The 72,089-nt window shown below is 41.4% G+C and overlaps 1 protein-coding gene across 1 annotated transcript; it reads left to right on the top strand.

Annotated features, from left to right (window-relative positions):
- The first annotated feature begins 8,303 nt into the window (after nt 1-8,303).
- Nucleotides 8,304-11,840, top strand: MAFA (MAF bZIP transcription factor A). Its single transcript, XM_073629422.1, has one exon. The coding sequence runs from the start codon at nt 9,000-9,002 to the stop codon at nt 9,870-9,872; it is 873 nt and encodes a 290-aa protein (XP_073485523.1). The 5' UTR covers nt 8,304-8,999; the 3' UTR covers nt 9,873-11,840.
- Nucleotides 11,841-72,089: the final 60,249 nt, after the last annotated feature.

A 72,089-nucleotide genomic window follows, 5' to 3' on the forward strand; every position in this document is an offset into this window, starting at 1 on the left:
AAATGCAGCGCCACGTCTGCAATCTCGTAATTGCATAGACGTGGTGCTTCCCATAAGTGCACTGTGTCCGGCGTCCGAACACAGTGCACTTAAGAACCTTTTTTTTCATTTTTTTTAAAGGGCCAGTATTAAAATTTTTTTTTTTTTTTTTTACATTTTTTTTTGTGGATGCCTGGGCGCCGCCCCCCTATGGATGGGCCGCCACTGATAGATATATATATACACCTGTACATTAAATGTGCGTTGTAGCAATGGAAGGTAAAACACACACATGACACCTTCTTGTTACCACAACGCACAGGGGTGAAGCCAGGCTTTGCTACAACAAAATATAGAATGAGCAGCTTCCGTCGAGGCCTTTCACAGGTAAAGTTTTTCATTTCTTTTGGATAACATTGCTGAACTGTTCTGATCTAATAAAAAAAAAAAAAAAATACAAAAAAGTTTAAAAATACTTTCTATCTGGTTTTTATGATAATACAGTGGAACCTTGGATTACGAGCATAATCTGTTCCAGAAAAATGCTAGTAAATCCAGAGCACTCGTATATCAAAGCGAGTTTCCCCCATAGGAATCCTATGGGAGCCGGTGGCGCTCGGACACACTCAGAAACTTTCAGAAAACACCCCTCTGCCTAGTGTCTCTGAGTGGCACAGAGCGCCTCCAAGTGTCTTTGAGCGTCTCTAGTGGTTTCCGAGCTTCTCCCATAGGAATCAATGGAAATTCAGCCAATTCGTTCCACAGCATGCGGCCAGAGAAGGGGGGGGGGGCACCGGAGACACTCTGAAACACTTGAAGAAGCTCAGAAACACTCGGAGACACTCGGAAACCACTCAGAGACGCTCAAAGACACTCGGGGACGCTCGGCGGGGTGTTTCCGAAAGTTTCTGAGTATCTCTGAGTGTCACCGGCTCCCTTGCACCTCTGGCCAAATGCGGTACTGCACACCCCAGAGGTTTGAACCCTGCTCGTTTTGCAAGACAATGCTCTCAAACTGAGTCAAGATTTAAAAAAAAAAAAGAAAAAAAGCTCGTGTTGCGGAACGCTCGTAAACCGCGTTACTCGCAATCCGAGGTTTTGCTGTATATATAATTATATAATATGAATAACTACAGAATATACAGACCGGATTTCCTGTTTTTTTTTTCCCCCAATAATATTTGTTAAAAGAGAACAGAATTTGAAGTGGTTGTAAGGTCTTCATTCTATGCATTAAGGTGAAAAATCTTCTGTGCTGCAGCCTCCCCCCCCCCCCCCCGGCCTCAGAAACCCCCCTTTTTTTCTTACCTGAGCCCGATCCGATCCAGCGTTGTGCATGAGCCCAGCAGCTCCAGCCGCTGTCGCGGGTCCTCATTGGACAGATCGATAGCAGCAGCCATTGGCTCCCGGTGCTGTCAATCAAAAGCTGTGACACGGGAACAGGGGGGGCGGGGCCGAGTCCCGGTGCCTGTGTCAATGGACGCGGCAGCGAGGGGTTCGGGTGCCTTCCATGGGAAGCGGCTTTCCGTGGGGGGCACAGTGATGAAGAGGAGGAGCCTGGAGTACCGGTGTGGGGGGAACCCCAGAAGAAGAGGATCGGGGCCGCTCTGTGCAAAAGCATTACACAGAGGAGGTAAGTATAACATGTTTATTTTTATTTTAAAAAAAATTGAGGCTTTACAACCCCTTTAATCCTCTACACACAGATAAAAGAGAATTTAAAAACAAATGATACTGTACATGCGCAACAAAGGATACAAAGTTATAAGTGAAAAATACATAATAATATGACAAACAACATACAGCAAGAGATAAAAGGGAAACACATACAGATCTGAGGAGGGGGAGGGGGAGGCTCTGTAAATATTCTGCGCAGGAAGATAAAAGGAAATATTATCAGTCTTACATATTATTCTGCAGCATCCAAATAATCAAAAAGAAAAAGTTTTATACATTGTGACTGTTTTGTGCATCCTGCACACTTTCAGATTAATATTTGTAACATAGTCAAAGTGTATCTTTATAGTTATATTTTCTTCTAGTTATATTGTAATCGTTGTAGTTTTATCTTTATAGTTATGGTTCTCCTATAGTTATATTTTCTCTACAGTTCGTCAGGAAGGGCATGCCAGCCGAGAAGATGGCTCCGTCGGGCAGATTCCTGTTCATGGCTCTTCACGTGCACACGGGAAATGTGCACGTAGTCATGCTCACGCGCGTGCACGCGTTCGCGCACCAACATGCATAGAAATGAGAGAGGGGGTAGAGAAGGAAGCGCCACCTGAGTGTAGTATTAACAAATGATGTTTAATGACACCAGGTAAAAACGCACTTACAGGATAAAAACATATAAAAGGCTCATCTGTATAGGTATGTGGTCCTCGGTGTTCCCTCTGATCCTGTGGTGGTGATGCTGCAGGGATGCTGGGCTGCAGAAGGTGGATTACCAGCCGGGAGCTCCTTCTGTGGCCATGAGGAAGAGACTAGGGGCCGGCGTGGAGCACACGTGGAGCGTGCGTGACGTCACAGGTCGTCCGTCCGCTTCCGGGTTCGGTATCCAGGGGAGGGATCGTCCAGGGAGGAGGGCTTGCAGGGAGGTTGAGAGAAGGCTACGCGCTCGGAGCCACTGCTCCTTCAATAGGCCTATTGGAGCGGACGGACGACCTGTGACGTCACGTACGCTCCACGTGCGCTCCACGCCGGCCCCTAGTTTCTTCCTCATGGCCACAGAAGGAGCTCCCGGCTGGTAATCCACCTTCTGCAGCCCAGCATCCCTGCAGCGTCACCACCACAGGATCAGAGGGAACACCGAGGACCACATACCTATACAGATGAGCCTTTTATATGTTTTTATCCTGTAAGTGCGTTTTTACCTGGTGTCATTAAACATCATTTGTTAATACTACACTCAGGTGGCGCTTCCTTCTCTACCCCTCTCTCATCCATCACAGAGCCAGCTCTCTGAGGACAGCAGCCGCCTAGCCTACCAGCCTACTTTAACCATTACATTACTGGTTACCACTTAACCATTGAACTTCCAGCCTGTCCCCTATGGACTAAGTTGCTCAGCCCTTTATATCTCCTGTTATATATGGACTTGTGTGTTTGCGCTCACAGTTACCAATACTCTGTTTAACATGCATAGAAATACTCATAGATATGTGGAAGCGTGCATTGGTGTGCGCCCCCCCGCCCCCGCTGCAACCTGTTACTCTTCATCTGTCTCCAGTTAGTTATAGCGTCTACAAAATAGGGGATAGATTTATGGCATTTTTATTATTAATGGCAGCAATCTGCGATTTTTATCATGACTGCAACATTGCGGCAGACACTTTTTGACACCATTTTGGGACCATTGTCATTTATACAGCGATCAGTGCTATAAAAATGCACTGATTACTGTGTAAATGACACTGGCAGGGAAGGGGTTACACACTAGGGGGGGCGATCAAGGGGTTAAGTGTGTCCTAGGTAGTGATTCTAACTGTGAGGGGGATGGGCTACCACCGACATGACAGCGATCACCGCTCCCGATCACAGGGAGCAGTAGATCCCTCTCATGTCACTAGGCAGAACGGGGAAATGCCTTGTTTACAAAGGCAGCTCCCCGTTCTTCCGCTCCTTGACACGATCGCGGGGGGCCCGGCGGACATTGAGTCCGCGGGACCCTCGGGCATGGTCACGGGGTACGCGGTGTGCGCCCACAATGCCGCGATTTAAAGGGGATGTACCTGTGGGCCCATTTTCCCAGCCGTGCCATTGTGCCGACGTACATCGTCGTGCGCTGTTTTTTTACTATTTTGGGCCAATTTTCCTCTGATAACAAATAAAAAATAAGGAGATATCCATTACAAATTACCACCAAATGAAAGCTAACTTTGTCCTGAAAAAAACGCGGTATAATCCACCGGAATGTACAAAGTAGTTGTGACAATATTTATTTATTTCAGGTACTTATAAAGCGCCGTCAATATATGTACAGTTTTACTAACACATGTCAAAGTTGCAAAATTGTGCTTAGGCATTTAGATTTGTTGTACCCCTCGGTGTGAAGGGGTTAATGTCTTTGGGGCCCCTCTGGCGTGCCGGGATGGGTTTTGTCATCCTTGTAGCATTTGGAAAAGAATATTTCTTCTCACAATATTTGTAAATTTTGCAGATTTGCTCTCAGCAGAAATCGAGGAAATGTTTCCAAACTCTAGTTGTTGGTCTCGCCATTTTACTAGGAGGAGGAAAAGAAAAAACAATTTACTGAGTGGACTATCGGGAACCATTGTGCTGTCATGGCGGAGAACACGCAAAAATCCCGTGCGTCATTTTGTTGATGGGGTTGTTCCGGAGTGATATGCAGCTGCGGGCATCACCCCGGTACCGTTTTGTAGAGATGGCGGTCGGCCTTGTCATGATAACAACCGATGCGGCTAATGAGCATCAGGAGGGGACGCCTTCCGCCACTCAATCCGGCTCACGTCCGCCGGCTCCGAGCGTGTCTCCGGTGTAGTAAACTGGAAGCAACGTCATGACATCACTTCTGGTTTACTCGACTGCAAACGGTGCTGATTTAAAAAAAAAAAATCCAAGGTATTCAGCTGATCTCAGTTTGATCAGATGCTTTGGAGGGTGGAGGAGAGATCTGGGGTCTATTGGAACCCAGATCTCTCCATAAGGAGGGCCTGTCATGGCTCATGCTATCACAAGGGATCAGTGGCGGCTGGTGGGTTGTTTTTTTTTTGGGGGGGGGGGCAGCCTGGCTCGCAGTCTCCACTCTAATTCATCCCAAAGGTGTTCTATCGGATTGAGGTCAGGACTCTGTGCAGGCCAGTCAAGTTCCTCCACCCCAAACTCACTCATCCATGTCTTTATGGACCTTGCTTTGTGCACTGGTGCGCGGTCATGTTGGAACAGGAAGGGGCCGTCCTCAAATGTTCCCACAAAGTTGGGAGCATGAAATTGTCCAAAATGTCTTGGTTTGCTGACGCCGTAAGAGTTCCCTTCCGTAAGAGTTCACTGGAACTAAGGGGCCAAACCCAACCCATGAAAAACAACCCCCCACACCATAATCCCCCCTCCCCCCACACCATAATCCCCCCTCCCCCCACACACCATAATCCCCCCTCCACCAAATGATTTGGACCAGTGCACAAAGCAAGGTCCACAAAGACATGGATGAGCGAGTTTGGGGTGGAGGAACTTGACTGGCCTGCATAGAGTCATGTCCTCAAACCGGTAGAACACCTTTGGGATGAATTAGAGTGGAGACTGTGAGCCAGGCCTTCTCGTCCAACATCAGTGCCTGACCTCACAAACGCGCTTCTGGAAGAATGGTCAAACATTCCCATAGACACACTCCTAAACCTTGTGGACGGCCTTCCCAGAAGAGTTGAAGCTGTTATAGCTGTAAAGGGCGGAGCCAACTCAATATTGAACCCTACGGACTAAGACTGGGATGATGTTAAAGTTCATGTGCGTGTAAAGGCAGGCGTCCCAATACTTTTGGTAATACAGTGTAAATTACAAAGCGCAAAAATTTGATAATAAAAAAGTGAGATCATATACTGTATATACAATGTATTAATATTTTTATAATAGAGTGTAATCCAAAAGCCAAAAACAAATGTAAAAAAAAAAACAACCAATACTAAGCTTGCACAAAGAAGAAAAGTGTGGTACTCTGAATTACTATGTATACCATGGGAACCGATGGCAAAATCGAATGTTCCCGGCTGTGTTCTCTGTAGATTGAGCGTTACTCATAAAAAAAAAATCAAAAACAAAACAGTGTGAATGGGGAAAATACCGCATTATGGCCACTAGATGGCAGTGAGTATCATAAGAAATAAGTGTGCTCCTCAGCGCCATCTGGTGGCCATAATGCCGTGTTTTTCTATCCTTTTAAGGAAATGTCCTATGTGCAGCCATGAAGGCGTTAAACACAGTGTATTGTAGACAATTGTTTTGTGTTTTTTCCCTGAAAAAAATATCAGCATTCCTGATCTCCTACAGCTAATTTGCAGCTACTTCCTGTCTACATGCACACTGGTGATGGACGCACCACGTCTCTCAAGGCGGGTCTCCTGATGGTGACAATAGTGGAGCAAATCTTTGTAACGTTTGTTGGAAATGGCAACATGGTAATCTCAATCAGAAGCCAATGTGATTGGATGACAACACAGGAGCACAAATGGGAGACAAGAACAGAGCGTTGTCACCCCATAACAGGAAGTACCTGGACCAGGACCTCCATGGCAGGATCATCAATTTCATGAAAGCTGCAGGTTTAGAAGGATTAAAAATGACTTTAGAAACGGCTGTTCGTGCAGCGGGAGAAAAGCTTTATTTGTTCATTTCATCTTCTGGTTCTGCATTCGTAGTGATTGCACTTCACTGTTCCCTTTTCACAGAGCACCGTTATCCATCTAAAAACAATGACACCCCTAGGCAGAGGTATAGTTTTATGTCTTTAGTCTTTCAGCACAGTTTTTTTATCACAGTGTGTGATATACATACTGCTACCTAATCCCTGCATGAAGCTGCCTAATGGAAATATGGAACAGCAAAAAGGTAAAAGTGTACAAAACTGGATAAAAACTACTTGTTCGATAAACTCTATAAAACTATAAAAACTATACTTAAATGTATAACTTAATACAATATATTATAGTTATTATTCATTACTATTAGTAGTAATAATATTGATAATAATACCATGTTATTATTAGCCTTACAATTATTATTATCTAATAATTAAAATGTATATATATATATATATATATATATATATATATATATATATATATATATATATGCAGACACATAATAATTTTATAATATATTATTATTAATAATAATATTAATAATAATAATAATAATACTATATTATTATTATCCTTACAATCATTATTATTATGATCTGAAGGAATAATATATATATAATGCAGCAAAATAATACTTTTATAATATATTTATAATAATATAATAATAAAAATATTTTATTCATTATATAATATTTATAAAATATTATTATTATCCTATACAATTCTTTTTCTTATTATTATCTATGAAGGAATGATATATATATATATAAAATGCAGCAAAATAAAACTTTTATAATATTATTATTATTAATAGTAATAATAATGTCAATACTATATTATTATTATTATTATTATTATTATTATTAATACTTTATTATTATCCTTACAATTCATATTATTATTATCTATGAAGGAATAATATATATATATATATATATCTATATATATATATAGATCTATATCTATATATATAGATATAGATCTATATAGATATAGATCTATATCTATATAGATATAGATCTATATCTATATAGATATATATATATGTAAAAATGCAGCAAAATAATAATTTTATAACATATTAATAATAATACCAGATTATTATTATCCTTACAACTATTATTATTATTACTACTATTTTTATTATTAATAATACTATATTATTATTATCCTTACAATTCTTATTATTATCTTTGAAGGAATAATATATATATATATATATATATATATATATATATATATATATATATATATATATATATATATATATATAAAATGCAGCAAAATTATACTTTTATAATATATTTATAATAATAATATGATATTATTATCCTTACAATTATTACAATTATATGATATTATTATCCTTATTATTATGAAGGAATTATATATAATACTTTTATAATATATTTATTTTTTTATTATACTATTATATATTATTATATTCTATTTATAATATAATATTACTTACATAGGTAATACAAATAAAATAGCCATACAATTCTTTTTTATTATCTATGGATGGATAATATAAGTAAATGTCAAAAAAATTATAATATTTAGAATTATAATAACACTAAAAACACTGCCATGTTGCAATAAAAAGAATACTATAAAATAAGTAATACAAATTTAAAATAAAATTAATTAGAATGATGCAAAACTCCCATTGGAAATCTGTGTCAGAATCCTGCAAAGAATATCTTATAGAGAACAACTGAATATTATTATTATACAATATGCACCGCACACGCAGGCCGTTGTCATGTAGCCTAAAAGATGTCATTTAAAGTCACATTTCACGTTTTACCTTTTTGTACCTGTGCAGGGCGTAGTACCCTCCTGCCACCGCTAGAGGGCCCAAGTTGCTCTTTTTTTTTTTTTTTTACCTTCCAGCTGTCCCCCCTCGGGAGATTGACAGCCCCTCACTTGCGTTGCTACAGCGATATGTAAATGAAAAGGGCAATGGGGGTCTGTGATTGGCCCTGGAAGGGATCCCCACACCTAACCAGGCGTGGCCAGGCACGTTGCCTTGTTAAAGGGCAGAGTTGCAGCTTTGATCCCTTCAGTATAGAGAGGCTTTGGCTGTGCAGCTGACAAGCCTGCAAGACTAGCAGAAGGGGAGGGAGGGAAATACTGAGCACAAGACAGAGCAGAGCCTGTCCTGAGAGAGCGCAGAGCATGCAAGCACCCTGTGATCAATGCGCTGCACACATTGCCAGAGGACCCAGCTGCTGCAGAACCTCGCCGCAAACTCCCTGACACCCCATCTGCTGGAGGAGGACTCTACTCAACCTCTCTGAAAACTAAACAAAAAAAAAAAAAAAGAAGGACTGCCTCATAACCTCAACACAAAACTGCCTCAGAACCCCCCAACCAAATCCAGGAGGACTCAATCTCCCGTTTGCAACTCAACTGCAAACTCCAGGCGGCTGCGAGGGGGGGACTCAGTTCCTGCAAAGTCCCCCTGAGGACTGGACACTTGCAGCCTGAAGACCCCCTTTACATGGACTCCTTGAAAGACTGACAGAGAGGGTCTGCGAAGCAGTGACAGCCCAGGACCCCCCTGCTGCTTGCTGGTGACATCTCACAAGGAACAAGCTCGTCCTCCTGCAGGCTGCTGTGTGCAGACCCACCAGCAAGGGGGCGTGGAGCTCCTAAATTGTAGCCCCTGTAGTGACAGTGACATCTCTTATATGGACTGAGATGGCCTCTGATCTGGCTATGAGTGCAGACTTGCCTACCAGCCCTCTCGCCATCGAGTATGTCAACGACTTTGATCTGATGAAATTTGAGGTGAAGAAGGAACCCCCAGAAGCTGACCGATTCTGCCACCGCCTGCCACCCGGATCCCTGTCTTCCACTCCGATCAGCACCCCTTGTTCCTCTGTGCCGTCTTCCCCCAGCTTCTGCGCCCCCAGCCCCGGGGCACAGCCCAACGTGAACCCCAACAACCCCAACACAGCCAACAAGCCACAGCTGGAGGACCTTTACTGGATGTCCAACTACCAGCACCACATCAACCCCGAAGCCCTCAACCTCACCCCAGAGGATGCCGTGGAGGCTCTGATAGGCAACCCCCATCACCACCACCACCACCACCAGAACTACGATGGCTTCAGGGGCCAGCAGTACCCAGGGGAAGAAATGCCAGCCTCCGGGCACCACCACCAGGTCCACCACCACCATCACCACCACAACCACCACCTCAGGCTGGAGGAGCGGTTCTCGGATGAGCAGCTGGTCAGCATGTCCGTGCGGGAACTCAACAGGCAGCTAAGGGGCTTCAGCAAGGAGGAGGTCATCCGCCTAAAGCAGAAGAGAAGGACCCTGAAGAACCGAGGCTATGCCCAGTCCTGCAGGTACAAGAGGGTGCAGCAGAGGCACATCCTAGAGACAGAGAAATGCCAGCTGCAGAGCCAGGTAGAGCAACTCAAGCAAGAGGTCTCCAGGTTGGCCAAGGAGAGGGATCTATACAAGGACAAGTATGAGAAACTGGCCAGCAGGAGCTTCAGCACCAGGGAGTCCCCACAACAACAGTCCAACCCAGGGAAAGCAGCACCTGACTTCTTTATCTGACCCCCTCACGCCCTCTGACTACCCCACCTGTATATACAAAGACCCTCCAGGTAAAAAAAAAAAAAAAGATTTGTAGTAACAATGTAACAACTGCATTCTCTCCAGAACCTTGAGACATTGCATCCACCCCACCATGCAGTGGTGCACCACCACTAAAGGAAGACAATTCAAGTATTATTATTATTTTTTTCCTTTTCTTAAGAGCTTTTCGGGCTCCCAATCACCAATTTAATTCATGTCTTACAGTGACTTATATATATAAAATATATATATATATATTAAAAAAAAAATACAGATCGTGAACAAATCATGGACTTATAATAAAGGGGGACATGTTCCTCTCTGTTAGGACTGCTTATTGAGCCAGAACTTCAAAGTCTTAATGAATTAGCAGTTCCTGGATGGCATTAAGAACAGAGCAATACAAGAGACAGCCAATGAAAAATAAATACACAAAAGGAAGACCACAAATGATTTTCTCTGGGACTGATCAGAAGCCACCTCCGGGACTGAAGGGACATAAGAAATATCTTACAGGAGCTGAACAAAACTGTGCAATTAATTTGGGTATTAAAATAGACTTTTTAGCAATCCTGCATGCAGGTCATGTATGGTAAACCCAAGGTACCCTTTTCTACTAGAACTACAATGAAGCATGTTGTAGATTGTTTTATCTTGTATTATTTTTTTTTTTTCCCTTTCATTTATGGCTTGTTTACTCTATTTTATGAACCTCTTTTTTTTTTTTTTTTTTTTTTTTTTGCTGAGAGAACAAAAATATGTGTGCATCTTGTAAGCGACCCAAACACTGAAGAGTCTTAACAAACTTCCCCTGGACTTCTCTTGTGTTAAAAACCACTTGAAAAATATCATTTTTTTTTTCCTGACAACTTAAAAAAAAAAAAAGGGACGAGTGTATGAATTTTTACTCCCATTTTTTTCCCCCCTTTTCCCCTTGTCTATATTTTATTATTTAAATTGAACCTGAGCCAGATAAAATATATTTAAGGTGTCCATCTGTACATAATTGTAGGATTTAGTTCCTTTTATTGCTTTTATTTATGAGCCTATATTTTGCTTGGTGACTTAAATAACTATAAAAAAATAAAAAAAAATAAAAAACATAAAATGTAGAAAAAAAAAAAGAAACAAAAAAGTCTTAACATTTGTATGGAATAGCATGCAAATACTATTTAAATAAGTAAATTAATGTCAATGAGTTGAAATCCTAATGCACTATATAAAGGAATCAATGGGATACTTACATTGTTGTTTTATAGAGATTTAAATAAATTATCTATGCTCTTACAATGTTCAGTAATAAACATACATTCTAAGATGCCCTCATGGGGTAATATAGTAATATATAAATGAAATATTGGGCTGCTTTTTATCCTATGCACCGGTCTTATTTATTAATTTACCCTTGGGAAACAAATGTTATTTAAATTCTTATGCTATTGCAAAATATTTCTGCAAAAAAAAAAAAAAAAAAATGAGAATAAAAGTCAATTTGCAAAAAAATAAATAATAAAAAATGTTTTATGTGAAGTACACCACAACAACGTTAATTATAAAATCAATTCACTGAAGTAGTGGATTTTAGTCCAATGTTTCCTCCGTCAATTTTTAGGATTTTCTGCTGGATAATTGAGCCATGAATCGTGCATTTAGAGACCTAAGTTGTGATGACTTTTTATTTTTTTTTTTATTTTTAATGTCGCATCCTACAAAAATATCCATTTAGCCTAATCCAGATTTTTTTTTTTTTTATATAAACTGCTCTACAACCAGGTAATACTGTAGAAATGTACGACAAAAAAATAAACAGATAAGAAAGTCCTAAAAATGTATTCTGATTTTCCTATGATTTTTATGAATGTCTTAATTGTGTTGGATGGCAGTGCAAAACTTTCTTGCATCTCATCTACTTCCAGACATAAATAAACCTATTTTGATTCTCTGAAATTTAATGGCATTTAGATTTATTTTATTTTGTAGCAAAACAGAGTTTTGTGGATAATGTGTGGGAGTGAGTGCTTGAGAGCTGGTGAGGGTGCTTATGGTTTTTAAGGATATATCTTAGTTTTTTGGCGGAATACAACATTTTCTGACACAATTAAGTCTATCTAAATAGTATGTGTAATAAATAAATATATGTGTAAAGAAAGGTTTTTTTTGGGACTTTGAATGAGGGGAGTACACATGGAAAGTTCATAATAAATAAATATATACCTAACCAAACGACATACGCATGGATGAAATATTAAGACAATAAAATCATTCATTTTCATTACTAAGATATGAGTTTATAAAGGAAAATGCATGCATTTTCCTTTATAAACTCATATATGCACGTATTTTCCTTATAACCTACATTTCTAATTGAAAAAAATATGTCTCAATAGTGATTATAAAGCTCTTACACTACGTCACTTAGATCTCACCTGGTAAATGTAACAAATAATATTTAATTCAACATTAAGGAGCATCAAAAAGTGTAACTTTCGGTCTTGTTGCTGCGTGAACGGCCATCAATAACGAATGCCGATTGCAAATACACAAACGATGACAATAATAATTAAAAAAAAAAAATTGTAAATTGATTTAAGTATTTAAGTGTAGCTTCAGTTGGTTTCTAAAAAAAAAATAAAATTTAAATAACTAACAAGAACAAAAATGTCAAACAAGAATCACGATTCGGAAACACAAAATTATATAATATAAAAAATAATTAGCCTTTGAAATTTTTTTTTTTTAAATGGCCTTTTATAATTTTGTAATGTCACGGCCATGTTATTTATTTATTAAAGGGTGATTTTAATAATGACTTTATTATATGAGCATAGGGGTGGGTGGGGTTGGGGGATAGATAGGGATGGGCACACTTTGCCAAACTTTTATTGGATTGAATAGTATGGCTATCTAAGAGATAATCTATATCAGGGAATAGTATTCATAATAAGTCTCCATTTTTTTTTTTTATGATAGTCTCTTACAGAGGCTTTGCTTCATTTCGCTAATTGTGCTCAATGTCTGCAGTACAAAGGAGTTGAACCTGATTTTTATTGGCTCTCTAGGCAGGGAGAGCAAGCGTATGGCGCCTTCATTATTGAAGTCTAAATTTTCCTTGTCGTCATCCTCAACACTGATCTTCTAACATGTTGCGTTTTCGAACATGATCTTCTAATATGTTGCATCTTCCAAAATGATCATCTAATATGTTGCATCTTCCAAAATGTTGCATCTTCTCTAATAAGATCTTCTAGTATGTTGCGTTTTCTGATATGGTCTTCTAATATGTTCCATCTTCCAATAAGATCTTCTAATATGTTGCGTTTTCTGATATGGTCTTCTAAAATGTTCCATCTTCCAATAAGATCTTCTAATATGTTGCGTTTTCTGATATGGTCTTCTAAAATGTTGCGTCTTCCAAAATGATCATCTAATATGTTGCATCTTCCAAAATGATCATCTAATATGTTGCATCTTCTCTAATAAGATCTTCTAATAATGTTGCGTTTTCTGATATGGTCTTCTAATATGTTGCATCTTCTAATAAGATCTTCTAATATGTTGCGTTCTCTGATATGGTCTTCTAAAATGTTGCATCTTCCAAAATGATCATCTAATATGTTGCATCTTCTAATAAGATCTTCTAAAATGTTGCATTTTCTAAGATGATCGTCTAATATGTTACATTTTCGAATATGATCATCTGATTTGTTGCATTTTCTAACATGGTCATCTATACTCTACAGATGACCATAGCTAAATGTAAAGCTCTCCATCCTTATAAGTTTAGGATTTAGCCTTCATCCTTAGAAACTCAATTGCAATACTCCACCCCGGTATACTACCAGTTAGGTATCAGAGTGTATATAACATCTTTCGCATGCTAGTGATTAATCGTATTGTCATCTTATGCTGGGATTTCTTTTCTTTTTTGAGTTTGCTCTTCAGCCTTTTAAATTTGACTTTCACAATTGCTGATTTTAGGTGCTTTATTCACCCTAAGTGTCTGTTTGCAGCAATGTCTGACTTGCTCATGTACTAAACTCAATGGCTAATCCTCTAGAAGTGTCTTTTTTTTTTTTTTTTTTTGAGGGTTTGTTGAATGTTCTACCTTAATCTTATGGCTGGTGAAGAAAAGAGGCAATTGTGAGCTTTTGAAGTGCAGTTAATGAAATGAAGGGCGGCTATTCATCATGCTGGGGATGCTGGGAAAGTTGTTACGGTGGAGGACTGTAAGCAGGGCGGATGGGATTTCTTATGTGGCGTGGTGCTTTCAGGAGATGTCCCGGTGATTGTCCGATATTTAAAAAAAAAAACTCTTTATTTTTTTTTTTTTTTTTTAGGGAGGAAAGAAAATATGCAGAGGTTGGTAAAAAAAAATTCTAGCGTGTGGAGAAACTGCCTTTGGCGAATCTCTGCGGTTTAATATCGAGAGCCGTAATGCCACCTCAGAGAAAGGTTTAGCTTGACAGATTTAAGGGGAAATTACATAAGTGAATTCACTGAACGCAGAACAGCAGCGTAAGAGGTAATAACTCCTCGTCGTGTTGGGAATTGTAAGTGCTGACATCTGTAAGTGACACAGAGTACTAAGGAGGGGACGCGGCGCCTGTATATTACCTATCCTGGGCGCCGATAATCTCACTTCTAGATAAATATCGCTTCGTCTCGTTCCACTATTGTGCTGGGGGAAGAGCTTTGCAAGGAGAAAGTAGGTTTGGATTGCAAGCAAAGGAAAAATGTTTGCTTAGTGTGATATAGCATGAGCTACTTTTTTTTTTTTTTTGTCTATAAATTGTTTTAAAGCAGCCAAGGGGTTAATGGGGGTTGCAAACGGCCAACTTTTTATGCACCGTTTTACAGAGTCACAAGAGGCGAAGGCGTTCTGTCTCTGCACATCACACAACTGACCCAATCAACACAGTTTTACCACTAGTGTTTATGAAATTGTGGAGCATATGTATCATTTGCATGATGGGACCATAATGCTGGTTTACTCCCACCCCTGGGAACGAGGGAGTTAAGTCCAGTAACTGTATGTTTCCCTTTTGAATATATATATGTATGTGTATGTGTCTATATATATATATATATATATATATATGATATTGTGAAGCATATGTGTCATTTTAATGACAGGACTGTAATGCTGGTTCACTTCCACCCCTGGGAATGAGGGAGTTAAGTCCAGTAACTGTATGTTTTCCCTTTTGAATAGAAAAAAAAAATGTTTTAGCCACTACTATTTATGAAATTGTGGGAGCATATGTGTCATTTTCATGATTGGACCATAATGTAGGTTTACTCCCACCCCTGGCAATGAGGGAGTTAAGGCCAGTAACTCTATGCATATCATTTTAAATATAATACTATATATATATATATATATATATACACACACACACACACTACTATTTATGATATTGTGAAGCATATGTGTCATTTATAATGACAGGACTGTAATGCAGGTTTACTTCCACCCCTGGGAATGAGGGAGTTAAGTCCAGTAACTGTATGTTTTCCCTTTTGAATAGAAAAACAAAAATGTTTTAGCCACTACTATTTATGAAATTGTGGAGCATATGTGTAATTTTCATGATGGGACCATAATGTAGGTTTACTCCCACCCCAGGCAATGAGGGGGTTAAGTCTAGTAACTGTATGTTTATCATTTAGAATATTATATATATATATATATATATATATATAGTATTATATTTAAAATGATGTACACACATGCACAATTTTAACGAGTCACTAAAAAAAATAAATAATATATATATATATATATATATATATATATATATATATATATATATAAATAATTAAAAATGGAAAATATACAGTTACTGGACTTAACTCCCTCATTCCCAGGGGTGGAAAGTAAACCTGCATTACAGTCCCATCATAAATTGACACATATGTTTCACAGTTTCATAAATAGTAATATATATATATATATATATATATATATATATATATATATATATATATATATATATATATATATATATATATTTTTACTATATAGTATGTGTCATTTTATGATGGGACTGTAATGCATGTTTACTTCCACCCCTGGGAATGAGGGAGTTAAGTCCAGTAACTGTATGTTTATCATTTAGAATAGTATATATATATGTATATATATATATATATATATATATATATATATATATATATATATATATATATATATATATATATATATTTACTATTTATGAAACTGTGAAACATATGTGTCAATTTATGATGGGACTGTAATGCAGGTTTACTTTCCACCCCTGGGAATGAGGGAGTTAAGTCCAGTAACTGTATGTTTTCCATTTTTAATTTTATATATATATATATATATATATATATATATATATATATATATTTATTTTTTTTAGTGACTCGTTAAAATTGTGCATGTGTGTACATAGTGACACTGGAAGCCAAATTCCTTTCCTCCGTAGACTCACAGAAGTCATGTTATGCAATTCACTGAACATTTACTATGCCTAGATTATCCAGTGTCAACAAGGATTCCATATATTTCATTCCACTTTTTGTAGAACTTACCCACCCCCCTGTCCCATCGCTGCGTCTACTTACCTGACCCGCTCGCTCATCGTAGAGAAGTATAATGAAATACCGTCTATATGGCTGAAAATTCAGGACACTGTGTGTGTCTGTTATAGAACGGCCTACTGTCACATAATGTAGCTTGTCGCAAAAGAGACTGAGAAGCCAATATATATATAGATAGATAGATATATATATATATATATATAGATATATATATATATCTATATATATACATCAAATATGTTTTCTGCTACTAGTTTTTTTAGTAGTGACCCAGAGAAGCAGATTATACACCTAGTAATCTTTTGAAACAAAAAAAATAAAAAATGTTTGAACACTGTAACAATGTAATCTTTTTTTCCCCAAGTATGGCCAGATCCCATCCAGTGTTTATTTATACGTTACTATGAATTTAATTGATTTCTATATAAATTTTGTCTTTATCCATCCACAAAAGCAAGCACATTGTGACACTTTCCCTGCCTGCTGCTTGCTGCCGTCACCAGTTCTTTCTATCTGTTGTCGCCTTTGCCGTGCCCCTCCATCTTGAAGTGGGCCACAAGTCTATTGATTATCACTTATTCCCTTTCATTCACCAACGTCCCCTTGAACCAAAACTGAAATTTTATTTACTTATTTTATGCTTACTTTTCTCTTTTTTTTTTTTTTTTTTGCTTTTTGCTTTCTTGATGATTAAATACAATCATGCCTTTATAAAAAAAAAAAGGTGTGGCAGTGAACTTGATTGATCTTCTCAAAGACAGGCCCATGTGATGTCCATCCTTGGGCCCTCTTTAACCCTCTTGTATTGTATTGTATTGTACCTTTACTTTCTCATTTGATATATCGTAAAGTGCTGCACAAACTGTTGGCACAATATAAATCCTGTATAATAATAATAATCCTGTACATAGATTAAGAATACGGTTCTAGGGAGAATTGACTGGTTTGCCCCTGTCGGTTCATGGGTGTTGCATGCATGTAGATGGTGATTAGATTGCGCCCTTCAGTAAAGCCTCCGTGAAGGCCGTTCCCTGTGTCTAACCCTAAAGTTTCAAATATCTTTCTGAAGATCTAAACATTTCTTTCAGTTGTATGAACAAGAGAAGGGCAATACTCAAGAACTACAAGACCTAGGAAGGTCCACTGGTCATCAGCTAGCATGATGTGGTGGTGGGTCTTCATGGAGGCTTCCTTGGTCCTGTAAGATTGAAGCCTCTAACCAAACCTAATATATATAATAAAGAAGGACTAAATATGCTGCGGGCGTGGTAGACCATTCCATACTTGTCCTTTGGCTTAATGGCCACAAACAAGGTCAAGTGTCTAAATTTTGAATCCCAAAAACAAGCTAAAGGATCAAGACAACCTACCAACATCCCTTCCATATAAATAGATGAACTATTTAGGGTAGATTGCTTTGAAATGCTATTTTATTTCTTTTTGCATTTGGAACTTTGTTGGAATTGCAAGAAAATTGTCAGTGACTATGGCCAGTAAAAAAAGAGTTAAAAAATAAATTGTGGAAGGAGATTATATGATTTAGGTTTGTGAACTTTCTTATCTGTTTCTAGTAGTATGAGGAATATTTCTGATGCTTGTTCACTTTATGATATAAATTTCACACACTTTGTACAATGATTTCATTTATTTCAGAAAAGACAAAAGGAGATGCATTGCCAGGCCTCGGACTGCTGCAGTGTCCAATCAGAAATCACTTGTTTAAATTTTTTTTTTTTTTTGCGGTGTCTGTGTTAGTTGTGTGTCTTTTATATGTCTTTTATATGTCTTTTATATAATATTCTGAATATTCAGAGACGTAAATGGGTCATGTCGTGAAAAGGGGGCAATTTATTCAAAATCAGTCAGAAGCTCAATTCAACCATTTTGTAAAATTGGCAGCTAAATTTTTAAAGTAATAAATTAATAAAAAATTTAAATTAAAATAAGATAATAAGATAATATACTTTACTGTCATTGTATACATACAACAAAATGTATCAGGATACTCTTTACAACAGCAATAAAACATTTCCCACATACATACTCCTAGCACATGCCCACATATCAGTTTAAATATAACAAGATATAAATATAAAATGTTTTTTTAATTAAAATTACACATAAAATTCTTAAAACCAACGTCTTGGTTTTTTGATGTTATCTAAACAAAGGACATTGCATGGCTACCGGAAGCTGAGAGAAAGGGAAAAGGGGTGATGGGGAAGGGTAAATGCAGCTTTATCCTGTGCGGAGTGTAAGGTGAGCTCACAGCTGGAAATGAAGCCAGAGAAGCAGTCACCGAGTTCATGGACCTGAGGTGGTTGTCCTCTCTTCACCTCCTGTAGCTAAGCTCTACCACCAACTGCTGCTTTGGAAGGGAGGTTGTTGTTGGGGTGTTTTCACTGCAGTGTCTGACAGGGATGGTGGGCACCCCTTACAATGGGCACAGCAGAGGTGCAGACCTGGGGACCCAGCACAGGGATGGTGGGAACCCCTCATAATGGGAACAGCAGGTGTACAGACCCGGGAACTCAGCACAAGGATGGTGGGAACCCCTCATAATGGGCACAGCAGGTATACAGACCCGGGAACTCAGCACAAGGATGGTGGGAACCCCTCATAATGGGCACAGCAGGTGTACAGACCCGGGAACTCAGCACAGGGATGGTGGGAACCTCTCATAATGGGCACAGCAGGTGTACAGACCCGGGAAATCAGCACAAGGATGGTGGGAACTCCTCATAATGGGCACAGCAGGTGTACAGACCCGGGAACTCAGCCCAGGGATGGTGGGAATCCCTCATAATGGGCACAGCAGGTGTGCTAACCCAGGAACCCAGCACAAGATCTCACCAATAGAATCACCAACATTTGTAAGACACCATTAGAAGATTTAACTCTCCAGCATCTACCATAAGCTGAAATATGAGTTATTGACGGAATTTGCTTAAACTTCTCCATTAAAATAATCTGGAGTGACTTTGTGCAGAAGAGGTTATCCAAGGAATCTGTTCTGGCTATGTACCCCAGCAGAGGAGTGATATTAGTAAATGTGGATATAGGGAAGCACATGGACCTGATACAATGTATCTATATTGACCTGTCTGTGCATTTGCAGCAATGCAAACTGATACCACTTCTAGGGCAATGGGGAATAGGGATGAGTTTTGGGCATGCAGGGCCTTTGAACTACGGCCAGCAGGCTTAGAAGGGCTAATAAGGGGGCTTTTTGGATAAGCCAGCAACCTTCACTACAAAGGGGGGCACAGAGTGGCCATAGTGTCAGTGTATTGAAAGCTGCTGGAGGGAAAGCCTAGGAAGCTGACAAACTGCAAAGGGAGAGATTAGGGTCAGTTAGGAAGCTGAAATTTAATTCCGATTGCTAGCTCGATAACGATCAATTCCTTTGCCGCCTTTATTTTATTATTGGTTTTTATTTTTTCTTTCATTTTATTTTGTGGTCGATTTGAGGTCGGTCACTTTTAACTTCTCTCCCATTAATAGCTTGGTGCTTATTTTATGTTGATAGAGCTTTTTATTTGACGTTAAACTTTTTTAAAGTGCAAGAACAGTGAGCACGTAAATCACCTCAGATTATATCACTCACATTCAATGCACACCCCCCATAGATGAAATAAAAGTTAGGCATATACTGGTTAGACCTCCTATCCCTATTATTCCTGTCCTGCTGCTGGACAATTTTACTGTATCCTCAGGATCTTAAATCTTGTAGTAAAGTCCCAGGTGTGTTCTTTGTCTTTGGGCAGTTGTACACTGCTGTATCATCTGTGGTCTCTTTTATTCTTGTAGTGAAATGTCTACCTGTACTCTTGTATATTTTGGCCCGTTATCCTTGGTTAACCACTTCACTTCTGGGGAAGAATTACCACCCTTCCTGACTAGGCCATTTTTTTGCTATACGGCACTGCGTTACTTTAACCGCTTCCCAAACCGCTGCACGGCAATATACGTCGGCAGAATGGCATGGGTGGGCAAAAGGGCATACAGGTATGTCCTCTTTAAGAAGCGGTGCTGTGGGCGCGATCTCCGCCGGGTGCCCGCGATCGTGTCACGGAGCCGCAGAACGGGGAGATGCCTTTGTAAACCAGGTATTTCTCCGTTCTGCCTAGTGACCCTGTCATCGGGAGCAGTGATCGCTGTCATGTGAGTTGAAGCCCATCCCCCCCACAGTTAGAATCTCTCCCTAGGACACACTTAACCCCTTCATCGCCCCCTAGTGGTTAACCCCTTCACTGCCAGTGTCATTTACACACTAATCAGTGCATTTTTATAGCACTGATCGCTGTATAAATGACAATGGTCCCAAAATAATGTCAAAACTGTCCGATGCGTCCGCCATAATTTTGCAGTCATGATAAAAATCGCAGATCGCCGCCATTACTAATAAAAAAAAAATTAATAATAAAAATGCCATAAAACGATCCCCTATTTTGTAGAAGCTATAAATTTTGCACAAACCAATCAATATACGCTTATTGCAATTTTTTTCCCAAAAAATATGTAGAAGAATACGTATCGGCCTAAACTGAGGAAAAAAATTGTTTTTATATATATTTTTGTGAGATATTTATTATAGCAAAAAGTAAAAAATATTGCTTTTTTTTTTCAAAATTGTCGCTCTTTTTTTGTTTATAGCGCAAAAAATAAAAACTGCAGAGGTGATCAAATGCCACCAAAAGAAAGCTCTATTTGTGGGAAAAAAAGGACGTCAGTTTTGTTTGTGTGCAGCGTCGCACGACCGCGCAATTTTCAGTTAAAGCGACGCAGTGCCGAATCGCAAAAAACGCTCTGGTCAGGAAGGGGGTAAAATCTTCCGGGGCTGAAGCGGTTAATATCTTCCTTTATTATTCCTTGGCTTATCTACTTTTAGGATAAGAAAAGATACTTTCTTCCAGACCTAAACATTAGGGGTCGGGTGACCAAATCTATTAAAAAGAAAACTGATAAACGAATGAAAACAAAACCAAACCAAACAAAACAAACAAAGGAAAAAAAAAGGGGGCGAGCTAACTAGCTCAGACTCAAAACTTCATGGCTTCCGACCCCCTTCCCCCCCCCCCCCCCACACCCTGCTTTGACATGCTCAGTTGCTCTCTATTTTTAGGCACTGTGTCGAAAACGTAGAGGCTGATTTGCTGACAGCCTAAAGATTTACTGCTGCTCGGGGGGGGGGGGGGGGCTCTGGGCTTGGGCAAAATGGCAGCCTCTAGCGAAAGAAGAAACGGAAGCAAAGCTGGAGGCAATTTACAGCACACAATCATTTTAGTGACATAATTATTAATGTGCCGTGTACACTCCTTGCTACAGAACATTCTTTTTTATCAAGTTGCTATGGGTAAAGTTCCACTTTATAGGATTTATTTATTTATTTATTTTTACTGTTGCCCTTGAAGCTGCATCAAAAGACCCTTTCCCTGCTGCACTGTGTGTATATACAGTATCTCACAAAAGTGAGTACACCCCTCACATTTTTGTAAATATGTTATTTTATTTATTTATTTATTTATATTTATTTTTATTTTATCTTTTCATGTGACAACACTGAAGAAATGACACTTTGCTACAATGTAAAGTAGTGAGTGTACAGCTTGTATAACAGTGTAAATTTGCTGTCCCCTCAAAATAACTCAACACACAAAAGTCAGTACACCCCTAAGTGAAAATGTCCAAATTGGGCCCAAAGTGTCAATATTAAGTGAAAATAGAGAAAAAAGGGGAGGGTGGGGAAGTGGGGCAGTTGCTGAAGCTGATAACTGTTAAATGTTATCATTTTATATTTAATCTAATAACTAATTAATTAATAATAATTATTATTATTTATTTAATTCAATTTATTAATAATAATAATAATAATACAGTCATTTAAGTTATGTTAACAATTTTTTATAATAATAATAATAATAAATAATAATAAAAAAAAAATTGTTAAATGGTTGTGGTGGACTATCTCGGTACAGATAAACAACAACATGATTGATATATAAAAAGGATTATTTATTACATATAAAAACAACATACAGCATTCATTTTAAAAGCAAAAATTGAAAAAGTCAATAAACAAACACTCAGGGCCCCCCCCCCAAGAGATATCTGATGATGAAGTGTATCTCAAAGATTGGCTTTTCCTCTACTAGTTTCGCCGGTACATACACGGCTTCTTCAGGACGATTTATCTATAAAGCACAGCTCAAATAAATAGCACTTAAGAATTTTATACAATTATAATTCAGCAAAAAAGTATATATAGAGAAAAACAAATTGCTCACCTGACGGGTCAGTGGCCAGGCGTGAAACCACGCGGCTCGATAAAGGCTCCCCCCCGCGCGGCGGACAAGGGGGATTGTGCGAGAGCGGTTCTGAATAAAAGAGAATAGTGATGATAAAAGAGCATCTCATACATTATCACTTCACAATGAGTGGAGATAGAAGGGGAAGGGAAAGAAAGGAGGAAATAAGGGAGGGGGGGGGAGAAAAGTGAGGAAAAAAAGAGAAGGGGGAGAGGGGAAGGAAAGAAGGAAGGGGGAAAAAGGGAGGAAGAGGGGGGGAAGGGGGGGTAAAAGGTTGGGGGATAGAGGGAATAGAAGAGGGGGTATTGGGAGGGAGAGGGGAGAGAAGAGAAGGGAAGGGTTACGGTAAGGCAAGGAGGGAAAGGAAGAAGGGAAAGGAAAGGCCAGGGGGGAAAGGAAAAGTGAAAAAATAGATAGGAAATGAATAGAAAAGAAGCAACCAGTGAGAGGGACATTGCAAAAGAAGGAGGGAAAGGCAGGGGAAGGAGGGGGGGGGAGGGGGGAGGGGGACAACGGGGGAAAGGAGGTGGGAAAAAGGGGGGGGGGGGGAAGGGGGGAAGAGGGGGAGGGAAAGGGGGTAATAGAAGGAACCAGGGGGCAGAGATGCAAAAATGGCTATGGGGTAAACCACGGAGCAGAATAACTCAGCTGAAAACCAGCAGTACCGATAGTACCCTAAGTGAAAATGTCCAAATTGGGCCCAAAGTGTCAATATTTTGGGTGGCCACCATTATTTTCCAGCACTGCCTTAACCCTCTTGGGGCAATGGAGGTCACCAGAGCTTCACAGGTTGTCACTGGAGTCCTCTTCCCCTCCTCCATGACGACATCACAGAGCTGGTGGATGTTAGAGACCTTGCGCTCCTCCACCTTCCATTTGAGGATGTCCCACAGATGATCAATAGGGTTTAGGTCTGGAGACATGCTTGGCCAGTCCATCACCTTTACCCTCAGCTTCTTTAGCAAGGCAGTGGTCGTCTTGGTGGTGTGTTTGGGGTCGTTATCATGTTGGAATACTGCCCTGCGGCCCAGTCTCTGAAGGGAGGGGATCATGCTCTGCTTCAGTATGTCACAGTACATGTTGGCATTCATGGTTGACTTTTGTGAGATACTGTGTATATATATATATATATATATAATTTATTTATTTTTTGACTTGGCAAATGCTCCCTAATAGGCAGTGCCGAGCTTCTCATGCCTTTTTTTTACATTCGTTTTGCCGATTCCCCCCCAAGATTTCCCTCTTCCCCACAGACTTCATTAGGATTCACTTCTACGTTAGGACCACCATTGGTGACCCAAACCTGAACATCACTAAAATGGTGGGAATTTTTTTTTTTTTTCATACCCCTCATTTTTCAAGCTCCAAATAGGAGGTACAATTATTAATGAGACTATTAATGTCATGCGATTTTTTTGTCGGAAAATGTTTGATTTCTTGCTATTACGGTGATTGGTGATCATCTGACTTTCAGTCAATGACCCAGGACCAGCGTGTAGATTGGAAACGCTTGAGAAATGTCGGAAAAGCTCTGTGATTTGCTACGTGTTATTTTTCATGAGTGTTACTAAAGGGATTACTGCATGCAAATGCCCTAAAAAAAAAAAAAAAAAAAAAAATACATTGCCAGTTGTTTATGACACGCAGTCATTCAGTTGAGGTCTACTAACATCTATTACACTTCAGCCCCGGAAGGTTTTACCCCCTTCATGACCAGGCCATTTTTTTTGCGATACAGCACTGCGCTACTGTAACTGGTTATTGCGCGGTCGTGCAACACTGTACACAAATTAAACTTATATCAATTTTTTCCACACAAATGGAGCTTTCATTTGGTGGTAGAAAAATTATAAGTGAAAATACCACTAAACTGCGCAAATGGAAAAATTGCAATAGTAAAAAAAAACTGTGAAAATGAGAGCAGCTCGTTGTAAACAAATAAAAAAAATGAAGGAAAATTAATTAAAATTAATATCAATTAAAATTAATATTAACTAAAATTAATTAAAATTATTTAAAATTAATTAATTAATTCCAATTAATTCATTTTAATTCATTTTCCTTCGTTTCTTTTGGTGGTATTTGGTGGCTTTTGGTGGTATTTGATTGTCACTGGATTTTTTATTTTTTTTGCAATATAAACAAAAAAAGACCAAAAAAAAAAAAACAAAAAAAAACCAAAACAAAACAATATTTTTTACTTTCTGCTATAAAACAAATTCAAATAAAAAAAAAAAAAAAAAAGAAATCACATTTTCTTCATAAATTTTGGCCAAAATGTATTCTGTATTCTTTGGTAAAAAAAAAAAAAAAATCCCAATAAGTGCTTATTAATTTGTTTGCGTAAAAGTTATATCGCCTACAAACGATGGTTTACATACTGGAATATTTACAGTATTTCTTAATTTTTTTTTTATACTGAAAAGAAATGTATGATAAAATCATAATTCACCCCCCCCCCCCCCGGGGTCCCTCGTCTTCTCAAGTAAATTAGAAACCGAAAACAAATATTTGATGCGGACAGAATCAATATTCTTTACAGCATTAAAATAAGGAACACAATAAATCTAAGCCATAGATTGCAGCATTATACCTCCTCCTGACTTTCCGGGATAAGAAAGTGTTTCTCCAGAGCTAAACCTTTCATCTGATTTCTAAATTGCTGCATTTGTAAATTCCAAAAATCCAATATAAAGGAATAGTAGTGGGAAAAAAAGCCCTTGTGGGTTTAACCAATCTTGTATTTTTTGTACAATTCTCCTTTAAGGGGGCGTGGCAAGGGGTGTGTCCTATGCCTGCATACTTTTGTTGATAGGTGTCCCTCATTCCGATCTCAGAAAGTTGGGAGGTATGCCAAAGTTAAAGCACCCCCCCCCCCCCACAATTAGCAAGCACTCCCTAGGAACACATTTAACCCCTTGATCGCCCCTCTGATGTTGGAACTACATTTCCCATAATGCTCAACTAAACTGCAGAGCATCATGGGAAATGTAGTTCCAAAAACATCTGGGGGTGCCAAGGTTCGCCATCACTGCCCTAGATGTTTAACCCCTTCCCTGCCAAGTGTCATTATACAGTGACAGTGCATATGTTTAGCACTGATCACTGTATTGGTGTCACAACACCTCCCTACATTTTGAGACGGAAATGAGGGACACCCACTAGCAAACGTATGTAGGCACAGGACACACCTCCTGCCCCACCCCCTTAAAGGAGAATTGACCTAAAAAAAAAAGGTTAATTAAATCCACAAGGGCTTTTTTTTTTTTTACCACTACTATTCCTTTATATTGGCTTATAAAATGTACAAATGTAGCAATTTAGAATTTGGATGAAAGGTTTAGCGCTGGGAAAAACTTTTTGAAGGATAAAAAGTGAATTTTATATACAACTATATTGATCAGACCAAAATGAAGGGACAAATGAGAAGGAAAGACGGACAGAGGGACATTGCTCCAAATCAGGGACAGTCCCTGGAAATCAGAGACAGTTGGGAGCTGTGGTGTCACTGGTCCCCAAAAAAGTGTCAAAAGTGTCACTTAGTCGGCTGCAATGTTGCAGTCCCGATACAAGTTGCTGATCGCCACCATTACTAGTAAAAAAATTTAAAAAAATACTATAAAAAATATCCTGTAGTTTGTAGACACGATAACATTTGCGCAAACCAATCAATAAACACTTATTGGGATTTTTTTTTTAACCAAAAAAACATGTAGCAGAATACATATTGGCCTAAATTTATTTCAATTATTTTTATTAAATTGTTATAAACATACAAAATCTTCCATATCATTCCAAACACATAAATACAAAACATTCAGAAAAAAAAAATAAAAATACATACACATATACAAGAACAAAGAAAAGTGGATCTATCCTTTAACATATTTCTAAAAATTCAGAATCAATTTTTTTGGCCTAAATTTATAAATAAATTCAATATTTTTACATTTTTTTAATGGATATGTTTTAAAGTAGAAAATAAAAAAATGTCGGCCTAGTCTCTAGTGCAAAAAATAAAAACCGCAGAGGTGATCAAATGCCACCAAAAGAAAAGATCAGCGATCGCTGTAGTAGCAGTGACTACTACGGTGGCCCTCCACTTTCATAGTGGTCCCAGAGATATGGAACATACATATTTACATCGGTCCGAGCTGAACCAATGTAACTCTGCAACTAAAGGCACACTGGAAGTTCAGCGTTAACTCCTTCTTCCCCTTTTCCTCGTAACTATTGTTTTCCTGCTAATTTTGTTTATACTTTTATTTTGCTAATCATTAATATTTGAACGTATTTGTTTTTTTTTCCTGTTTGCTAAACATTAAAAAAGGGCAAAAGTGAAAAAAAAAAATATATATATTTGTACATAACTTTGCAATGCTTTATACCACAATCATAATTGTGGTGTCATTTTTACAGGTTAACTGCTTCCCGCCCAGCCTTATGGAATATGATGGCTGGGTGGGAGCGCTCCCATCCTGGGTGGACGTCTTATGATATTCGCCCTGGATTCTGCCCCGCGTGTGCCACACAGGCCGTGTTGCGATGTGATTCATCACCTGCTGTCACCGGACTGTGATTGGTCACAGTTATCACATGGTACTGTTACCTGTGTCACCGGACTGTGATTGGTCAAAGATATCACATGGTACTGTTACCGGACTGTGATTGGTCACAGTTATCACATAGTACTGTCACTTGCTGTCACCGGACTGTGATTGGTCACAGTTATCACATAGTACTGTCACCTGTTGTCACCGGACTGTGATTGGTCACAGTTATCACATAGTACTGTCACCTGCTGTCACCAGACTGTGATTGGTTACAGTTATCACATAGTACTGTCACTTGCTGTCACCGGACTGTGATTGGTCAAAGTTATCACATGGTACTGTCACCGGACTGTGATTGGTCACAGATATCAAATTGTACTGTCACTTGCTGTCACGGGACTGTGATTGGTCACAGTTATCACATAGCACTGTCACCGGACTGTGATTGGTCACAGTTATCACATGGTACTGCCACCTGCTGTCACCGGACTGTAATTAAACACAGTTATCACATAGTACTGTCACCTGCTGTCACCGAACTGTGATTGGTCACAGTTATCACATAGTACTGTCACTTGCTGTCACCGGACTGTGATTGGTCAAAGTTATCACATGGTACTGTCACCAGACTGTGATTGGTCACAGATATCACATAGTACTGTCACTTGCTGTCACCGGACTGTAATTGGTCACAGTTATCACATAGTACTGTCACCGGACTGTGATTGGTCACAGTTATCACATGGTACTGCCACCTGCTGTCACCGGACTGTAATTAAGCACAGTTATCACATAGTACTGTCACTTGCTGTCACCGGACTGTGATTGGTCACAGTTATCACATGGTACTGTTACCTGCTGTCACGGGACTGTGATTGGTCACAGTTATCACATAGTACTGTCACCTGCTGTAACCGGACTGTGATTGGTCACAGTTATCACATAGTAATGTCACCAGACTGTGATTGGTCACAGTTATCACATGGTACTGTCACCTGCTGTCACCAGACTGTGATTGGTCACAGTTATCACATGGTACTGTCACCTGCTGTCACCAGACTGTGATTGGTCACAGTTATCACATAGTACTGTCATCTGCTGTCACCGGACAGTGATTGGTCACAGTTATCACATAGTACTGTCACCGGACTGTGATTGGTCACAGTTATCACATGGTACTGTCACCGGACTGTGATTGGTCACAGTTATCACATGGTACTGTCACCGGACTGTGATTGGTCACAGTTATCACATGGTACTGTCACCGGACTGTGATTGGTCACAGTTATCACATGATACTGTCACCGGACTGTGATTGGTCACAGTTATCACATAGTACAGACATGACCAATCACAGTCCATCTGTACCATGAGATTAGCTGTGGCCAATCACAGCTAATCAAAATAGTACACACTAAGGCCCGGTTTACACCGGTGCGACGTGCGTTCCGACTTTTGAGAGCACATGTCGCATGACAAGTCACGCCCCATTAAGTGCAATGGAACCGTTCTAACAGGAGAAACTTGAGTCGCTACGACTTAGAAAAAGGTTCCTGCACAACTCTTGGTGCGACTTCGGCACGGCTTGCATTGACTTCTGTCAAAGAAGTAGTATGCAAGTCACGCCGCAGTCACGCTGTAATGTCAGCTTTAAAGTCGCGGGAACGCCGCAAGACTTTGAAGTCGCAGCGGTGTGAACAGCGCTTGAATGAATGGATTTCATTCTGAAAAAATGGTTGCTTATAACTGTGAAAATCCCTCCCCCCACCAAAAAAAAAAAAAAAAACAGATCAGCTCCTCAGAGTAGTACAATGGTAACATTGTATTGCTCTGGTCACTGTAAAAATAAATAAATAAATAAATCATACAATTAAAAAAGAAAATGTAATAAAAAGAAAAGAATATTTAAAACATTTGGAAAAAATTATATATTTTTTTTTCTTTTAAATACGGTCAGCAGTCAGTGTCCCTGATCACCGCCATGCCAGCTATATGGTAACGCTGTACTGCACTCTTAACAATATGTATAAAATAAAAAAAATTGAGAAAACAATTTTTTAAAATTTCTTCATTTTCCAAAAAATTGGGACAAAAAAATACAACTTCAAAAAAACTTCCCATGCCTCTTACTAAATACCCTGGACTGTCTACTTTCCAAAAATGGATCATTTGGGGGGTATTTGTACTGTTCTGGCGGGCCTCAAGAAAGAGAATCTTCTGTCAGTACATCAGGATTGATTGGTTTTCAGATAGTTTGTGGAATCTATGACTTTCCTACAGACTAAATAATATATACTGATTTGTGTTATTATTTTTTTACCAAATAAATGTAGCAGAATACAGTTTGGCCTAAATTTATGAAGAAAGGTTATTTATTTGCAAAATTTTAGAACAGAAATGAAGAAAATGCTTTTATTTTTTCACAACTTTCTGGATTTTTTAAAAATTTATATAGCAAAAAAAACCCAAACGAACAAAAAAAAAAAAAAAACCTAGTGATGATTAAATACGACCAAAAGAAAGCTCTATCTGTGTCAAAAAAAATAAATAAAAAAGATAAAAAATTCATATGGGTAGAGTGTTGCATGGGCTAGAGTAATTGGTATTTTTTTTATTTATATAGTAAAAAAAAAAAAAAACCTAGTGGTGATTAAATACGACCAAAAGAAAGCTCTATTTGTGTAAAAAAAAAAAAAAAGATAAAAATTTCATATGGGTAGAGTAATTGTCATTCAAAGTGTGACAGCGCCAGAAGCTGAAAATTAACCTCCGCAGGAAGGTGGTGAAAGTGCCCGGGATTGAAGGGGGTTAAACATTATATAAATGCAGTGATTTTTTTTTTATATAAAATAACATAATATAATAATAATAATATAAACTAAATATAACTTTATTTGTAGATAACTTTGCAATGCTTTATACCACAATCATAATTTTACGGGTTAAATTATGTTGTACTTTTTATTAACAGTAACAATATTTTTTTTAACCTGTTATGGACCGGCCCACGCAGATATACTGCTGCAAGGTGGCCCCTCCTCCGCAAAAACACGGACCTGTACCTGAGTACACGCACTGGGTCTGAGGAGCATGTGCGCCGCCGGCGACCCACTCCCGCTGAGACTGGACACAGCGGGAGCCAAAAAGCGGGTCCGGCCAAACGCGATGTCCGCCGGGACACGCCGATCGTTATCAGGAGAGGCGGAACGGCAGTCTGCCTATGTAAACAAGGCAGACCGCCATTCTGTGAAAAGGGAAGATGAAGATCTTGTGTTTCTGCTGGTCAGGAACTCGGATCTCTGTCTTCCCCCAATCAAAGCACCTCCCCCCACAGTTAGTAATCACTCTCTAGGAGCACATTTAACCCCAGATGTTAACCCCTTCCCAGCCAGTGTCATTACCGGTTGCCGACCAGCGCACAACGATATACATCGGCACAACGGCACGGCTGCGCAAATGGGCATACAGGCACGTCCCCTTTAAGAAGTGGCATTGTGGGCGCGCGCGTGCCTCCCGCCGCATGCTCCGTGACCGTGCCCGCGGGACGGTTTTCCGTGATCGTGTCTCGGAGCCACAGAACGGGGAAGTGCCTGTGTAAACAAGGCATTTCCCTGTTCTGCCTAGCAACATGACAGAGATCACTGCTCTCTGTGATCAGGAGCGGTGATCGCTGTCATGTCCTAGGTAGCCCCTCCCCCCCCCACAGTTAGAATCACTCCCTAGGACACACTTAACCTCTTGATCGCCCCCTAGTGTTTAACCTCTTCCCTGCCAGTGTCATTTACACAGTAATCAGTGCATTTTTATAGCACTGATCGCTGTATAAATGACAATGGTCCCAAAATAGTGTCAAAAGTGTCCGATGTGTCCGCCGCAATCACGATAAAAAAAAAAAAACGCTGATTGCCACCATTACAAATAATAAAAAAAAAAATAATAATAAAAATGCCATAAATCTATCCTCTATTTTGTAGACGCAATCAATAAACGCTTATTGCAATTTTTTTTTGCCAAAAATATGTAGGAGAATACGTATCGGCCTAAACTGAGGAAAACAATTATTTTTTTTTTATATTTTTTGGGGGATATTTATTATAGCAAAAAGTAAAAAATATTGCTTTTAAATTCAAAATTGTCTCTCTTTTTTTATTTATAGCTCAAAAAATAAAAACCGCAAAGATGATCAAATACCACCAAAAGAAATCTCTATTTGTGGGGAAAAAAAGGACATCAATTTTGTTTGGGTGCAGCATCGCACAACCGTGCAAGGGGGTAAATTCTTCCGGGGCTGAAGTGGTTAATACAGTGACAGTGCATTTTGCTTTTTGGTGTCACTGGTCCCCAAAAAAGTGTCACTTAGTGTCAGATTTGTCCGCCGCAATGTCGCAGTCCCGCTAAAAATCGATCATCGCCGCCATTACTAGTAAACATAAATAAATAATTCAATAAAAATTCAATAAATATATCCCCTATTTTGTAAACGCTATAACTTTTGCGCAAACCAATCAATATACGCTTATTGGGTTTTTTTTTTATACCAGAAATATGTAGCAGAATACATATTGGCCTAAATTTATGAAGAAATAAAAAAAAAATAAAAAAAAAAGTATTTTAATTTAAAATTGTATTTATTTATTTTAAATTTTATTGTAAATATATAGATTTTATATTAGAAAGTAAAAAATATTGTTTATTTTTCAAAATTGTCGGGCTTTTTTTTGTTTTTGGCGCAAAAAATAAAAACTGCAGAGGTGACCACCAAAAGAAAGCTCTATTTATATATTTCTATGGGGGGAGGGGGAGACACATTAATTTTATTCGGGTACAGCGTCGCACGACCACGTAATTGTCAGGTAAAGTAACGCAGTGCCGTATCGCAAAAAAATGGCCTGGTCATGAAGGTGGGGGTGTAAATCTTACGGGGCTGAGGAGATTAAATGAACACTGATACAAAGTATTATTTTATTTTATTTTTTTTTTTCATTTTGTTATGGTTTTTTTTTTTTGTCTATGGATTGCAAGACAATATCAGCAAATGAAAGCCTTCTCTGTATTACTTTGTTATATAGAATATATATATTAAATATTATATGAATGTGAAATGTGTTTGATGTATTGATGTAAGAAACATTTTTGTAATAAAGATTACTGGATTTAAAAAAATATATATATATATAATATATATTTATTAATAATTATTAATATATAAAATAATTGCAGATTATAGAAGTCCATCTGAGAAATGTGAAGATTTCTTGGCTCCATGGTGGGGTGTAGAAGGGGGAGAACTCGGTGTAAATGGTCTCCTGCCCGCCCTGACCCTCCTCATAGGACAGATGGGGGATCCCCGGCCGCCCCCCTTTAATTCTGCCACGTAATTCTCCCGTTACGATGATCTTTTCATCTACAATAATGAGAATTTTTTTTTTTCTTGCACGAGAATGATTGGCTTTCATAAGAAGGTCCCGGGAACCTGTCTGGCCCACCACAGAGACCAGTGACGGCTCCTCCGCAGTCCGGGTTAATAGGTTGCTCGCAGAATAAAAGCTTCTAGTCATCGTCTCTGGCAAACGATGTCTGCCTGGCACAAGTACCTGAGTTCACCTCGAGCACCCTCACACTGGTGCAGTACGGCAAGATAAGAGCCGCCGTAGGCCGGGGGGTGGGGGGCTGCCATGTGCATCAACCTGGCATGGCAAGGGTTAGAGTAGAAGGTATTAACCCAATCACTAAAATCTCATACAGGTGTTGGCATGTTCATGATATTTTTAAAAGTGGTTTTAATATTTTTTTTCAATCTTCGGTGATCCTGCCATGAAGGTCCGTGTTCAGGGACTTCCTGTTACATCTCGGGGCTGCTGTTCTCCTGCATCCTCTTTGCAGCCACTTCATGTCTACATAAACTCTGAGGAAGGAAGGAGAGAATGGAGAGAGCGAGGAAGGAAGGAAGGAAGGAAGGAAGGAAGGAAGGAAGGAAGGAAGGAAGGAAGGAAGGAAGGAAGGAAGGAAGGAGGGAAGAAGGAAGGAAGAAGAGAAGGAAAGAAGGGAGGAAGGAAGGAAGACAATGAAGGAGGGAAGGAAAAAGAAGAGAATGGAGGGCGGAAGAAAGGAAGAAAAGAAGAGAGGAAGGAAGATAATGTAGGGAGGAAGGAAGGAAGAAGAGAATGGAGGGAAGAAGGAAGGAGGAAGAGAATGGAGGGAAGAAGGAAGGAAGACGGGAATGGAGGGAAGAGGGAAGGAAGAAGAGAATGGAGGGAAGAAGGAGAGAAGGGAGGAAGGAAGGCAATGAAGAAGGGAAGGAAAAAGAAGAGAATGGAGGGCGGAAGGAAGGAAGAAGAGAAGAGAAGAAGGAGGATAATGTAGGGAGGAGGAAAGGAAGAAGAGAATGGAGGGAAGAAGGAAGGAAGAAGAGAATGGAGGGAAGAAGGAAGATGAGAATGGAGGGAAGAGGGAAGGAAGAAGAGAATGGAGGGAAGAAGGAGAGAAGGGAGGAAGGAAGAAAGACAATGAAGGAGGGAAGGAAAAAGAAGAGAATGGAGGGAGGAAGGAAGGAAGGAAGATCATGTAGGGGGGGAAGGAAGGAAAGAAGAAGAGATTATAGGGAAGAAGGAAGAAGAGAATGGAGGGAAGAAGACAGGAAGATGAGAATGGAGGGAAGAAGGAAGGAAAAGGAGGATGGGGAGAGGAAGGAAGGAAGAAGAGAATGGAGGGAAGAAGGAAGGAGAAAGAAGATGGGGAGAGGAAGGAAGGAAGAAGAGAATGGAGGGAAGAAGGAATGAAGAAGAGAATGGAGGGAGGAAGAAAGAAGAGAATGGAGGGAAGAAGGAAGGAAGGAAGAAGAGAATGGAGGGAGGAAAGAAGGAAGAAGAGAATAGAGGGAAGAAGGAAGGAAGAAGAGAATGGAGGGAAGAAGGAAGGAAGAAGAGAATGGAGGGAAGAGGGAAGGAAGAAGAAAATGGAGGGAAGAAGGAGAGAAGGGAGGAAGGAAGGAAGGCAATGAAGGAGGGAAGGAAAAAGAAGAGAATGGAGGGCGGAAGGAAGGAAGAAGAGAAGAGAGGAAGGAGGATAATGTAGGGAGGAGGGAAGGAAGATGAGAATTGAGGGAAGAAGAAAGGAAGATGAGAATGGAGGGAAGAAGAAAGGAAGATGAGAATGGAGGGAAGAAGGAAGGAAAAAGAGGATGGGGAGAGGAAGGAAGGAAGAAGAGAATGGAGGATAGAAGGAAGGAAAAAGAGGATGGGGAGAGAAAGGAAGGAAGAAGAGAATGGAGGGAAGAAGGAAGGAAAAAGAAGATGGGGAGAGGAAGAAGGAAGAAGAGAATGGAGGGAAGAAGAAAGGAAGAAGAGAATGGAGGGAAGAAGACAGGAAGATGAGAATGGAGGGAAGAAGGAAGGAAAAGGAGGATGGGGAGAGGAAGGAAGTAAGAAGAGAATGGAGGGAAGAAGGAAGGAGAAAGAAGATGGGGAGAGGAAGGAAGGAAGAAGAGAATGGAGGGAAGAAGGAATGAAGAAGAGAATGGAGGGAGGAAGGAAGAAGAGAATGGAGGGAAGAAGGAAGGAAGGAAGAAGAGAATGGAGGGAGGAAAGAAGGAAGAAGAGAATAGAGGGAAGAAGGAAGGAAGAAGAGAATGGAGGGAAGAAGGAAGGAAGAAGAGAATGGAGGGAAGAGGGAAGGAAGAAGAGAATGGAGGGAAGAAGGAGAGAAGGGAGGAAGGAAGGAAGGCAATGAAGGAGGGAAGGAAAAAGAAGAGAATGGAGGGCGGAAGGAAGGAAGAAGAGAAGAGAGGAAGGAGGATAATGTAGGGAGGAGGGAAGGAAGATGAGAATTGAGGGAAGAAGAAAGGAAGATGAGAATGGAGGGAAGAAGAAAGGAAGATGAGAATGGAGGGAAGAAGGAAGGAAAAAGAGGATGGGGAGAGGAAGGAAGGAAGAAGAGAATGGAGGGAAGAAGGAAAGAAAAAGAGGATGGGGAGAGGAAGGAAGGAAGAAGATAATGGAGGGAAGAAGGAAGGAAAAAGAAGATGGGGAGAGGAAAGAAGGAAGAAGAGAATGGAGGGAAGAAGAAAGGAAGAAGAGAATGGAGGGAAGAAGGAAGGAAAAAGAGGATGGGGAGAGGATGGAAGGAAGAAGAGAATGGAGGGAAGAAGGAAGGAAAAAGAGGATGGGGAGAGGAAGGAAGGAAGAAGAGAATGGAGGGAAGAAGGAAGGAAAAAGAAGATGGGGAGAGGAAGGAAGGAAAAAGAGAATGGAGGGAAGAAGAAAGGAAGAAGATAATGGAGAGAAGAAGAAAGGAAGATGAGAATGGAGGGAAGAAGGAAGGAAGAAGAGAATGGAGGGAGGAAAGAAGGAAGAAGAGAATGGAGGGAAGAAGGAAGGAAGAAGAGAATGGAGGGAAGAAGGAAGGAAGAAGAGAATGGAGAGAGGAAGGAAGGAAGAAGAGAATGGAGGGAAGAAGGAAGGAAGAAAAGAATGGAGGGAGGAAAAAAGGAAGAAGAGAATGGAGGGAAGAAGGAAGGAAGAAGAGAATGGAGGGAAGAAGTAAGGAAGAAGAGAATGGAGGGAAGAAGGAAGGAAGATGAGAATGGAGGGAGGAAGGAAGGAAGATGAGAATGGAGGAAAGAAGGAAGGAAGATGAGAATGGAATGTGGAAGGAGGGAAAGAAAAAGAGCATGGAGGAAAGAACGAAGAAGAGAAGAAGAGAATAGACAGTGGGAGAGAAAGAAGGAAGGAAGGAAGCATAGGTGTGTGCACAGTGTGTGCCAGGTATGTCTGGGCACACCCTAATTGCTTTGTGTGCTGTGGATGCCCCCTGTTTAGACCCGTGATATTTTACCAAAGCCACCCCTACTGGGGCTCCAAAAAAAAAAAATTGGGGAAAAAAAATAATTAAAAAAATTAAATTGTTAAAAATAATAATAATAATAAAAAAAATGTTAAAAAATAATTAGAAAAATAAAATTTTAAAAAATAATAAAATAAAAATAAACACTACTGACACTTACCTCTACCCTACTGACATTGTCCACGGCTCTACTGACACCGGCAGTATATATACACACGTAAATGTGTTGGGGTGCACACCCTAACGCAATAGGCTGTGCACACCTATGGAAGGAAGGAAGAAGAGAATGGAATGTGGAAAGAAGGAAAGAAAAAGAGCAGGGAGGAAAGAAGGAAGAAGAGAAGAAGAAGAGAATGGACAGTGGGAGGGAAAGAAGGAAGGAATGAAGGAAGGAAGGAGAGAGGGAAGGAAGAAAGGGAGGGCAGTAGAGACAGAGGGAGGGATGAAGGGACAGAGGGAGGGAAGAAGTCACTTAATATGGATACCCGGAGCTCTGACTCGGCTCGGGTGTCCCCTCTAGCAGGCTGCTGGCTGAGGGTCACTTGATAGGAGATGGAGCCAGGAGTAGCAAAGAGGGACCCGAGAAGAGGAGGATCGGGGCCACTTTGTGCAAAACCAACTGCACAGAGGAGGTAAGTATAACATGTTTGTTATTTTTAAAGAAAAAAAACGAGCCTTTACAATCACTTTAAAGTAATTCTAAAGACAAAACTTTTTGGTGTTAGAAAGGGTAAGGAGGGGTTATACCTTCTGTCAGGGTTAAATCTGACCTCTGACCTCCCCTCCAGTCTTGCACAAGTGTACCATCTCCTCTCCTGGACTTAAATGGCTTCCTCTGATTTCACTGCACACTGTGAGCTTCTCACCATGTGCAATAGAAGCGGCAGCCATACAGACAAAAGCTTGACTCATTTCCTGGCCGGAGGATGGGTGTTGTGATGATTTCAGGAAGCTCTACACAGCACCTAGCTGTCCACTTCCACCAGCCTTGATCTGCCTGCATTTCATAGAGAAGAACAGAGACTCAGTGATAACGTCACTACATTAAATATAAGATTTGTCATGAAAATGGAGAGGTTTTATTTATTATTTCGAGATTAAAGGAGGAACCAGGGAAGGCAAAACATAAGCGGATCAAACGTCAGTTTTCATTGTATATATATAGATGATTTGATGGTGGAGCTTGACACTCAACACTCACTCATTTGCTACATTTATTAATTTAAAATCTATATATATATATATATATATATATATATATATATACTGTATATCAATCGTTATATAAATATCACATTTGTATAATATTGTTTCATCACATTCCATAAAATGGAGAGAGGTCACATTGATATAACGTGCGGGATTCTCACATCCCCTATAGACGGGTCCGTCCCCCCGATATCTCACTCACCCCCTCTACGCTCTCCATAGATTTGTTCCACTTTGTTACTTTCCTTTGTTTATCGTTGTTTTTATTTATTTATTTATATATTTTTTTGCAAATGCCACTTTTAAAACCCATTTTTGCTGCTTTTTTATCTTGATAAATATTCAGAGGCGGTGGTGGAGGTGTCATAGATTCCATTGTCATCATTCAAACAACGTGTTTTATATAGCCGGGCGATCTGATTGGATGATCCGACCTGTATGCAAGTTCTCTTTATCAGCCTAATGGGGTGGAGGTGGCGCATTTCCCGCCAGAATATGTCCGCCATGTGCTGACTGCGTTGTACCTTCGCCTTATCTCCAGATGCCAGTCTGTTCTGTATGAATGGGGGGTTCCCACTATCTTTGAGGTGCCTGGGGGTCCTCAACGAAAGGTGCTGGGTGGTCTTATGAGGTCTATGAGGTATAGTGAGGAGGGAATCGGACTGAAAATCAGATAAGTCATCAGATTTTTTAAAATTTACTGGACATAGAGGTGAAGAATTCCCTGGAAAATCATAACGTTCCTAAATCCTGAAAGACTGGATGCTTAGATTGCAGGATTCTCTTCCATGGGAGTATGAAATGGCCTGTCCACCCAAAACTGACACTTCAGTGTATGGTGGATATTGTAGAATGAAACCTCCTGACAGTCTTTCCTATCCATCAGGCACTTTATTGGTGGTTTCTGTGCTATTTTCTCAGGCCTGTACACCCGCTGTGCCCATTATGAGGGGTTCTCACCATCCCTGTGCTGAGTTCCCGGGTCTGTACACCTGCTGTGCCCATTATGAGGGGTTCCCACCATCCCTGTGCTGAGTTCCCGGGTCTGTACACCTTCTGTGCCCATTATAAGAGGTTCCCACCATCCCTGTGCTGAGTTCCCGGGTCTGTACACCCGCTGTGCCCATTATGAGGGGTTCTCACCATCCCTGTGCTGAGTTCCCGGGTCTGTACACCTTCTGTGCCCATTATAAGAGGTTCCCACCATCCCTGTGCTGAGTTCCCGGGTCTGTACACCTGCTGTGCCCATTATGAGGGGTTCCCACCATCCCTGTGCTGAGTTCCCGGGTCTGTATGGAAGGAAGACCTAGAACACACTGTTGGCTCTTGGACACATGGAGAATCAGTATCAGTATATTCTAAGACACATTGAACCCTTCCACACATAATCTATACATTGTAATTTATTGTTTATTTATTGTTCTGTGTATAACGGAGGAAGGTTCATGTTTTTTTTTCTTTTCTCACCAGAATAGGACAGACTGTGAAAACCTTTCCCCCGGAGTCACTCACTTCCTCTTTTTCTTCCTATTTTCTCTGACCGCAAAAATTGAATACAAAATATGAAAATAAGACAAATCCCCCAGAACTGACAGAGATCTTCCCGTATTTCGAGTGTTACAGAAATGTTAAACTGTACAATCAGATATGTGAGCGAGGAGCGAGGGAATCTGCCGCCGTTTACTTCACAGTTTCACAAATTTTGCTTGAAGTTGGCAAAATTTGCGCAAAACCCATTAAAGTCTATAGGGGTGAATTCAAATCCCTGCGCTGAGTTCCCGGGTCTGTACACCTGCTCATAGTCCTCATAGTCCTCATAGTCCATGGCAGGGAAGCAGAAGAGGTGCCCCCCTCCCCCCCCCCTGGGCACATCAGGAGACAGGGGGAGCAAGAAAGGGCCAAGACCTGCAACCTATGCTGCTGATAAAGATCACAGCTCCTGAGGGGAGGGGGGGGCACACTTTGGTCTCTTTGCCTTTGGCGCTCGCCTGGTTATGGGGATGCCTATGGGGTTCCTTTATCCCTTGCCCGTCTGCAGAACTCATTAAGTGTGCTAATTTCGAAATGTGCTAATTTTGAGGTGTGCCTAATTTTGAAGTGTGATAGTTTCAAAGTGTACTAATTTCAAAGTGTGCCAATTTTGAGGTGCGCTAATTTCAAGGTCTGCTTGCCTTGGGCGCTCTATGACTTTGTCTGGTTATGGGGATGCCTATGGGGTTCCTTTATCCCTTGCCCGTCTGCAGAACTCATTAAGTGTGCTAATTTAGAAGTGTGCTAGTTTTGGAGTGTGCTAATTTTGAGGTGTCCTAATTTTGAGGTGTCCTAATTTTGAGGTGCGCTAATTTCAAAGTGTGCCACTTTCGAGCTGTGCTAATTTCGAAGTGTGCTAATTTCAAGGTCTCTTTGCCTTGGGTGCTATATGACCGTGTCTGGTTATGGGGTTCCTTTATCCCTTGCCCGTCTGCAGAACTTATTAAGTGTGCTAATTTCGAAGTGTGCAAGTTTTGAAGTGTACCAATTTCGAGGTGTGCTAATTTCAAAGTGTGCCAATTTTGAGGTGCGCTAATTATGAAGTGTGCTAGTTTTGAAGTGTGCTAATTTTGAAGTGTGCTAGTTTCGAATTGTGCTAATTTTGAGGTGCACTAATATCAAAGTATGAAAATTTTGAGGTGCGCTAATTTCGAAGTGTGCTAATTTTGAGGTATGCTAATATCAAAGTGTGCCAATTTTGAGGTGCGCTTAATTTTGAGGTGCGCTAATTTCGAAGTGTGCTAAGTTTTAGATGCGCTAGTTTTGAAGTGTGCTAGTTTCCAAGTGTGCTAATTTTGAGGTGCCCTAATTTCAAGGTGTGCTAATTTCAAAGTGTGCTACTTTTGAGGTGTGCTAATTTCAAGGTCTAATTTTGAGGCACGCTAATTTTGAGGTACGCTAATTTCGAAGTGTGCTAATTTTGAGGTGCACTAATTTTGAAGTGTGCCAATTTCGAGGTGTGCTAATTTCAAAGTGTGCCAATTTTGAGGTGCGCTAATTTCGAAGTATGCTAATTTCAAAGTCTCTTTCCTTGGGTGCTATATGATCTTGTCTGGTTATGGGGTTCCTTTATCCCTTGCCCGTCTGCAGAACTCATTAAGCGTGCTAATTTCGAAGTGTGCAAGTTTTGAAGTGTGCCAATTTTGAGGTGCGCTAATTTCAAGGTGTGCTAATTTCAAAGTATGCCATTTTCGAGGTGTGCTAATTTCAGTGTGCCAATTTTGAGGTGCGCTAATTTTGAAGTGTGCCAGTTTTGAAGTGTGCTAAGTTTGAAGTGTGCTAGTTTCGAAGTCTGCTATATTTGAGGTGCGCTAATATCAAAGTATGAAAATTTTGAGGTGCGCTAATTTTGAAGTGTGCCAGTTTTGAAGTGTGCTAAGTTTGAAGTGTGCTAGTTTCGAAGTCTGCTATATTTGAGGTGCGCTAATATCAAAGTGTGCTAATTTTGAGGTGCGCTAATATCAAAGTTTGCAAGTTTTGAAGTGTGCTAATTTTGAGGTCCGCTAATTTTGAGGTCCGCTAATTTTCGAAGTGTGCTAAATTTTAGGTGCGCTAATTTCGAAGCACGTGGCACACAGCTGACCATAAAGAGTTAACAATGATCGTCTGCCAGCAGCTTTTGACAAGACGGCTGCGGAGGAACAATGATGCGGTTTTCACATCACACGTGGCGAAGTTTCGCATCACATTAAAAAAAAAACATAATATTACCAGGGGGGAAAAATGTCAGCGGAATCACAGCGGCGATCTCCTCGCCAATAAAGACCCTGGAAAAATAAATAAATAAAAGATGGATTCCTTTTCGCCGGTTTCAGGTACTCGGAGCGTTCGGGGGAAAATGTCATCTGATCCGGCACCCTGAAGACGATGTCACACGGATCATTTGAGGTAAAATATGTCCCGCTATCGGGGTTCATTTCACATCATCTGTGTTCTGTTACATGTGGCGGAGGCCGCGCCATTCTTCAGGGAGGACGCCGTGCAGACTCAGCACTTTTTTTATAGGAAGAAAAACCTGGACCTGTTCTTGTGCCAAAAAATGACAACTAGCACTCGGGATCCTCAAATGTCTGAAAACACAGAATAACGCAACGCGGTTCTAAATATCGTACGTAACGTATAAAAGGGAATAGCGGACAGTGTTCATTCAGTTTTCTCAGAAAGGTGTCGAGAGATTGGATAAGGCTTTTTAATAATATCTGGCCTTATGATTGTGACTACAGGTAGAACAATCGTTATCGATCTTCAGCTGGTGTATCATCACAGACAGAGGTCCACTGAGAGAAGGACTATCCAGGGGATGCAGGCGCATATCAGAGGATGCATGGTTCTCCCTTGGAGACACACGGGAGCGAACAGAAAGCATGGGGGTGCACTTGGAAAAATGAGGGGTGCACAGAGGCGCACTTGGAATCACTAGATAATATGGGTGCGCTCGGACATACTTGGAGACTTGAGGGCACTAGATGGTATAGGGCGCACTGGGTCCCTCTATGGGCCCCTTAAGCCATGGAGGCACTAGGCACACTTGAAGTCACTAGATGATGTAGGGCGCATTGAGACTGACTTGGAGACACAAAAAACACAGGGGCACACTTAGAGTCATTGGATGACATGGGGAGTATTGGGGCACACTAGGAAACATAGGGGTGCACATGGGTGCCTCTGAACTCACTGGGTGACAGGGGGTCCACTGGGCCCCTTGGGGCATATTTGGAAACACAAGAGCACACAGAGGTGCACATGTAGACATGGAAACACACAGGGGTGCACATGTAGACATGGAGGCACACAGAGGTGCACATGTAGACATGGAGGCACACAGAGGTGCACATGTAGACATGGAGGCACACAGACGTGCACATGTAGACATGGAGGCACACAGGGGTGCACATGTAGACATGGAGGCACACAGAGGTGCACATGTAGACATGGAGGAACACAGACGTGCACATGTAGACATGGAGGCACACAGGGGTGCACATGTAGACATGGAGGCACACAGGGGTGCACATTAAGGTACTAGATGACGTGGAGCACACAGGTGGCACTAGGAGCCACGGGGTGCATAGTGGCGCACTAAGAGACATGGGCTTTACTGGAGCTCACGTGGAGAAACAGGGGTGTACAGAGACACACTTGGAGTCACAAGATGACATGAGGCTCTTTGGGGTGCCCTTGAAGTCACTAAATGAGACACAGAGATGCACACACAGACACAGTGGGAGTCACTAGATGGCACAGGGGTGCACTGGAGCAGAATTAAAGACACAGGGAAGCACTGACATGGGGGGGGGACTGAGGCACATTTGGAGACATGGGGGCACACAGGTGCGCATTTTGATTCACAAGATGACATGGGGTGATTTGGGGCATGCTAGGAAACATGGAGATGCACAGGGACTGACTGGATAACAGGGGTGCACTGGGGCACACTTGAAACACAGACTCTAGATGTCACAAGATCATAGGGGCACACTTGGAGTCACCAGAGAACATGGCGCACATGTGAGGCACTAGGAGACATGGGGGTGCACATCGGCGTACTAGGAGTCACTAGATGACATGGGTTTCATTGGAGCTCACTTTGGGACAGTGGGGTGTACAGGGACACACTTGGAGTTGCAAAACGACATGGGGCTCTTTGGGGTGCACTTGGGAGTCAATAGATGACACGCAGTGAATTGGGGCACACTAGGAGACACAGGGGTGCACTTGGGCAGAACTGAAGACATGAGGGAGCCCCGGGGTGCACTTGGAATCACAAGATGACATGGGTTGCACTGAGGCACGCCTGGAGACACACACAAGTCTGCATTTGTAGTCACAAGATGACATGGATCTCATTGGGGCAGGCATGGTGACACGGAGGCACACAGAGGCCCACTTGGAGCCACAAGATGACATGGGGAGCAGTGGAGCACACTTGGAGACATTGGGGCACACAGGGGTGTGCTTGTATGTCACTAGATGACACGGGGTTCACCTGGAGTCACAAGGTGCAATGAGGAACACTTGGAAACCCAGAGTACCCAGAGGCTGGAGGCAGAGACGGAGGACATACAGTGGGAGGCACAAGGGTACAGGTAAGTACTGCAGAAGCTCAGCTGAAGCATAGCAAAGCATTGACCTGCACAGATGTCTGATCGCCATTAACGAGTGATCTGTCCTCCGCTGTCACTTTGCAGTTCTAGCAGTGGATACGTTCCATAACTAAGATTTCCCTTTGTTAGAAATCTTATTTTAAACTTGTATACAGAACATGGCCAACGTATTTCGAGGGTTTGGCCACCTTCCTCAGGGTTTGGAATTCAGATGAGTGGGTGGTTAGGTGTGGGGCCAGGGCAGGATACCTTGGGTGAAGAAGAGCTTGTATTCTGTTATCCTGGATTTATTTGTAAGCAGGCAAGCACAGAATTCCCAGGATCTACAGCTCCCAGCAAGCCCCAGTCCAGTCTGGTCAGTGAGCAGAGCCGAGGATGGATGACTTGTCCCTGTCCCTTAGCAGAATACCCATAATCCTTTCTACCAAGAGCGAGAGTGTTCTAACAAGAGGAAGTACCGGAATAGAACATTCTTCCCTTTCTGGAACTTTGTAACATTTTCCCTCAATTATTCTGAGCTGCGGGATTTCCTTTTTTTTGCAAGAAATTATTTTGAATCTGACGTCTGCTTGTGAAACTCCGGGGCTCACAGCAGCCGCAGCTCCATCCCCCCGTGTACAGGGGATTAGACAGCGGGGATACGGGAGAGGGGAGAGGGTGGAAGGGGGCAATGGCAGCTCTGTCCTCCTGCAGAATAGTCATGGCTGTGACTTCTACTAGTGAAAATTGATAGTTTGTATGGGCCGGTAATGAAAACCATAACAGACTTGGGGTCCTTGGTTTAGGAGGACACTATCTGCATGGAGTTTGCATGCTCTCCCTGTGCTTGTGTGGGGTTCCTGTGGATACTCCGGTTTCCTCCTACACTTCAAAGACATGCTGGCAGGATAATTGACTCCTGTCTAAATTGACCCTAGTATGTCTGTGTGATAGGGGCCTTAGATTGTAAGCTCCTTGGGGGCAGGGACTGATATGAATATAAAACATGGAAAGCGTTATATGAATACGCGCAATAAAATAAATACATTCCATTAAACAAACAAGCAAACAAACAAATACATAATAGACAAAATATAAATAATGAAAAATAAACAATAAATATAAATAAATAGCCAAATATAAATAATACAAATAATACATAAATATAAATAAAATGAAACCATATAAAATAAACAAATAGCAAAATATAAATATATACAAATAAATAAATATAAAATTAATTAATAAATAATTTAAAAAGAAAGCAAGAAATAAAGAGGAAGGAAGGAAGAGAATGGAAAGAAAGAAAGAAAGAAAGAAAGAAAGAAAGAAAGAAAGAAAGAAAGAAAGAAAGAAAGAAAGAAAGAAAGAAAGAAAGAAAGAAAGAAAGAAAGAAAGAAAGAAAGAGAAAAAGGAAGGAATGAAGAAAGAAAGAGAAATAAATATAGAGGGAGGTAGAGGGATAGAGATAGAGAGAGAGAGAGGTGGGGGGAGCAATAGAGAGGGAGAGAGAGGAAGTGAGAGGGAGAGGGGGAGAGAGAGAGAGAGAGAGAGAGAGAGAGAGAGAGAGAGAGAGAGAGGGAAGATAGAGAAAGTAAGGAAGAAAGAAAGAAAGAGAAAGAAAGGGAGAGGGAGGAAGGGAGAGGAGAGAGAGGGGGGGAGAGAGAATGAAAGGAAAGAAGGAATTGAAAGGAAGGAAAAAAGGAAGGAAGGAAGGAAGGAAGGAAGGAAGGAAGGAAGGAAGGAAGGAAGGAAGAAGAAGGAAGAAAGAAAGAAAGAAAGAAAGAAAGAAAGAAAGAAAGAAAGAAAGAAAGAAAGAAAGAAAGAAAGAAAGAAAGAAAGAAAGAAAGAAAGAAAGAAAGAAAGAAAGAAAGAAAGAAAGAAAGAAAGAAAGAAAATGGGAAGGGGAGATAGAGAGAAGGGGGTGGAGAGAGAGAGGGGAGGGAGAAGAGAGAGGGGGAGGGAGAGAGAGAGAGTGGGGTTAGCAGGGAGAGAAAGAAATAAAGAAAAAGAAAGAAAGAAAGAAAGAAAGAAAGAAAGAAAGAAAGAAAGAAAGAAAGAAAGAAAGAAAGAAAGAAAGAAAGAAAGAAAGAAAATGGGAGGGGGAGGGGGAGGAGAGAGGAAGGAAGGCAGGAAGAAAAAGAAAAATAATCTATGAATAATAAATAATGTATAAATAGAGAAAGATTTTAATAATAGAGAAATAATTAAGAAAGAAAGAAAGATAATCTATACAGCTTCACCAAACCAGCATAAATTCCTGTTTTCTTTGGTTGCACATAATTGCCTTTCATGTGAACCCAACTTCACCTTATTCACTAAACTAAGTGAACAATCTCTACTTCTGTGGCGCCCTCTTTACACTCCTGTGGTGCCCCCTTTACACTCCTGTGGGGCCCCTTTACACTCCTGTGGGGCCCCCTTTACACTCCTGTGGGGCCCCCTTTACACTCCTGTGGGGCCCCCTTTACACTCCTGTGGGGCCCCTTTGCACTCCTGTGGGGCCCCCTTTACACACCTGTGGGGCCCCTTTACACTCCTGTGCACACACTTTTGTGTGTGTAATTGCGCTGTGATTTAACATGGGCGCCCCACCGTGTGATGTGTACTGTATGGGCTTTGTGTTGCGTCACCAATCACGTTCCTTATTGTACCGCAATGTACTCAGTAAAAAATGGCGTTCTGGAAAAAAAAGTGGATTTTCTGCTCATTGAGGGCCCATTCAAAGTAAAGGGCAATGCCCTGCATGAAAAAAACTGTGTGCCATCCTAAGCATGAAAAGGCGAAAAAGGGATCTCAGTGAATCAGCCCCCTGGAACCTCTGTCCTTTTCTACTCTGCATACTAGTTTCAGGTCAATGACTGAGAAAATACTGAAGCCGGTGGATCAGCATAACAGGTAAGTAAATAGCATTTTCAGAGGCAGGCTGTATTCTCTTATGACCGTCTGCCGGTATGTAAAACCTTCACTTATTTTTTTTTATTATTAATTTATTTTTTTACTTTATTGAGTTATTAATGAATTACCTTCTTCGGGACTGATCTCACCCTGGAAGGGTTAATATAAGCAGAATGATCCTTAAAGGAAGTTTCAGTGTCTGTGAAGGAGGAAGTATTTTATGAACACAAATCTTGTACAAGAATCTCAGGCCAGCCTTATACCGGCTCCATCACACTGCCTGAGCCTTCGCACTGTGGCCTGTAGAGGGCGCTCCGGGGACAATTTCTCCATCACTGCCAGTATTCAGATGCTCAATAGGAACAGTGAGATGGATCTGATTTATTTAAAGGCATAGTCCCACCTTTAAACAAAAATAACACACCAACAATTAATTAATAAACATATGAACATTGAAAAATAAAACCATTGCAGTGGGGATCAGTATGTCACAGAACATTGCAGTGGGGATCAGTGCATCGCAGAACATTGCAGTGGGGATCAGTGCATCGCAGAACATTGCAGTGGGGATCAGTGCATCGCAGAACATTGCAGTGGGGATCAGTGCATCACAGAACATTGCAGTGGGGATCAGTGCATCGCAGAACATTGCAGTGGAGATCAGTGTGTCGCAGGACATTACAGTGGGGATCAGTGCATCGTAGAACATCGCAGTGGGGATCAGTGCGTTGCAGAACATTGCAGTAGGGATCAGTGCATCGCAGAACATTGCAGTGGGGATCAGTGCGTCGCAGAACATTGCAGTGGAGATCAGTGTGTCGCAGGACATTACAGTGGGGATCAGTGCATCGTAGAACATCGCAGTGGGGATCAGTGAGTTGCAGAACATCACAGTAGGGATCAGTGCATCGCAGAACATCGCAGTAGGGATCAGTGCTTCGCAGAACATTGCCGTGGGGATCAGTGCGTCGCAGTCCAATGCACAGTCCCCCCCAGCCTCAGGTCTGTATGGAGGTAAAGAACTTCTGTTATGGAGCTGGAGGAAGGAAATTATCTACTACAAATGTGATGACATCACTGCCCTGCCGCAGTGGCAGATAGGACTTGTAGTCTTCCCATTCTCATATTCCTGTAAATAAATAAATCAGTTGGGTGGGCGGAGCCACGCTGTATTTAAATAACAATTACCTGGAGCAAGACGCACCCTATGATTAGGGTAAGTAGGGGTGCAATTTGAGGGTGGGGGGTTGGGGAATGCAGCCTTGTATCTTGTTACTTCCTAAGGAAGGGTGTAACATGAAACATAGTATGAAAGGTGGACTAACCCTTTAACTACTTCCTGCCCGTATGGCGTCATATGACGTCCTGGACTTGAAGATATGGGGATGATGGTTGCAGCTACAGGCATTATCCAGATATCTTTCTTTTCAGCTGGCGATTTCCTTTAGTGTAAAAGCCATCCTAGTTGCTTAATAGCTGCTGGATGGCTTTTACAGGCAACGGAAGAGGACATCGCCCCCCCGCCTCCCATCAGCACCACTCTGGGCTCTCCCTTGCGATCAGATCCAATCCAACCGTGCCGCCGGGTCACCACAGAGCTGGTCGAAGACTGGATGGCCCCCGGCCATCTATATGATCCTGGGAGGCCAGAAGCGACGTCATGACGTCACTTCCGGCTCTGGCGGATGTAAACTGCCATATTTTTCCCTAGAAAGCAGAGATCAATTTATTTATTTATTTTTTTTAAAGGGTAGAGGAGATATCTGGGGTTTTATAGACCCCAGATTTCTACAGAAAGAGGACCTGTCATGCCTTATTTCAATCACAAGGGATGTTTACATTTCTTGTGATAGGAATAGAAGTGATAAAATAAAAACAATTAAAGGGACAGTGTAAAAAAAAAAATATAAAAAATAGATAAAAATTAAAATAAAATAATATTTATTTTTTTTAACTCAGGAAACATTAATCGATAAGAATATAAGTGATAAAAAAAACAATTAAAGAGACAAGGTAACAAAAAATCCCCCCAAAACATTAATGATATGAATAGAAGCGATAAAAAAAACAATTAAAGAGACAAGGTAACCAAAAAAAAAAAATTTAAATGAAATAAATAATAATGAATTTTCTTTTTTAAAGCACCCAGGAAACATTAATGATAGGAATAGAAGTGATAAAAAAAAACAATTAAAGAGACAAGATAACCAAAAAAAAAAAACAAAAAAACATTAATGATAGGAATAGAAGTGATAAAAAAAAAACAGTTAAAGGGACAAGGTAACCAAAAAAAAAAAACATTAATGATAGGATTAGAAGTGATAAAAAAAACAATTAAAGAGACAAGGTAACCAAAAAAATTAAAATAAATTAATATAAAATAAATAATAATGAAAAATTGTTTTTTAAAGCGCCCCCGTCCCCTTGTGCTCGCACACAGAAGTAATTGCACACATATGTAAACGGTGTTCGCACCACACATGTGAGGTATCGCCGCAAACTTTATATCAAGAGCAATAATTCTAGCACTAGACTTCCTCTGTAACTCTAAACTGGTAACCTGTAAAAAAAATTTAAAGCGTCGCCTATGGAGATTTTTAAGTACTAAAGTTTGGCGCCATTTTATGAGCATGCACAATTTTAAAGCGTGACATGTTTGGTATCTTTTTTACCTGGTGTAACATCATCTTTCATATTTTACCTAAAACGCGGATTATATATTGTGTTTCTCTGCATTAAAATTCATTAAAGTGTATTTTTTTCCCCCAAAAAATAACGTTTAAATAATTGCTGCGCAAATACCATGTGACATAAAAAAATTGCAACGACCACCTTTTTATTCTCTAGGGCCTCTGCTAAAAAAAAAAAAACGTATATAATGTTTATGGGTTCTAAGTAATTTCTAGCAACAAAATACAGATTTTTACATGTAGGAGAGAAATGTCAGAATTGGCCTGGATGGGAAGTGGTTAATATAGTGATGAGGCTGCCAGTCCAGTCTCCTTCGCCAGCAAAATACTCATATTTTTACTCTTTTGGTTACTTTTAACTAGAATTAGAAGTTAACTGCTAACTACACTTGTACGGTTAGCAGTTAAATTTTAGTCCAAAAAAATTTGAGTAAATTTGAGTTTACATTTCTTGTGATAGGAATAGAAGTGATAAAATAAAAACAATTAAAGGGACAGTGTAAAAAAAAAATAATAAAAGAAATAAATAAAAATTAAAATAAAATAATAAATAATTATTATTTTTTTAATGCACCCAGGAAACATTTATGATAGGAATATAAGTGATAAAACAATTAAAGAGACAAAGTAACAAAAAAAACAAAAAACATTAATGATAGGAATAGAAGTGATAAAAAAAAACAATTAAAGAGACAAGGTAACCAAAAAAAAAAAAAAATTAAATTAAATAAATAATAATTAATTATTTTTTTAAAGCACCCAGGAAACATTAATGACAGGAATAAAAGTGATAAAAACAATTAAAGGGACAAGGTAACCAAAAAAAAATAAAAATAAAAAATAAAATAAATAATAATGAAAAATTTTTTTTTTTTTAAAGTGCCCCCGTCCCCTTCACATATTGTTACTCTTTTGGTTACTTTTAACTAGAATTAGAAGTTAACTGCTAACTATACTTGTACGGTTAGCAGTTAAATTTTAGTCCAAAAAAATTTGAGTAAATTTGAGTTTACATTTCTTGTGATAGGAATAGAAGTGATAAAATAAAAACAATTAAAGGGACAGTGTAAAAAAAAAAAAATAAAAAAAATAAAAATTAAAATAAAATAATAAATATTTTCTTTTTTTTTTAAAGCACCCAGGGAACATTAATGATAGGAATATAAGTTATAAAAAAACAATTAAAGAGACAAGGTAACAAAAAAAAAAAAAAAACATTAATGATAGGAATAGAAGTGATAAAAAAAAAATTAAAGAGACAAGGTAACCAAAAAAAAATTAAAATTAAATAAATAATAATTAATTGTTTTTTTTAAAGCACCCAGGAAACATTAATGACAGGAATAGAAGTGATAAAAAAAAACAATTAAAGGGACAAGGTAACCAAAAAAATAAAAAACTAAAAAAAACTAAAGAATAAAATAAATAATAATGAAATTTTTTTTTTTTTTATTAAAGCGCCTCCTTCCCCTTTTCATATTGTTACTCTTTTGGTTACTTTTAACTAGAATTAGAAGTTAACTGCTAACTACACTTGTACGGTTAGCAGGTAAATTTTAGTCCAAAAAAATTTGAGTAAAAAAAAAAAGGTGACAAAGGAATAAAGTGAGAAAAAAGTTGTAAAATTATGAAATAAAAGTCAGGAATTTTATTGTCTAAATAAATGCTGAAAAATGTGATGATGATCCTGGAGGCGGGGAAGACCACCAAATAGGCACCTTCACCATAAAAGCAGATTCGCCATTGGACCGCACTCATGGCTTGGTGGTCAGGGGGGCGGAGTCCACCTTCTGGGAGGGCGGAGCTTTTAGTAGTTCATGACACATGGGGCAGATAACAAACCCTGACATAGCTGAGCGATCGCCCCGATGTATTTCGCCACGCACCTAATACCACTTTACAAATGACGTTTAAACGTTCTAAACCCACTTCTTAGATTTGGCCACCGCATTAAGGCCCGTTCATGCCACTGCAGCCCGTTAGTGCACGTGCGTTATACCCGCGTGCTAATGTGCGTTGCATCAACCCATTCTTTTGAATAGGCTGCCTAATGCACCAAACAAGTGCATGTACCGGTTTTCGGCAGAGGGTGTGCTGCCACAAGCTACAACACAGGTCTGTCGGCAAGGTGAGCAATAGTACCATTCAGAATGAATGACACCACATGGCACCATCGCATAACGGAAATCGCCACATGTTATTGCAGCCCAACAGTGTGAATGGGTCCCAAGGCTTCATATCGGTGCATTCTGGGAATTTGTTCAGGGACATGCGAAGATGTAACAAAATCCCACATCACGCTTTGACACCCCAAAGGCCGCTGGCAGAGCTGTTATGTCATGAGACAAAGCAGGCAAAAAAAACGCGCAACAATGTGCAGTACAGAAACGTGTGCGGCTCACTGCCAAAAAAAGGTGCAGGAGCTACCTTGACGTGTTTGTTGCATGTAGAGCAGCCTATTCAAGTGATTATACTGGGGGACAGACTGACCTGGGGCGATTATACTGGGGGGACAGATTGAACTGGGGAGGGAAGAATTATACTGGGGGACAGAAATACCTGGGGGATTATAATAGGGGACAGAAAGATCTGGGGTGATTGACCTGGAGGGGGATTATACTGGGGGACAGACTGACCTGGGGGGCGATTATACTGGGGGACACATTGACCTTTGGGGATTATACTGGGGGACAGACTGACCTGGGAGGGAATAATAATACGGGAGGACAGAAAGACTCGGGGGAGAATTATACCGGGGGGACAGACTGACCTGGGTGATTTTCCTGGGGGACAGACTGACCTGGGGGCGATTATACTGGGGGACACATTGACCTTTGGGGATTATACTGGACGACAGAATGACCTGGGAGGGAAGAATAATACTGGGGGGACAGAAAGACCTGGGGGGGGCAAATAATACTGGGAGTCAGGTTGACCTGGGGGGATTATACTGAGGGGGACAGACTGACCTGGGAGGAAGTTATACTGGGGGACACATTGACCTGGGGGGATTATACTGGAGGACAGACTGACCTGGGGGGATTATACTGGAGGACAGACTGACCTGGGGGGATTATACTGGGGGACAGACTGATCTGGGGGGATTATACTGGAGGACAGACTGACCTGGGGGGATTATACTGGGGGACAGACTGATCTGGGAAGGAAGAATTATACTGGGGGTACAGAAAGACCTGGGGGGGGGGGAATTATACTGGGGGACAGATTGACCTGGGAGGTAGACATGTGCATTAGTTTTCGTCCAAATGCATTTTCGTCCGAATTTCAGGTATTTTCGTTATCTTTTTAACAAACGATAACGAAAGTGCAGAATCCGAAAAATTAAAGATCCGACATAAACAAATGCTTTATTTTCATTTTCGTTGCTACAACAGTTCGATATAGATAGGAGACATGATGATGACAATAACAATCTGTGTCCATCAAACCTGTGGTCGAATGTGCCTAACCTTAGCTCTATTAGTCCAAGATTATTCCACATAGAGAGAAAAGATTTGACATAGGGAAGAAAAGATTGGACGTAGGGGAGAAAAGATTGGACGTAGGGAAGAAAAGATTGGACGTAGGGGAGAAAAGATTGGACGTAGGGGAGAAAAGATTGGACGTAGGGGAGAAAAGATTCGACGTAGGGGAGAAAAGATTCAACGTAGGGGAGAAAAGATTGGACGTAGGGGAGAAAAGATTGGACGTAGGGGAGAAAAGATTGGACGTAGGGGAGAAAAGATTCGACGTAGGGGAGAAAAGATTCGACGTAGGGGAGAAAAGATAAATAAAAATAATGATGATGATGAATGTTATTGGCTGATTGTAACCAAAGAGGAGGAGCAGTAAAATAGCTAGAACTAAATACACACGTACTTTGGCTTATGGTGTCTGTTGAAAGTTCTAAGAAGATTTAACGGAGCAGGTAAACTATACGGCATCGTACACCATAAGCCTTCAATGACAGATTCGACCTTAATTTGGATTTTCAGACGAATGCAATTTTTAACGAAAAACGAAATAAATAAAAACGAATTTCGGGAGTAACTAAATAAATTTATTTTTCGGACGAAATGAAATTCCGAAACGAAATATTTCAGTGTGCACATGTCTACTGGGAGGGAGTTATACTGGGGGACACATTGACCTTGGGGGATTTTGCTGGGGGACAGATTGACCTGGGAGGGAGTTATACTGGGGGACAGACTGACCTGGGGGATTATAATGGGGGACAGAAAGACCTGGGGTGATTATACTGGGGGAGAGACTGACCTGGGGGATTATAATGGGGGACAGAAAGACCTGGGGTGAATATACTGGGGGACGGACTGACCTGGGGGTGATTATACTGGGGACACATTGACCTGGGGGTGATTATACTGGGGACACATTGACCTGGGGTGAATATACTGGGGGACGGACTGACCTGGGGGTGATTATACTGGGGACACATTGACCTGGGGGTGATTATACTGGGGACACATTGACCTGGGGGGAATATACTGGGGGACGGACTGACCTGGGGGTGATTATACTGGGGACACATTGACCTGGGGGGAATATACTGGGGGACACATTGACCTGGGGGGAATATACTGGGGGACACATTGACCTGTGGAGGTTATACTGGGGGACAGACTGACCTGGGGGGATTATACTGGGAGACACATTGACCTGGGGGATTATACTTGGGAATACATTGACCTGGGGGGATTATACTGGGGGACAGACTGATCTAGGGGGATTATACTGGGGGACAGACTGACCTGGGAGGGAGTTATACTGGGGGACAGACTGATCTGGGGGGATTATAATGGGGGACAGAAAGACCTGGGGTGATTATACTGGGGGACACATTGACCTGGGGGCGATTATACTGGGGGATACATTGACCTGGGGGGATTATACTGGGGGACACATTGACCTAGGGGGAATATACTGGGGGACACATTGACCTAGGGGGAATATACTGGGGGACATATTGACCTGGGGGGATTATACTGGGGGACAGACTGACCTGGGGGAATATACTGGGGGACACATTGACCTGGGGGGATTATACTGGGGGACAGACTGACCTGGGGGGATTATACTGGGGGACAGACTGACCTGGGGGGATTATACTGGGGGACAGACTGACCTGGGGGGATTATACTGGGAGACAGACTGACCTGGGGGGATTATACTGGGAGACACATTGACCTGGGGGGATTATACTGGGGGATACATTGACCTGGGGGGATTATACTGGGGGGACACATTGACTTGGGGGGATTATACTGGGGGACAGACTGACCTGGGGTGATTATACTGGGGGACACATTGACCTGGGGGGAATATACTGGGGGACACATTGACCTGGGGGGAATATACTGGGGGATACATTGACCTGGGGTGATTATACTGGGGGACACATTGACCTGGGGGGAATATACTGGGGGACACATTGACCTGGGGGGAATATACTGGGGGACACATTGACCTGGGGGGAATATACTGGGGGACAGACTGACCTGGGGGGATTATACTGGGGACATATTGACCTGGGGGGATTATACTGGGGGACAGACTGACCTGGGGGGATTATACTGGGGGATACATTGACTTGGGGGGATTATACTGGGGGACAGACTGACCTGGGGGGATTATATTGGGGGACAGACTGACCTGGGAGGGAGTTACAGGTATACTGGGGGACAGATTGACCTTTGGGGATTATACTGGGGGACAGACTGACCTGGGAGGGAGTTATATATGGGGCTACAGATTGACCTGTGGGGATTATACTGGGGAACAGACTGACCTGGAAGGGCGTTACACTGGGGGACACATTGACTGGGGGGGGGGATTGAACTAGGGGACAGATTGACCTGGGGGGAGGTGGGGGCATGTGTAACTGCTTCAGAAAGTACACACGTACTGACCCTGTGAGGTTATCTGTGCATTCTGATTGCAGTTCATGTCTGTGTAAACTGAGCGGACTTGTATAATTTAGCACTGTAGCGGTGTTTGCTGGATGGTATTTAATTGTTATGGATTTATTTAACCCTGGAATTGCCCAGGAGGTCCATCCTGGAAGTTAGGAAATCATGGCCTGCAGACAGCACAAGGACGTCCGCCCATGACGCCGACCTCCATCCCTCACCACACTCTGATCTGGGACGTGGTGCTGTACACGAGGACTCCTGATCCTCCCCGTGGTCCGCTGTGTGCGCCGTTCTTTCATGCTCCTTTCTCTCGCTCGGACGCAGCGCGTAGAATGAATTTTTAGCACCCGTAGACACTTTGCACCGCCGGCTCCTGGTTAATTGTCTCTGACAGTCGGTGCAGTCAGCAGCTGAACGGTGTCACTGGGAATTAGGCGGCAGCGATAGACTTCCCACAGCAGATCACTTTGTCACTTCACAGCTACAGCACAAACGTGGTTACTCTTCCCAATCCTTATACCTCTCTCCCTTCCGAAAGACGCTCAGTCACCCGCCTGAACAACAGTCACTTTGTTCACAAATCCCAACAGGTTTCAGATCATTGGGCAAGTCAAGAACCTCTAAAGCCAACATTTTGTGGACACCTGACCTACACACAGCCAGGTCCACATGCAGACACCTTAGACCTAGACCCTGGTGTACCTTCACCTGTAGCCGCATCCCCCTTCCCCAGGTCTACCCGTATTTGGCCGTCCCCCCAGGCCTAATACACAAAGCTCCATACCGTGGCTGTAGAATGTCATGTGTAGCGCCACCCCCCCCCCCCTAAGGGCCGCTGGAAGGTAAGGTGACAATCCCCAAAGGTTGTCCCGACCTTGCAAGCTTCCCGACACCTCTGACACCTCGGGTTCTGACATAATTCACAGAAAGAATGCAATTGCACAGATACCAGACTGTAGCAAAGAGGTGAGGTGTCCTTGTAGTGTAGATGTTCAGAATCTTCAGCTAGCTCAACAAGGGCCCCGGGAGATCGCTGTGCAATGGCGACCAGCAAAAGTGCATAGCATATGGAAAGTGTCTCCTGCTAGAAGTTCTCATGTAAAGAGATGGTATAAAAGTGTCTGCGTGCAGTGTCTTTTGTAGGGTGTACACAGGGTGGGCTTCTGCCCGCTCACCAATCCGGATTATACCAAGGCTCAAAGGCAATGACGGCTGGTGCTCAAAATTTTGGGGGGGGGTGCAAACAAACTGAAAAATACGCAGCCACTTGTGCTCATCATACGCAGCCACTTGTGCCCATCATATGCAACTACTTGTGCCCATCAAACGCAGCCACTTGTGCTCATCATATGCAGCCAGTTGTGCCCGCCAAATGCAGCCACTTGTGCCCATCAAATGCAGCCACTTGTGCCCATCAAATGCAGCCACTTGTGCCCATCATATGCAGCCACTTGTGCCTGTCATGTGCAGCCATTTGTGCCCACCAAATGCAGCCACTTTTGTCCAGTAGATGCAGCCACTTGTGCCAATCAAATGCAGTCACTTGTGCCCACCATATGCAGCCATTTGTGCCCATCATATGCAGCCACTTGTGCCCATCATATGGAGCCACTTGTGCCCATCATATGCAGCCACTTGTGCCAATCAAATGCAGCCACTTGTACCCGTCATATGCAGCCATTTTTGCCCATCATATGCAGCCACTTGTGCCCAGTATATGCAGCCACTTGTGCCAATCAAATGCAGCCACTTGTACCCATCATATGCAGCCATTTGTGCCCATCATATGCAGCCACTTGTGCCCATCATATGGAGCCACTTGTGCCCATCATATGCAGCCACTTGTGCCAATCAAATGCAGCCACTTGTGCCCATCATATGCAGCCATTTTTGCCCATCATATGCAGCCACTTGTGCCCAGTATATGCAGCCACTTGTGCCAATCAAATGCAGCCACTTGTACCCATCATGTGCAGCCATTTGTGCCCATCATATACAGCCACTTGTGCCCATCATATGCAGCTACTTCTGCCAATCAAATGCAGCCACTTGTGTCCATCAAATGCAGCCACTTGTGCCCATCAAATACATCCTCCCCCCCGCCTATCCCCGCCATAGTATTTCATGTATCCGGTGTCCTCAAAGTGGCCGGGCACATGAATAGGGAGGGCAGCTGAGGCATCGGGGAGTCGGTGCCCGTGCACCCACAATGCACAGGCCACTACTGCTCAAAGGAAAAGGATGTTCCGGAATAGGCTCTTGAAGAATCTGCAACCAGTGAAGGGTGCCTGGCCGTGGGATTCTGCTGGATCTGTGACAATGAGGGGGGCCCCCCACAGGGAGCTAGCAATGGAGGATCTGCCTGCAGGTGTAATGCTCACTTTCTGGAGGCTCTCCACACTGTCTAAGCCGTGGCGCCTCCTCATATCCCCGGGAGCGGCCGGGTCCCTGCTCTCAGCTGAAGGCCATGGTCCCAAGAGGAAGAACCCCTCTCAGTACCACATGTCCCATGATTCCCTGCTTTCAGTAGTGGTCTCTCTCTCTCTCTCTCTCTCTCTCTCTCTCTCTCTGCCTTCAGGAAATGATGAAACAATGTCCAGGCTGAACACTAGAGGAAAACAAGCTCACTGCAGCCTTTGTTAAAGAATGTCCCACAATGACACAGGCAAAGTAGCCAAGGCCTGGCGACACATGATTGAACTCTAGGCTAAGTAATGGAGTCATAGACTGTGTATTGATGGTGCCAGATGGCGGGCACACTGCTGGATGAATCTGAGAATGTGTCACCAGTGTGAGCAGGCGGCAGACAGTAGGTGTAATTCAGAAATCACAGCAATGGTCAGGGCAGGCAGCAGACAGTAGGTGTAATTCAGAAATCACAGCAATGGTCAGGGCAGGCAGCAGACAATAGGCAGAATCTGAGAATCACAGCAATGGTCAGGGCAGGCAGCAGACAGTAGTCAGAATCTGAGAATCACAGCAATAGTCAGGGCAGGCAGCAGACAGTAGGCAGAATCTGAGAATCACAGCAATGGTCAGGGCAGGCAGCAGACAATAGGCAGAATCTGAGAATCACAGCAATAGTCAGGGCGGGCAGCAGACAGTAGGCAGAATCCGAGAATCATAGCAATGATCAGGGCAGACAGTAGGCAGAATCTGAGAACCATAGCAATGGTCAGGGCAGGCAGCAGACGGTAGGCAGAATCCGAGAATCACAGCAATGGTCAGGGTAGGTGGCAGAGAGTAGATGTAATCTAGGAAATGTAGCAATGGTCAGGGCAGGCAGAGACAGGCATAATCCAAGAATTGCCAAAGGTTAGGGAAGACAGAGTCATTAGGCAGAATGTGGGAATTGCGGCATGGTCAGGACAGGTGGCTGACAATAGGCGTTATCTGGGAATTGTAGGTAGCAAAGGTCAGGGCAAGCAGAAGTCAGTAGGTAGAATCCAGAAATAGCAGCATGCTCAAGGTATATGGCATATAATAGGTGTAATCTTGGAATTGCAGCAATGGTCATGGCAGGCAGAAGTCAGTAGGCAGAGTCCAGGAAACATAGCAACCTGGTCAGGGCAGGCAGAAGTCAGTAGGCAGAATCTAGGAACTGCAGCAATGGTCAGGGTGGGTGGCAGAGAATAGGCATAATATGGGAATCCTGACAATGGTCTGGGAAGACAGAAGTCAGTAGGCAGGATCCAGGAATGGCTGCAAGGTCAGGGTGGGTGGCATACAGTAGGTGTAATCTGGGAATCGTCTCAATGGCCAGGGCAGGTGCGGACAATAGGCACAATGATGGAACCGTAGCAGTGGTCAGGGCAACCAGAGTACGTGGCAGACAGTAGGTGTAGTCTGGGAATTGTAGCAATGGTCAGGGCAAGTGCAGACCGTGGGTGTAATCTGAGAAACGTTGCAATGGTCAGGGCAGGCAGAAGTCAGTAAGCATAATCCAAGAATCATAGCAACGGTCAAAGCAGGCAGCTGTCAGTAGGCAGAACCTGGTAGTTGCAGTAATAGTCAGGGTAAGTGGCAGACAAAAGGCATAATCCAGGAACCGTAGCAATGGTCTGGGCAGGCAGCCGGCAGTAGGAAGAACTTGGAAATTTCAGTAATGGTCAGGGTAGGTGCCAGGTAGCAGGCATAATCTGGGAATTGCAGCAATGGTCATGGCAAACAGAAGTTAGTAGGCAGAGTCTGGGAAACATAGAAGTGAGAATTGCAGCAATGGTCAGGGTGGGTGGCAGAGAATGTACATATTATGGGAATCCTGGTAATGGTCAGGGAAGGCAGATTTTATTAAGCTTTCAAATGCATGAAGAAAATATATATTTTATTATTATTATTATTAGTTTTATTTTTATTTAGCTTTCAAATACAAGAAGAAAAAAAAAAAAAAAAAATCATATATATATATATATATATATATATATATGATTTTTTTTTTTTTTTAATTAATATTTATTTATTTTTCGTATAAAGCTTTCAAAAACTAGAAAATAAAAATCGTCCATTATTATTATTTATTTATTTTTATAAAGCTTTAAAATACAAGAAAAAAAATATCTTTTATTATTATTTATTTTTTTAAACTTTCAAAGACAAGACAAATATATATATATTTTTTACTGTAGAAAATGATGTTACCAGTTCTAGGGACAGCTACCACATCCACATCCTGGCCTCTAAAAAATGTCCAGGATGTAGAGCTGACACTGAGGTGAGCACACGGTATTGAATAAAAATAATTTATTGAAAAAAGATAATAAAATCACGTACAAAAATATTTATATCTCATGATATAATCAACATGATATACAAACAGTGATGCATATTCCATATGCTTGAAGACAATTCATGTCAGCAGAATAATCCTACGCATTTTGCAAAGTAGTTTAAGAGTATAAAAAATATAAGGAAAAAAAAACGTTCTTTTATTATTATTATTATTTTTTTTTAAAAATTCAAATACAAGACAGAAATATATCTTTTTTTTACTATTATTATTATTTTTGATAAAGCTTGTAAATACAAGAAGAAAATATATATTTTATTATTATTATTTATTTATTTATTAATTATTCATATCTCATGATATAACCAATAACATAGCATGATATACAAACAGTGATGCGTATTCCACAGGCTTGAAGACAGTTCATCCCAGTAGAATAATCCTACACATTTTGCGAAGTGTTAAAAGAAAAACTGCGCTATTATCTAAAAGGACCAAGCTGCAACTCAAGGTGTTATACCGCCAAACCAGAAATACACAAAATGAAGCTGCGCTAAGGATCAATAGTAAAAAGGCACAAACCATAAGAATTTCGCGAAGTAATTTAAGAATATAAAAAATATAAGGAAAAAAATATCTTTTATTATTATTATTTTTTTTAAAAAAAACTTTCAAATACAAGACAAAAATCCATCTTTTTTTTACTATTATTATTATTAATATTTTTGATAAAGCTTGAAAATATGAGAAGAAAATATATATTTTATTATTATTATTATTAATTTATTAATTATTCATATCTCATGATATAATCAATAACATAGCATGATATACAAACAGTAATGCATATTCCACATGCTTAAAGCAAATCATGTCAGTAGAATAATCCTACACGTTTTGCGAAGTAATTTAAGAATATAAAAAATATAAGGAAAAAAAATATCTTTTATTATTATTATTTTTTTTTAAAACTTTCAAATACAAGACAAAAATATATCTTTTTTTTTACTATTGTTATTATTATTTTTGATGAAGCTTTCAAATACAAGAAGAAAATATATATTTTATTATTATTATTATTTATTTATTTATTTATTAATTATAAAGCTTTAAAATACAAGAAAAATATCTTTTATTATTATTATTGTTTTTTTTAAAGCTTTCAAATACAAAATATATATTTTTTTATTATTATTATTCATTTTTTATTTATTTATGTTTTATAAATCTTTCAGATACTGTACAAGAAGAAAATATATCTATTATTATTATCATTTAATATTATTATTATTATTTTTTTTTTTTTTAAATCTTTGCAATGTGGACAATGCTTGCAGCTTTTTTTCTCTCCTCTTACCCGATCAATGAATCTTCACAGTGACCTGAAATTAGGTTAGACATTAAAAAAAAAAATTAATATCTTTCCATATGCAACATAAAAACCAAAATAAAAAATGAGTCTTGATAGGATACATAACCCTTTGTTCTTATTAGAAGTATCAATTAAAATAAAAAATTCAATAAAACATTTGCATAATCTTTCAGGTGATAAAACTTGCCCCGTGGCAGCCCGTCTTCCCAGAATGCCGCAGGCTATCGCCGTCACCTTCCTCCTCCGATGTCGCCCAGGAGGAGCCGCCTCCACAGGATGCACAATGGCGTCGCAAATTTACATTATCGCAACTTTTTTCCCCCGAACTGCTGACTTTGTTTCTAATTGATTTTCACAATGGGCTAACAAGACAGAAGTTTTGTTGGTTAATTGGCGTGTTTGCGGGACGCAGGGCGGATTTCACATGCAGCCCCCTTATGTAAGCATTTGCTGGCAGGTTGGAGAATGTGAATTAACACCTCGGCGGGTAATTGGCTGTGCAGCACCTGGATCCCAGATGTAATGAGGTCACGGCGCTGCCGGTGCCATATGTTTGGGTGGTTCGCTGATACTGTGTAGCTAAACATTCAATTAGATGTGAAGCGTGCTGGGATTATGATATGATATCGTTCAATATTTTCTCTAATAATATAATGCCTCGGTGTTTTGGCTGCTCATCCATGAAATTCCCCCGAGACCCCCCCGGAATGATCTGTACCGGGGAAGAGCGCTCGGCAAACCGCCTGCACTGGGAATTATATGGATACAGTAGGGATTGTGGTGTGGGGTCGTTTTTCAGGGGTTGGGCTTGGCCTCTTAGTTCCAGTGAAGGGAACTACTAAGGCGTCAGCGTACCAAGACATTTTGGTCAATTTCATGCTCCCAACTTGGTGGGAACAATTTGGGGATGGCCCCTTCCTGTTCCAACATGAATGCGCACCGGTGCACAAAGCAAGGTCCATAAAGACATAAATGAGTGAGTCTCTGCTCTAATTCATCCCAAAGGTGTTCTATCGGGTTGAGGTCAGGACTCTGTGTAGGCCAGTCAAGTTCCTCCACCCCAGACTCACTCATCCATGTCTTTATGGACCTTGCTTTGTTCACTGGTCCAAATCATTTGGTGGAGGGGGGATTATGGGGGGGGGGTTATTTTTAGGGGTTGGGCTTGGCCTCTTGGTTCCAGTGAAGGGAACTCTTAAGGCATCACCATACCAAGACATTTTGGACAATTTCATGCTCCCTACTTTGTGGGAACAGTTTCGGGACGGCCCCTTCCTGTTCCAACATGACTGCGCACCAGTGCACAAAGCAAGGTCCATAGAGACATGGATGAGCGAGTCTCTGCTCTAATTCATCCCAAAGGTGTTCTATTGGGTTGAGGTCAGGACTCTGTGTAGTCCAGTCAAGTTCCTCCACCCCAAACTCGCTCATCCATGTCTTTACAGACCTTGCTTTGGGCACTGGTCCAAATCATTTGGGATTATGGTGTGGGGTTGTTTTTTAGGGGTTGGGCTTGGCCTCTTCCTGTTCCAACATGACTGCGCACCAGTGCACAAAGCAAGGTCCATAAAGACATGGATGAGCAAGTCTCTGCTCTAATTCATCCCAAAGGTGTTCTATCGGGTTGTAGGCCAGTCAAGTTCCTCCACCCCAAACTCACTCATTCATGTCTTTACGGACCTTGCTTTGTGCACTGGTCCAAAACATTTGGTGGAGGGGGGATTATGGTGTGGGGTTGTTTTTCAGGGGTTGGGCTTGGCCCCTTAGTTCCAGTGAAGGGAACTCTTAAGGCGTCAGCATACCAAGACATTTTGGACAATTTCATTGTCCCAACTTTGTGGAAACAGTTTGGGGATGGCCCCTTCCTGTTCCAACATGACTGCACACCAGTACACAAAGCAAGGTCCATAGAGACATGGATGAGCGAGTTTGGGTTTTGACCTCAACCCGATAAAACACCTTTGGGATGAATTAGAGAGGAGACTGCGAGCCAGAACCTCTCGTCCAACATCAGTGCCTGACCTCACAATTGCGTTTCTAGAAGAATGGTCAAACATTCCCGTAGACACGCTCCTAAACCTTGCGCACGGCCTTCCCAGAAGAGTTGAAGCTGTTACAGCTGCAAAGGGTGGACCAACTCAATATTGAACCCTATGGACTAAGACTGGGATGCCATTAAAGTTCATGTGTGTGTAAAGGCAGGCATCCCAATACTTTTGGCAATATAGTGTATATGAAGGCACCCGCAGATCTCTTTAAATACAGAATACACAAGGACAACCATCATTATAATGAAAAAAAAAATGTTAATTAAATTGTGAGCAGACGCCCTGTAACCATAACATGACTGACACCACAATTTCATTGTCACTATTCGGCGTCCATGTAACAAGTTAAAATGTGAAACTGCAGCTGTCAGCTCTACAGAAAACCACAAATAGGAAATAGGAGAGGAGCGAGCCGAGAGGAGAAGAGTACAGCGGGGTAAATCTCAGCTTCAGTTCTCTCCTTACAGTTCAGCTCATTCAGATCTCACACACTTCCATTTACTGGTGTATAGTTAAAGCATTTATTACCCCAACACTTCATATTCCGGATATGTGGCTGCTGTACCATGTACTTTTATGAGAACGTCTCCTCTTCTCTATGTATGGCTTCCTTTATGTGATATCAGGGAGAAAGTTATGGAGAAGTATAAAGCAGGGTTAGGTTATAAAAAAAATATCCAAAGCTTTGAAAATCTCACGGAGCTCTGTTCAATCCATCATCCGAACATGGAAAGAGTATGGCACAACTGCAAACCTACCAAGACATGGCCGTCCACCTAAACTGACCGGCCGGGCAAGGAGAGCATTCATCAGAGAAGAGCCAAGAGGTCCATGGTAACTCTGGAGGAGCTGCAGAGATCCACAGCTCAGGTGGGAGAATCTGTCCACAGGACAACTATTAGTCGTGTTCTCCACAAATCTGACCTTTATGGAAGAGTGACAAGAAGAAAGACATTGGTGAAAGAAAGTCATAAGAAGTCCTGTTTGTAGTTTGTGAGAAGTCATGTGGAGGACACAGCAAACATGTGGAAGAAGGTGATCTGGTCAGGTGAGACCAAAATTCAACTTTTTGGCCTAAAAGCAAAACGCTATGTGTGGCGGAAAACTAACACTACACATCACCCTGAACACACCATCCCCACCGTGAAACATGGTGGTGTCTGCATCATGTTGTGGAGATGCTTTTCTTCAGCAGGGACAGGGAAGCTGGTCAGAGTTGATGGGAAGATGGATGGAGCCAAATACAGGGCAATCTTAGAAGAAAACCTGTTAGAGTCTGCAGAAGACTTGAGACTGGGGCGGAGGTTCACCTTCCAGCAGGACAACGACCCGAAACATACAGCCAGACAGAGCTACAATGGAATGGTTTAAAGCATATTCATGTGTTAAAATGGCCCAGTCACAGTCCAGACCTAAATCACATTGAGAATCTGTGGCAAGACTTGAAAATTGCTGGTCACAGACGCTCTCCATCCAATCTGACTGAGCTTGAGATATTCTGCAAAGAAGAATGGGCAATAATATCCCTCTCTAGATGTGCAAAGCTGGTAGAGACATCCCCAAAAAGACTTGCAGCTGTAATTGCAGAGAAAGGCGGTTCTACAAAGTATTGACTCCGGGGGGCGCCATACAAATGTACCCCACACTTTTCACATATTTATTTGTATCATTTATCATTTTCCTTCCACTTTACAATTATGTGCCACTTTGTGTTGGTCTATCACATAAAATCCCAATAAAATACATTAAAGTTTTTGGCTGTAACATGACAAAATGTGGAAAATTTCAAGGGGTATGAATACTTTTTTAAAGGCACTGTGTATATATACAAAAATATTTTGCCTTTCATTTCTATTTTAAAGGGAATAGGTTGTTTTACAAGGTGAGGGCTGATGCCGCGTGCACACGAGCGGAATGTCCAACAGAAAAAGTCCGACGTGAGCTTTTTTTTATCATATATTCCGATCGTGTGTGGGCCTCATCGGACTTTTTACGTCGAAAATTCTGACGGACCTAGAAATGGAACATGTTCTAAATTTTTCCGACGGAACCAATTCCTATCGGGAAAACCGATCGTCTGTATGCTCTTCCGACGGACCAAAAACGACGCACGCTCTGAAGCAAGTACGAGACGGAAGCTATTGGCTACTGGTTATTGAACTTCCTTTTTCTAGTCCCGTCGTACTTGTTGTACGTCACCGCGTTCTGGACGGTTGGACTTCGGTGTGACCGTGTGTAGGCAAGACAGCTTGAGCGGAATTCCGTCGGAACTCCGTCGGAAAAACCTTCAGAGTTTATTCCGACGGCAAAACCGGTCGTGTGTACAGGGCATTACAATCACTTTAAAACTGTAAGGGTAGAAATAAAGTGAATTATTACTATGGTGTGTCCCAGTCACCAACGAACGACGATCTGAGCTTCCACCTCCTCTGCTTTAATAGTTTATTGCTGCACTTGTGTGTAGGGATGACTGAATCCGATTGGCCCTCGTGTCTCTTCATCCCGTGGAGAAGAGGAGGAAAAGGCGTAGATCAAGTAGACTTGATCCAACAGAATCACTAGAGCGGCCACTAGAGCGTGATGGAAAAATTAGTTTCAGATTCGTTTGTTACGTTAATAATTTCTTTTCGTCATATTTGTTATGTTAGAATGATTTGTGTTCGGAATTCGTTTCATATATTCAGATTTGATTAGTATATTGATTATTTTCCAATAGATTCGAATTTCGCAAGAGAGCTATATTCATTCTATTCTATTCTGTTTTACTCTATTATATTCTACTCTATTGTTTTATTTTCTATTCTATTCTGTTTTATTCTATTCTTTTCTATTCTATTATTTTTTTAAAATTTTCAATTTCATTCAGTTTTATTCTGTTCTATTCTATTCAGCAGCCTTAGTTTGAATCATCATCTTATTTTACTTTTAGCAGCCCTCCCTCAGCCCCTCTAATACTTACCTGAGCCCCTCTCTATCCAGCAATGTCCACGAATGCCTCGGTCATCCGGGACTCTCCCTCCTGATTGGCTGAGACACAACAGTGGCGAAATTGGCTCCCGCTGCTGTCAATCAAACTCAGTCAGCCAATGAGGAGAGAGAGGTGGCGGGGCCTAGGTGCGGCTCCGTGTCTGAATGGACACACAGAGCTGCAGCTTGGCTCGGGTGCCACCATAGCAAGCTGCTGGCTGTGGGGGCACTCAACAGGAGGGAGGGGCCAGGACCCGAGAAGAATATCTACACTGCATCATGTTGGTGAATATGGACGCCGCAAGAATTATGTCTGGCATCCTCCACTTGTAGCCAAGGGCTTGGAACACCTCTAGATCGAGAGCCCCTTCCTCTGGATCCAGACACTGATGGCTGACAACGTGTGCCTGCCAATTTTCCACACCTGAGATGTAGATAATGGATAGGGCCAGAATGTGCAGCTCTGCTGAAGTGAGAGTCAACTCTACTTCACTTTGAGCAGTGTGACTGCTGGAGCCTCCTTGATGATTGATGCATGCCACTGCCATGGTATTGTCCAACTGGATTCTGGTCGAGTGACCTTGCAGCTGAGAGGTCCAGCATTAAAGGGACAACCAAACTGCCCTTAGTTCCAGGATGTTGATGGGAAGATGAGTTTCCTAAAACATCTAAGCCCCATGCACCAAGAATACATCCAGGACTCCTCCCCAGCCCAAGATGTTGGCATCCGTTGCCACAACTTTCAACATCGTTTCCAGACTCCAGCACTGGGTTGGAAATTCACCATGTCTAAGGACTGAGCTAGTTTATCCCACACAGCCAGAACATTGCTTGCAACAGTTTTGGATCAGTGGTCTCCAAACTGCAGCCGGGGGGCCAGATGTGGCCCTTTGCTTGCTTTTACCTGACTCTTGGGGCATTATTTCATCCACTGATACCAACAGTGGGGCATAATAACCCCCCACTGAGACCAGTGAAGGGGCACAATTCCTTCCCCATGACCCCAACCATGGGGTACAATTCTTCTCAAAGATACCAACAATTGGGCCCAATAACACCAACGATGGGGCACAATTTCTCCCCCATGACACAAAAGATGGGGCACAATTCCTCCCCCATGAACTCAATGATGGGGCACAATTCCTCCCCCATGACCCCAACGATGGGGCACAATTCCTCCCCCATGAACCCAACGATGGGGCACAAATCTTCCCCTATGAACCCAACGATGGGGCACAATTTCTCCCCCATGACCTCAGTGATGGGGCACAATTCCTCCCCCATGACCCCAACAATGGGGCACAATTTCTCCCAATGATAGCAACAATTGGGCCTATTGACAACAACGATGGGGCACAATTCCTCTCACCGACACCAAAGATGGGACATTTTTTTTCCTGTTGACATCGGGAGCTTTTCTACTCACATCCCTAAAGTTTGAAGAACCGTAAACGGCCTCCCCTGTTTAGAAAGTTTGAAGTCCCCAGGTTTGGAGTGAAACTGGGCATATGGCACTGCACTGCCCATTGGATATCGGTTGGGTGCTGTACGTAGCTTACTGAAAACATCACAGCACCCTGCTTCAGTAGATCTCTCCTGAGCCCTCAGTCCTGATGCAAGCAGTGGGCTGGCTCTTGGGAAGAGTTATGCAAATTTTAAAATGCCTTGATGGGCGAATGTTAAGTGATGGGAGTCACTTTGGGCGGGGGGCTTGTGGAACCCAGCTTACCATAGAGAGCTCTGGAAACTCCTTGTCTAGCTCCCCCAGCCCTTCCTATGTGTAAGTGACCCTGTGTCTATTAGGGACACAGGGTGACCGAGAACCCCAGTCTGATCTGTACTAATCAGACTCACCATACAACCACACCGGACTCAGCATTTACTTTTACCCGTTATTCAGGGTCTTATATGTGTGGTTTGTGTTGAAGGAATGAAGGGGCTCTTTTACTTGGGACATTAATATTTCTGAACAATATCCCTCAAGAATATATAAAGATAAAGTCCACCTTTCGTCAGAGACCATTGCTAGATGGTTTGAGGTGGGGTGGGGGCTGCTATGTGTTTGTTAAGGGCCTGTATCCCATTGTTCTATTGTGTCTGTCCGCCTTGGGAGAAAGGTATTATGGGATGTATTTGTGTATGTGGAATAGCTGTGAGAAGGGAGGGGGGAAATCCTCCAACTGCTCTCCCTGCTGATAGGACATTCTACTGATAAGAAGTTTGAATACACCTGTGTGTCTGTTACTGAATGTAGTTACCCCGCCCTGTGTCATTATGTAAAGAAGGGGGAATGTCCCCTGAGTGTATATCTCTGTACCTGTGTTCAAATAAACAGTTCAAGTTCCAGCTTTGCAGCCAAACGAGTCCTGCCTAGTTCTTGGTTGTAATATGCGGCTATAATATCTGATATCTGTATTCAGACTGGAGGAGGCGGTATATGAAGGAAGAACTCAAGTGGAGTGTGGGACGTTCCGTTACATGTCAGTCTGGAGGAATGGGCGTTCCTAGGCAAGTCCGCTCTAGATGATGCTGGGCCCCACAATCGAAATAAATTAAATCCAATGAATGAAAGCGGTGGACCAGGGACACTAAGGCTGGAGAAGAAAGAGCTAGAGGATGCTGAACATCCTCCAGCCAGGAAATGAGGTGGGGCCTCTATCTGACTTGCTGCAGCTTCTAATGCACATTTTGAGAAGCTCACAGTGTGCAGCGAAATCAGAGGAAGCCATTTTAGTCCAGGAGAGGAGAAGGTTACAACTGTGAAAGAGAAGGCCGGAGGTCAGATTTAAGTCATGAAGACTGGATGACCACCAGGAGATGGGCAGTGCCAGTCTCTAGCAGAGAATAGGGGCCCCAGCTAGTCTTTGGGACAGGTTCCCTTTGAGAGGTCAGCGCGCTTGCAGTGACCTTCCCCCATTCATAGCTATATACAGAGATCTTTCACTTTTGCTTCCTCGTTGGAAATGTGGCAATAGAACAAATCTGAGGGCAAAAGTACATCACATGATCCGCCACCAACTCTTCACCCGTTCATTGCACTTTCTTGTCTGTTACCTCTTAACGATGCAGAATTTAGCATAATCACACATTACTTATATGTGTCTAAAAAAGCCAATGCAAATCCTAACAGAATGACATTTCATTCGTTGTGTATCAAAAACAATTGACGTTTTTTTCATCCTTTGTTACAACTCAATGTTGCTGATCTCCTGCAACCTCTTTCCAGCCGTTTTCTGTCTACATGCACACCAGCCATGGCTGCATGGCATTCCTCAAGGTGGGTTTTCTGAGGGTGACAACAGTGGCTACTTGTATTCTTCACTGGAAGCCTGTGTGACAGGGTGACAACACAAGACACGTTTTGTTCCAAATCGAAATGCGAAAGTAACGACTTTAAAAGGAATCCAAAATACCGAAATGAAATTCAGCCGAAATTCGAATCGAATTCGAAATCGAATTTGAAAACGAATTCGATTGAAGTGGTAAACAAGAATAGAATAAAAATAGAAAAGAATAGAATACAGTAAAACAGAACAGAATAGAAATGATATTAAAAGAATAGAATAAACTGTAAAAGAAAATAAAGGAATAGAATATAAAATAATAGGATAGAAAAACATAGAGTAAAACAGAAGAGACTAGAATAAAATAGAAAATAAAAGAATAGAATAAAACAGAATAGAAAATACAGGAATAGAAAAGAATAGAGTAAAACAGAATAAAATAGAATAGAAAATAAAAGAATAGAATACAATAGATTAGAAATGAAAGGAATAGGACAGGAAAATATAGAATGGATTAGAATATAAAAGAATAGGCTAGAATAGAAAATGAAATAATAGAATAGAATAAAAAAAAAACCAAACAATATAATAAAATAGAAAGAATATAACCGTCTTCTGAAATTCGAATATTGAATAGAATAAAATTGAATTTGAATAGAATAGATTAGAATATAAAGAAATATAATAGAAAAAAAACAATAGAATAGAATCAAATCGAATAAAATAAAATAGAAAGAAAATATCCACCTTCCGAAATTCAATTTTCGAACAGAATAAATTTAAATTCGAAAAGCATAGAAAAGAGAATAAGAGAACAGACTAGAAGAGAATAAAATAAATAATAGAACAAAAAAATAAGGGAATAGAATATAAAAAAAGAACAGAAAAAAATAGGATAGAATAGAATAAAATAGAAAGACTGTAACTGTCTTCTGAAATTCATATTTCAAATACAATAAATTTGACTGGCAATTCGAAGTCGATACAAATTTTCAGAATTGAATTTAATTCAACCAAATTTAGCAAATTCGAATTTGAAAATGAATAAGTGAAAGGAAACGAATTCCGAAAACGAATTAAACAAATTTAGCTAAGCAAAATTATTTAAATTATGAATCCAAACGAAACAGTTTTTTTTGTGCTGCACATGACTAGGCAACACCGATGCACAATTGTCAGACCAGGATCACCAGGCATTATGTTAATGAAAGCTGCAGATCAAGTGTAGTCTCTGTTTTTATCAGTGTCCAGTAGGGGCGCTCCAGTCCTTATGGATAGGATGGCCGTTGTATAGCGTCCTGCTGGTATGACGGGGGTCCTGAGGGACCTTCCTGGAGGGTAAGGAAACCGAATAGAGATTGCACCACGTATGGTGTGGGTCGGGAGTACTTTCCTGGGGTGGAGGGTTCCCAGGGGCCCAGTGCCTCCTGATTTAAACAGGGCCGCCTGGTCTGGTTATGGATATGGACGAATATGGTGCACTATCAGAGGTGAGGGTGGGCTATGGGTAATACTTTGGCATAGAGAAAAGGGTTCACAAAGTCCTTAGAGGTGGTTGCAGCTCCTCAATAGCAAGCTTTGAGTATGACATGATGTACAGTTTAGAAAAGAAAAGAAAGAGGGCGCCACCACCTACGGTCGCTCCGAAAAGCTTAGCCCCTCCCATCTATGGTGACGTCCTGATGTCATATGCCGTCAGCAGCGGGAGTTGAGCTGAGTCCGCCAAAGCTTTCCGGAAGTCCTCAGTGCCTTCAGTCTGACTTGCTCCAGTTCTGCCGCTTACCATCCCTCAGCTTCCCGGGACAGCTCTGCCACGACACCCTTTTGTTACCAGACCGCAAGGCCTAGCCAATGTACCCATAGCTCCCAACTGTCCCTGATTTCGAGGGACTGTCCCTGATTTGGAGCAATGTCCCCTCTGTCCCTCATTCCTCCTCATTTGTCCCTCATGTTGGTCTGATCTATATAGATGTATATAAAATGGAATTTTTACCTATCAAAAAGTGTTTTCCAGCGCTAAAACTTTCATCTGATTTCTAAATTGCTGCATTTGTAAATTCCAAAAGCCAATATAAAGGAATAGTAGTGGTAAAAAAAGCACTCGTGGGGCGTGGCAAGGGGTGTGTCCTATGCCTACATACTTTTGCTGATAGGTGTCCCTCATTCCCATCTCAGAAAGTTGGGAGGTATGTATACCCTCACTGGCACTTTTCTATTTTACATATTTTTTTGCTGTCCACATGTATTTCATTGCACTTATTATTGTGTTCCCCTTTTTCACTCAGGATGGACAGTGTGGGTCCTTGGGCCTACCCTGAAGTCTAGAAGGAAGATGTGTGGCTTTCAGGCTCCTTCCTCTCCTGCCTTGGGGGCAGTGCCCATCCTTGGCATGGATGGGCACTGACAGGTGGCACTGATGGGTGGCACTGATGTCACTGATGGGTGGCACTGATGATACTGATGGGTGGCATTGCTGGGCATCACTGATGTGCTTGTACATACTTGTGCCAATCAGTGCCCATTTGTGCGCACAGTCAGGATAACAGAACCACCGCCCCGGCCGTCATTTTGCTATAGGCCGGGCGGGAAGTGGTTAAATATAGTGCCTGGGGGGGTCCTCTTAGTCTGCCTGTAAAGTGGCACATCTGTAGCATGTATAGAACCTGCTGCAGCAAAAAAAAAAATCACAT

The sequence above is a fragment of the Aquarana catesbeiana genome, linkage group LG05, assembly GCF_042186555.1.
Source record: "Aquarana catesbeiana isolate 2022-GZ linkage group LG05, ASM4218655v1, whole genome shotgun sequence".
NCBI classification, from domain to species: Eukaryota; Metazoa; Chordata; class Amphibia; order Anura; family Ranidae; genus Aquarana; species Aquarana catesbeiana.

Bases quoted from the DNA above. Each gene is read 5' to 3' on its own strand.
- MAFA (XM_073629422.1), top strand. From the start codon at position 9,000: ATGGCCTCTGATCTGGCTATGAGTGCAGACTTGCCTACCAGCCCTCTC.